A 72089-nucleotide genomic window follows, 5' to 3' on the forward strand; every position below is an offset into this window, starting at 1 on the left:
CCCAGGAACATTGTGGCCAAATTCCAGAGTTCCCAGGTCAAGGACAAAATATTGCAAGCAGCTAGAAAGAAACAATTCAAGTATTGTGGAAATACAATCAGGATAACACAAGATCTAGCAGGTTCTACATTAAGGGATCGAAGGGCGTGGAATAGGATATTCCAGAAGTCAAAGGAACTAGGACTAAAACCAAGACTCACCTACTCAGCAAAACTGAGTATGATACTTCAGGGGAAAAATTAGTCTTTCAACGAATTTGAGGAGTTTCAAGCATTCCTGATGAAAAGACCAGAGCTGAAAGGAAAATTTGACTTTCAAACACAAGAATGAAGAGAAGCATGAAAAGGTAAACAACAAAAAGAAGTCATAGGGGACTTATAAAAGTTGAACTGTTTACATTTCTACATGGAAAGACAATATTTGTAACTCTTGAAACTATTCAGTATCTGGGTGCTGGGTGGGATTACACACACACACACACACACACACACACACGCACACACATAGAGACAGAGTGCACAGAGTGAATTGAAGAGAATGGGATCATATCTTAAAAAAATGAAATCAAGCAGTGAAAGAGAAATATATGGGAAGAGAAAGGGAGAAATGGAATGGGGCAAATTATCTCTCATAAAAGAGGCAAGCAAAAGACTTATCAGAGGAGGGATAAAGAGGGGAGGTGAGAGAAAAACATGAAGTTTACTCCCATCGCATTCCACTAACGGAAGGAATAAAATGCACACTCATTTTGGTATGAAAACCTATCTTACAAGACAGGAAAGTGGGGGATAAGGGGATAAGCAGGATGGGGGGGATGATGGAAGGGAGGATATGGGGAAGAGGGAGCAATTTGAGGTCGACACGCATGGGAAGGGACACGATCAAAAAAGAGAATAGAAGTAATTGGGGGCTGGATAGGATGGAGGGAAATATAGTTAGTCTTATACAACACTACTATTATGGAAGTCATTTGCAAAACTACACAGATTTGGCCTATATTGAATTGCTTGCCTTCCAAAAGGAGGGGGTGGGGAGGGAGGGAGGAAAAGAAGTTGGAACTCAAAGTTTTAGGAACAACTGTAGAGTACTGTTCTTGCTACTAGGAAATAAGAAATACAGGTAAAGGGGTATGGAAAGTTATCTGGCACTACAGGACAGAGGAGAGGATGGAGACAAGGGCAGGGAGGGATGATAGAGGAGAGAGCAGATTGGTGATGGGGGCAATTGGAATGCTTGGTGTTTTGGCATGGGAGGAAGGGACAAGGGGGGAGAAAATTTGGAACCCCAAATTTTGTGAAAATGAATGTTAAAAGTTAAATAAATAAATTTAGAAAAAAAAATTATCTTCTACCTGTTTCTGAGAAGGGTATATGATCTCTTTCACTATTTTTTATTGTGTGATTTTTAGTATTCAGGTCTTATATCCATTTTAATTATTTTTATGTTTTACACTGTAAAATGTTGGTATAAACCTAATTTCTGCCATACTTTCAGTTTTCCCAGCAGTTCTAATCAAAGTGGAAGTTGTTTCCTAGGTAATTTATATTTGCAGAGTTTTCAAGTACTAGATTATTGAGTTCCATTATTTCCAATTCTCTCTTGCCTAGCCTTTTGTATTGAACTACTTGTTTGTTTGTTTGTTTTTTTTTAACCAGCACCAAATGGTTTTGACGAATGCTGTTTTATAATATAGGTTGGCTTCTGCAAATACTGTCCACTTTCATTTCTACCTTTTTTTCTTTCATTATTTCCCTTAGTGTTCTATATCTTTTTTTTCTTCCAAATGAATCTCTTGCTATTATTTTTTCTAGTTCTGCAAAGTATTCCTCTGGTAATTTAATTGGTATTAGATGAAATCTGTATTGTCATCCCATTAACACTGAACACTGAATATTCCTCCAACTATTTAAGCTATTCTTTATTTCTTTAAGATATATTATATAATTGAATCTATGTATGTATCGAATATTTTTGACAGACTGACTTTTCATACCTTTTGTAATTATTCTACTTTGACTGGTATATTTATTATTATATAAAGTTTCTCTTGGGTTTTTTTTTGGGGGGGGGTTTATTTTCTAGCCTGAAACTTTGTTAATCCTAGTATTTCAGTTCTTTTTTGGTTCCATAGGATTTTCTAGGTAAATCATCGTGTTATCAAAAACTTGCCACAATTTTGTATACTTTTTGATTAATTTTGTATCTTTATCTTATCTTACTTTAGAACTATGTTAAACAATAGAGGGAAAACAAAGGACATTGTTGCTTTATTACTATATCTACTAAGAGAGATTCTAGTATAATGCTATTGCATAAGATGTTTGCTTTAAGGTTTAGACAATTTTATCATAATAAAAAGATCCTTTTGTGTCTGTACTTTTTGTTGCTATTGTCATTTTGTATAAACAATTTATATGTTTTGTGAAAATGTTTTCATTATCTGCTGAAACAGTCATTTGATTTTGAATGTTTTTGTTTTAATATGATCATGTTGATTGTTTTTAATAACACTGAACCATCTTTACTGTCTAGTTGAAACTATACTAGAATGATTTCTTGAATAAATTGCAGTAATGTATTTGACAGAATTTTGTTTAAAACATAAAAAAGTTCATTAGTGATGTTTTCTATAGTTATTCACTTTGTCTTTATTGGTTTAAGTATTAGAATTATAATTTTCTTACATAAGTTGTGTTTTCCCAATTTTGGAGAAAATTTTGTTATTAAATTTTCAATTTTTTGTTGTTTAGTCTTTTTTTTTCAGTCATGTCTGATGTTTCTTCATCCCTTTTGGGGTTTTCTTGGTAGAGATATTGGAGTCGTTTGCCATTTCCTTCTCCAGCTCCTTTTACAGAAGAGGAAACTGAGGCAAACATTGTTAAGTGACTTATCCATGTGGTTAGTAAGCATCTGAAGGCAGATTTGAACTCAGGAAGAGAAGTCTTCCTGACTCCAGGACCAGCAGTTTATCCACTGCAACATCCCAGTTTATTTAATGCCCTCTTAGGATTCCATCTTTTATGTTTATTCTGGGTATGTTTTTCTGTTAAGCTTATATTCAAGATAATCTTATCGAGATGTGTTCTACACTTCCATATTTGAGCACTCTTTTATTTTGGAGAGAAGATTGTATTTGTTCTTCACTGCCAAAGAAGACCATGCTATCAGAGGAATGATGATATGATTGCACTTGACTTTGTTTTGAGTGAGGGAGTGCTGTACAGGTCACCAGCCTCACTTCTCCTCCAGAGCCATCTGAATCCAGTGACCAGATATTTATCAGGATGACTGGAGATGACCCAGGATGCACTGGGAGACCTTGGGTCCTTATAGGCCAAGGTCTTCACAGGGATAGAAGCACAGTTCTTGTAATATCTCTTTATTTCTATACTTTGTCACCTAAGCTTCCAATTAAGGTCTGTCATTTCAAAAATAAAGAAAGTCTTTGGAGGGGAAACGGGATAGAATGAAACCATTATCTAAAATAAATGGTTTTGATTTAGATTTGAAATGAAGTGTATGGACTAAATCATATACTTAAAACCACTTTCCTCAATAGTGGCTATTCTGATCCAGAGGCCACAGCCATGAAGTCCAAACAATTTCCATTTTCCTGTCAAAACACACACAAACATACATGTATACACTCCAAAATGTAGGGTCATTGAGGGATCTGGCTTCAAAATAGGAAAGGTCAGATTCTGCTACCAGATTAGGAACAAATGGCAAATAAGTTCCACTCTACTGGGAGAAAAGGGGTTCCATTTATCTTACCATGAAAGGTAATTTATTGAATGATATTCAAGTATCCAGAAATAGTTAATATAGACCCCAAAATGAAGCAGTTATTTCTCCAAGAAATAATATGACAGGCTAATATAAGACTCATTGTGTTCAGAATACAATAGATGCTAACAGAGCAACAATAGTGTAATTTGAGAAAGGTATCACTATATGGAAACTCACTATTTAAGTATTAATTGGTAGGTTGACCAACAAAGCAGTTCAGTTCAGAGATCTGACAGAAGTTCAGACTTATGACCTCAGGTGATATAAGCTTCAGAATAAATCAGATTTTGCGGGCAATATTTGGAGAGTACCAACTTAAACATTTGGCACTAGGTCTGCACAGACACAAAGATATTATTAGTGAATTCCCATCTGCCCCCCCCTCCCCCCCACCAAAAAAATGAATTCACTCGGATAAAGGAAAATGCTCAATTTTAATGTAACTTCTGGTAAATATGGTAACTATTTTGTAAAGTATTGCTGTCACTTTCTTTAACTAAAGTTACAGAAATTCTTTGAATTTTATATCAGGGACTAAATTTGTAATGGAAAATGATGTATGATGGTGTTTAAATGCTGAGTGTGTCACTTTATAAAGCATAGGGCTCTTTTAAGTTATTTTTTTTAAACTTCTTGACATCTGTCACAATTTGGAATTCTGCTCTCATGGGATAAATGCCAGATTACATGGTGTAGTATTTTTATCCTCTGTACTTTCACTGTAGAAGCATAGAACATCAAAGGAGAGGCAGATCACTCACATCAGCAGAAAATGGAATAGGACTATAATATACTTGCTTTGATCTCTCCTTCTAATAATTATCTTGGCTACATGCATGCATTGAAAGCAAGATTTGAATTAATAAGGCCAAGAAACCCTAGAAAATGTAAGAGGGATCTTTGAATACCAACATTGACTATCTTTAGCAAGATAAATTGCAATTGAGCCTACAAAAGTTGTGGATTGTTAATTTAAAGCATTAATCCTGAAATGTTATTCTCTCTTAAACTTGTCACTGCTATGTCCCTAGTAATGAAATCTTGGCAATTAAGACATTATCACTTTAAAGCCCATCTCACCTCCAGTAGAGAAGTGTTTAGCTAACACTCATCTGATTTCATATAGGTTTTCAAATAACAGGGCCTAAGGTAAAAATCATTAAATTTATATAAAAAAGTCATCACTGCACAGTCCGCTATCATTAAAAACTATTCTAATATTGCCTTAGGAAAGATATTGCTTTTGATATGGAAAGCAAATCAAATCATCTCCATCCACATAGGATATATACAGAGAGGAAGAGCATATTACATGCCAGGCTGGTCATTTTTTTTTCTTTTCTTATCAGTGTTTGTTGTTCCATTGTGTTCAGAGAATCCCATTTTCTCCTCTGTGAGTAGAAATTAGAATGTGTATTGGAAGTAAACAAGGTGGATGTGTTTCAGGAAAGAGCAAGGGTTAATTTTTACTGGAGATTGGAGAGTGTTCTAAGACACATTTGTCCTGCAACATTTGAAGATCTAAATCTTTTTGTAATTGGTTAGCTGCCACACTGAAGAGCTGTAGCACTCAGTTAATGCCAAATATTAGGTGTTCAGATTACTATTTGAAAACTATGACATAGCATTGACTCTCATACTAATGTGATATTACTTCACCTACAGGAAAGACTAGGGATAAAGCTTTGATTGCCATGTGACTAATCTGAGGGTGAAATCAATTAGCCCTAACTTATCACATTTTGACATATCCAATGTGAGTTATATATGCATATGAACAGGTCTTTCCTAATAGAATAATGAAGCAAGAAGCTGGTGCCTGCAACCCTTCACAAAAATAAATGATATTATGAGTTCTTTACAAAGATGGGTTAGTGGCCATTTGTATAACATGGCAACATAAAGAAATGGACTGCTATAAAGAAATAAATACTCTCTCTCTCTCTCTCTCTCTCTCTCTTTCTCTCTCGCTCTCACTCTCACTCTCTCTCGCTCTCTCTTTCCCTGTCTCTCTCAAAATCAGTCTTTGAATCTCCCTATTTTTCTGAAAAATCTCTCCCCTTTCTTTCTCTGGATTGAAAATAATCTGGATGCATTCTAATTTTCTCAATTCATTTTGTAATGAATGAGAGTTTAGAAAGTTATTTCTTTCAAAGATAAGAGTAAGTACAAATTTCATTTGTAAAGTGTTGTGATTCTACACGTAACTAAGGCACAAAAACTAATTTGAGAGAGTATCCCCATCCTGAGTATAGTACCAAATATAGTTCTTGGATTTTGGAGGGAGATTGACACCATTATAACTGTACTTAGTGCACATTAGAACACTTGGCTGGTACTTATTTGGGCACTCACTATTTGTTTAACCTTGAATAATTAAAAGACTGAGTATTTACAACTCTGAGAGACCTTAGAAGAAATTTAATCCAATTCCATCATTTTACAAATGAGGAAACTGTGGTTTGGGAACATTAAGGATCTTGGCCAAATTCACATAAATATGAGTCAGAGGTGGAAAGTCATCTTCACGATGACATTGGTCCTCTTCAAGAATGAATGACCAGCAACAATAACAGAAGCAGAAACCAAATTGAGGCATTCTTAATCTCAAATGAGTGCCCTTCCAAATTTTCCTATCAAGGTCTTTTGTTTCCTTCTATGTAGAAGATTACACTGAAGAGATTGGACTAGATAGTGTATCAGCATTCTAAGAATTTTTGATCCTAGAAAACTCCATGACTGAAATAGATTTAGAGTTGTGAGGGAACTTAAATACCTTAAATACCATCTGTTCAATCAATTCACCTATTACCCCTATTTCACAGATAATGAAGAAATTAAGCCCCAGAGACATTATTAAGGAATTTAGGTCACTCAGGTAATGTCAGAGTCTGAACTAGACCCATCCAGTATCATAAGATCATAGAAATAGATCTTGAAGGGATTTCCAAGCTTATAAGATGCAACCATCTCATTTTATTGATGTGGAAACTGAGGATGATAAGTAAGTTTCCTAAGGTCCCATTAGAAGTAAGTAACAGAGCAGATATTCACATTCAGATTTTGTATCCAATTCTAAGGCATTCTTCACTGCATCTTACTGCTTGTAATTTCAGTCGCTTGCTTTATTACAGGAACTGTTAATTTGGGGTTCATGAACTTTTAAAAAATATGTTTTATTAGTGCATTTTAATATAATGGAATAGAATAGTATTCTGAGAAGGGTTCCATAGAATTCACCAGATTACCAAATGGGTCCATGACGAAAAAATGCTTAAAAATCCCTGCTCTTGTTTCTTTTCATTGTGTCTCAGTTTCTTTATCTGTAAAATGGGATAACCAGCCAGTTAGGAGTTAAAGTCAAGGAAGAAATAAAGCTTCACTTGGCTTCTACCTCACCATAGTGCTGACAGGCAGGAAATCAGAATCATTCCTATCCATATGTGCTAGCTTCCTTTGGAGGTTTTACATTTCACTGTGGGCAGAATGAGAACTGTTGGAAGTCGGCAGGCCAACAATTAAGCTAACCAGAAGCCAGCATCCAACCTTCAACAGTAAGAAAGAAGCCTGACTATGGGGCAGAGGCCCTTTTGAAATGTAACTCTTGATGCATTTCCAGTATTTTTGAGAGAAATAAAAGCAGCTACTCATGAGCAGGTGTACTTATCACCAGAGAGAATATCCTGACAAAGGACATGTGTAGGATAAAGCATGCTATTTACAGAGAAGAAGGAATGTGCCTCAGTAATCACAATTGGCCTCTTTCCCTGGGATTCAAATGCTCTCAGTAGCTCACAGCCTTGCCAACCAAAATTCTGAAAACTGCTTTTTCCCCCTTTTCCCTTTTTCTCCTGACTCGCCAAGTTCCTCACTAAACTTAAGTGTGGGAGAATAAGGTCACTGAAGTTAAAGCAGTGGCTGGGAGTGCTTCCCATATAAGCAAAACCCATTCCCAGTGGTTGTTCCCTGGTAGCTTTTCCAGCTGAACAGAGTCCAGCAGTGGCATATTTGCAAGGATTTAGGCTCTCGTCAACCCAGTCACTTCAGCAGAACTGGGAGATTAAAGCTGGGGTGATTTAGGGAGCAGGCTGTGTCACCGTGTATCAGGCTAGAAAACAGGCTTGGCTAGGAGAAGTAATTCAGCTTGGCTGTCCGCTCTTAACACGGCAGAGCAGCGTTTAAGCACAAAATTTCTTTCCAATTCAACTGAATGATTGCGGTACAAGATTCTAACAGGGGGTAATAGAAGACATTCAGAGTGGGTTTGGAACACAAGAAGCTTCCTCCTTGGGGTCTTTCTTTAGCATTGGATACATTTAAAATGTCTTGAGCTATTTTATAGAAATAGTGAAAAGAGTCCAAGGCAGCAACTTTATATGCAGCAGCCTTGAAGGTACTGCAAGGAGATTCTCAGAGCCACAGAACAGTGTGGTAAGAAAACAGAATCAAAACTCCTTGTCTCACAGCCTAAGACTGCCCATTATGCTTTTATTTTTATATTGTTATTTTATTTCCTCTGAAATGAGACTTTAAAAAAGACTGCTTTACTTGGCTGTTTATAGCCCTTGAATATTTCTCCTGAATTTTCAGGACATGGAGGTTTTCCTATAAATGGCTTTTGTCTACAAATATATTTCCTCTCCTAAACAAACAACAAAAATTTCTTTCTGAGGGCTGTGTGATTTGATGACTCAGCTGGTAATGTAAGCGTAGATTGCCTCCCTGACCCAGGGACAAGGAATAAGTGTTATTCTGGACTTGTAGAACCAGGGCCAGGGAGAGGAAAAAGGGTCATTTTAGCAAAGCAAATGGTGAGAGCTCTCAACCCCTCTTATATCCTTAGTACATCCTTAGGTCTGAAGCTATATTCACTTCTGTTGTGATAATGACTTGGAAACATTGAACAGACAGAGAGAGCCAAGGATGTCTTGCTTTCAGTCTCCTGAACTTTCTTTTTCACTGAACCCTTAGAGAAGTTTAAAGTCATATCCAAGGGACTTCCTATTTCTTATCTATTCAATGATAAGGGCAGCTGGTGTGAAAGTACTTTCCTGGTGACTGACACTGAAAGATACAAACATTTTCTTTTAAATAACTACTCTAACACTTTCACAAAGTTTTCATTAGTTAGCCTAATGTGTTAGATCCCATTTTTCACACTAGCTAAAGCCCATTTAAGAATACTTCATTTCTATACTTTTACAAATAATGTAGTTTTTAAAAATATTAATGCTATTATTATAACATGAAAAGCAAATGATGAAAGACAACTTCATGTTTACCTATGATAGTTCCTAACTTTAGGGACAACATAACATGGTATGATGGAGAGATTACTTGGTACAGGGCCGGGAGATATGGGTATGAATTCTAATTCGAATGCTCAGTATCTATTTTGCAATGGGAAATTATTTTACCCTCATCAAACCTCATTTTCCTTATCGTTGAAGTGAGGTAGTAAGCACTCACACCACTTTCTTGCAATGAAAGTACTTTTTAAACCTATATCAAATAAATGTGTTGTTACTTTTAAGTTAATGTTAATAAATATACAATAAGCTGTTACAGTTTTATAAGGTATTTTAAATAATATGCCAGCATCACAAAACAAAGCACACATACATTTAAGGTAATATATTTTGGTAAAAATAAGCATGTGAATAGTTATGTATCTAGGCATTCCTATTTATTCATAGCTGATTTATCTTTATTTGAATTGATTTAATCTCTTTACATGATGAGCCATTCTTTCTACACTGAATACTTGTGAATGATATGTTTTCTTTTTTTCTTAGCTTCAACCCCAACTAGTATAATGTTGGTGGTATAAAATTGTGTCTCTTTCCTTCCTGAATTCCTAATACTTTTTTTCAAAAAGAGTCAAAATTCCCCCAGCAATATCACTGATTAGTTGTTTTTATTCAACATTGATTTAACTAGTATGTGTGAGAAACTTTGGATGTTACTGGAAAATTCCCCTCCTTCTGGAGCCTAGTCAGTGACGAGCTGGAACCAGCTAAAACTGAGCTGATTGTTAATTTTTTAGTGAGAGTAAGTACTTGCCTCAAAATTCATCATGAGCTCCAAACTGAGATTTGATTTGCTATTTTGATGATTGTATAGATGAGAATGGTAATAATTCAAATTTAAATTTTAAAAATATATCATTGTGCACTTTTTTTTGTCCTGGAGAGCCAAATGTTAAACATTTGCCAGCAGTTCACCTGAGTTTAGCTCACTGGAGGATTATGAATGAATGAGCTACTGAATGAATGACCATCTTTCTTCAACTGTTCCTTCTGCCTCTCTTGCTTTAATTCCATAGACTAAGTATGAAGAATTCTTAAAGTGCTCAACTATCATGGGACCTCCAAATAGTTTCTGCCCAATGAATTGATTGCTGTAGATAAAGCCAGTGGCATTGAGGTCATATTTCCAAGCTTTCACTGTAGGAAATTTTGTCTTCCCATTTTATATTAGATTTGTTTCATAGATGATCTTCATTAAACTCTTGAGGTATCTAGATATGATAACTGTGGTAGGTGAAACGTTTGTATTTGTCTAGAACAGCAAAGTATATCACAGTTCTGTAGATCTTCTGAAAATTTATGTAGATTGATGTTATGACATCTATATGTTTCCCAAAGCACATGCACTTTTTCTTAATGACATTTTGGTTACTTTCTGTTTGATTGTAGAATTTATAGCCACATTAGATCTGTTTTGATACTAAACATCTTTGGAGGGTTGAGGAAATTTGGTAAACGATTTTCATATTCTTTGACTGTCCCATAATACTTTATTGTTCCTTTAAAGTTCCTCTCAATATGCTTTCAGAAGACAGTCATGAATATAAAACAGACCCAATGTGATTGTCTCTTCAGAATGAGTTCAGATAAATAGACTACACTGGTCAAATTTAGTAATTAATTGATATTTAGTAATGTAGTAGTTTAGTAGTATATTAGTAACTGTTGCCAAACTATATAGCTAGATTTGAGTTTTACCTACTCACATTAAATCATTGGGAACATTTCCATCATGTACACTCAAAAACTCTTGAAAACTCTTGCCTAGAAGAAAAGAAAGCAGTTGGGTATGAAATCCAGGTTCCTTGTGACCTTAGATATGACAGCCTAAATTCAGCTGAATTCAACTGGAACTATTAAACAGCCCTGCTATACTTTGTTGTCAATAAGGAAAGGGCTCTCTCTCAATAGAGCAAAGACTCACTATAACTTTCTTCTGTTTTCCACCATATGCCTTGATTGAGGGAAATCAAGGGACATAGAAACGAGTCCTGGTCAGGAAATGAATGAAGAGTCTGTGTTAAAGGTCTGAACTCCAAGGCTTCTGTATTTTTTGACGACTTTATTTTCTGCCTGCAAGTTGGTGTACCAAAAAAAAAATAAAATAAAATTCAGTCCTAGGAACTGTGGTAGTGAGGCTTTATTCAATTTCCCTGCTTCTAAGCATACTTTACTGAAAATGACTAAAATCTTCACAGTCTTTTTAAAAGAAATCTAAAATATACTAAAGATCTTGGTTGAGAGAAATGACATATTTGATACCCATATATGTGTATATCTGATACACATCTGTGTATGTGTATACATGTACATATATATACACACACCTACATATAGATTTGTATATGCATGCATATATATGTGTGTATATATATAATATCTGTATCTGTCATTATTGTCATTTTCCTCAACCAAGACTATATCTATCTGCATACATGTGTATTAGTATGTGTATGCACACATACATATGTGTACACTATATATATATATATATATATATATATATATATATATATATATATATATATATATATACACACATATATTCACAATGTGATAGATATATCACACTGGAAATTCTTAAAGGAAAGATGCTGTAAAAGATGAATGAATTATTAGTGCTTACACTGCATTTAACATTTATTCAGAACCCCGGTCCCACTCTATGCAACCAAGAATTCTGCCCATAGACAACAGCCAATATAAACTTGTTTAAATATTGCACTAACCAAGGCTTAGTCTTTGGTGCACAGCACCACTAGCTGGAATAAGGGTGTAGGGCAATTATAAATTCACCTCATCTTGATTAGCAATGAAAAAAGCTACTAGGAGAAATGTGATTTGGGGCTAAGTTTTTATTTCTTTTGAGGCTAGAAGAAATGTACTTGCAGCAGGGAATGGATGTTTTCTTTTTAATAGGAGAGTTCCTGACTTTCATAAACATGTCACAAATCATATGTTTATGGCATGCACAAAGCAACACACCATAACTCACTTCTCCATGACTCTACTTTCTTTTGAAAAAAGATGAAATAACCAAGCTAGGACCACAAGAAGAGAAAAATGCTTATTGTTGCTTTTTTTTTTTAAATTAAACATGTTCCTATGGCCTAAATATTCATTTATTCTATGACAATATTTTAAAATATAAGCAATCCTAACATTTTAAAATAATCTATTTTACTGATGGATCTAAAACAATTAATCCAAACTAAAAACTGAAACAATATCAGAAAAATAGGATGGTTTAAAATCTGTAAACTGACAATGAATTCTGTTTGGGTTGCCATATTAAATTTGCTGTGTCCTCCATCCCTTGCTTGGAATATCCCATCAAATTTCATAACCATTATATACATATATATGGTAATCATTCAGTTTCACATCTTGAATAAAGTTGAGATAGTTGCCTACATAACATATTCTTGGTTTGGATTTGCAGATATTCCATTTTGTGTGTGTTCATTTTTCATTGCCGAAGAAGACCATGCCATCACAGAAATGATGGCATGACTTGCTCTGAGTGAGGGAGAGCTGTGCATGTCACCAGCCTCACTTCTCCTCCAGAGTCATCTGAATCCAGTGACCAGATATTCATCAGGATGACTGGAGATGACTCAGGATGAGGCAATTGGGGTTAAGTGACTTACCCAAAGTCACACAGCTAGTGAGTGTCAAGTGTCTGAGGTGAGATTTGAACTCAGGTCCTCCTGACTCCTGCACTGGTGCTCTATCCACCTAGCTGCCCAAGATATCCCATTTTAGTTTTAATTAGAAGTATTAGAAAAGTGAAATACAAACATGATGAGCTCTAATTTAAGGAAATACTTTCAAATGTTTATGAAAGTGGTTTGTTTCAAAGTACATTAGGAATCAAGGTAGTTTGGAAGGATGTATTATTTTATGAGTTATATTGTTGAATTGTGCAATACTGGGGTGGCAAGGAAAGGGGAAAGAGACAAAAATGAGCCACAAACATAAGAAAGCACACACTTGTAACATCAATAAATTTTAATTAGATGTTTGTATCTGCTCAATGATGAAATAAAGAGATACTAAGGAAGATTAAGGGAAAGACATTTTGTGAAATGGTCAAGAGAAAGAAAAGTCTTCTTCACATTAAACATGCATAAATCCTCTTAATTTATTTTAGTTTCAAATCAAAGCATTAACTTCACATTTAGATGAGCAACTTTCAACAAGTTCTCCAAAGTTCATCAATTACTTGTGAATATTTATATAACCACATACTAGTTAATTATTCATCTTTTTTCTAAAAGCAAAGAGATGATCTCATGATTTCTATTGATAGCTCATTCCAGTTTCTGATCTTTATATTCTTAAGGCTAATGTCTAAGTTCAGCCTTTTTTTATTGTAGCACACAATTATTTTCTATTATTTTAATATATACCTGTCTTTAACTTAAACTTCCTAGATTAGCCTCTCTCTCTCCTTGTCTTTGTCTCTGTCTCTCTCTCCGTCTCTCTCTGTCTCTCTGTCTCTGTCTCTGTCTCTGTCTCTGTCTCTCTCTCTCTCTCTCTTTCTCTCTCTCTGTATCTCTCTCTAACACTTCTATCTGTATTTGCTTCACAGAGTAGTATCATGTAAAAATGAGGCAGGAGAAACTTTACTCAGTTTTGACAGCTCTGACTTTCAAAGTGTCTGTGTAATATATTTAGCTCTGGTGCCTCTTTGGGTATGTAGCTGACCCTAGGTTTTTGAAGGTTGGGCCACTGGAATATCAACTCCAGCAGTTCTACCATGCTAGGAAGGCTCTAAATATGGTCTTGACAATCACTGTACTATCTGAAGATCACTCTTTCAAAGCATGTAGAGTAGAATTATAGTATGGCCACAGGCTTGACAATGAATTCTTTGGCTCTGGAAAACTTTGAAAAAAAGAAAATGTTGCTCAATCATTTGTAACCTCCTACTGTTTCTGCAACGATGGTGTTGGAGTAGAACAAAAGAAATCTGGGGTACTGAAAATCGTGCAGCTTTTACACTATTTCTAAATGCTAACTTCTCTATTGGTACTTTAAATGCAAGATTCTCATCCAAATACTGGTAAATGAAAATACCTCTAAGATAACTGAACAGTATAAAGACCTTGGCATTTTTTCTACAAATGGACCTAGAAAATAACAGCAAAGACAACAAAGAAATTCAAGCTAAATGAAAGCCTTGTTCACGGGTTCTCCTCTAAGATGAAAATAAAATAGTTGCCAGGTGTTCAAAGACAACAAAAATGTCATTACCTCAAATTTTAGGCATTTCATATCGTGGTATGTAACAGTTAATAAAAATTTATTAAGCACCTACTGTGTGCCAGGATCTATGCTAAGCATTTGACATACAAAAAAAGAAGAAAACAGTTTATGTCCTCAATGAGCTAACAACCTAATAGGAAAAACAATATACAAACAAATATATACAAAGCAAGATATATACAAAATAAATAGGAAATAATTAATAGAAAAAAGACAGTAAAATTTAGAGGAATTGGGGCAGGCTTTCAATAAAAGATGAGATATTAACTGGGACTTAAAGAAAGGCAAGAAGGTCAGTAGATGGGACAAAGGAAAGCAGGGAAAAGAATTATTATCATGGAGATGGTAATTAAATCCATAAAAGCTGATGAGATAAAGAAGTAGTTTAGTATACAGGAAGAAGAGGATAGGGACCAAGCAAGAACCCTGAGGGATGCCTATAATTAGAAGATGTGATATGAAAGAGGATCCAGCAAAAGAGACAGAAGGAATGGGTCAGATAGGTAGGAGGAGAACCAAGAGAGAGTGGTGTTCTGAAAACCTACAAAGAAGGGAGCATGAAGGTGGAAAGGCTGATGGACAAAGTCAAAGACTGCAGAGTCAAGGTGAATGAGAATTCAGAAAAGGCTATTACAAAAAACCTGATATATATATATATATATATATATATATATATATATATATATATATATATATATATATATATATATATACACATATATATGTATATATATGTATATATATACACATACATACATATATATGTGTGTGTACATATATATACATATGTATGTATATATATAAAATGTAATATAAAGGAGACAGAATGTTAATAACTGGGGGATATCAGGATAGGCTTCATGAAGAAGAGAGCTGCTGAATTGTTTCATTCCAGCTTCAGAGAAAAGTTACATTAATAAGGTCCCTTCTACAGAAGTCCCCTTCTATGGGACTCTATGATTCTCTTATTCTAGTAAAGTGTTTAGCATATAGTCTGAACACAAAATGAGTATTAAAAAGAGGCCTGTGTGGGGGAATAGAACTTGGATAATAAATCTAAATTTTAGATTTTTTTTAAAAGACCTTTGGTTCCCCAGTTGATAAATGGTCAAAGGATATGAACAGGCAATTTTCAGAGGAAGAAATTAAAGCTATCTATAATCATATGAAAAAAATGCTCTAAATCACTATTGGTTAGAGAAGATGCAAATCAAAACAACTCTGAGGTACCACATCACACCTTTAAGATTGGCAAACATGACAGAACAAGAAAATGATAAATGCTGGAGAGGATGTGGGAAAGTTGGAACACTAATTCATTGTTGGTGGAGCTGCGAGCGCATCCAATCATTCTGGAGAGCAATTTGGAACTATGCCCAAAGGGCTACAAAAATGTGCATACCCTTTGACCCAGCAATATCGCTACAAGGACTATATCCCCAAGAGATCATAAAAATGGGAAAGGGTCCCACATGTACAAAAATATTTATAGCAGCACTCTATGTAGTTGCCAAAAACTGGAAGTCAAGGGGATGTCCATGAATTGGGGAATGGCTGAATAAATTATGGTATATGAATGTAATGGAGTACTATTGTGCCATAAGAAATGATGAACAAGAGGACTTCAGAGAGGCCTGGAAGGACTTATATGACCTGATGCTGAGTGAAAGGAGCAGAACCAGGAGAACTTTGTGCACAGCAGCAACCACAGTGTGTGAGAGTTTTTTCTGGTAGACTTAGATTTTTGTAATAACACAAGAACTTCTTACCAAAAAAAAAAAAAAAATCCCAATGGTGGATCTCAAGGCAAAATGCCTGCCACACTCAGAGAGAGAAATATGGAAGTCACTCACATATTGTAGCAGATCATGTTTGTGTATGTGTATGTGTTTGTGTATCATGTTCTGATTTGTTGTAAGATTTCTTTCATTTATCTTAGTCTGACTACATAGCATGACTATAGTGAAAATGTACTCAATAGGAAGGTATGTGTAGAATCTATACAGAATTGTGTGCAGTCGTGGGGAGGGAGGGGGGTAGTGGGGAGTAGGTGGGGAGGGATAAAATCGCAATTGTATGGCAGTGATTGTTAAACATTACAAAATTTAAAAAAAAAAAAGGCCTTTGGATTTGGCAACCAAAAGATCATTGACAACTTTAGAGAGAACACTTTTAGTGTATGGATAAGATTTGAAGCTAGGCTGTAAAAAGTCAAGAAAAGAGTACTTTTTCTCAAGTACAGGCACGTATGACAGCTTTTTTGGAAGAGTTCAACTACAAAAGACAGAAGAGATATACTATGATAGTGAGGATAGAAAGATCCATCATTTAGGGGGATGAGAGAGACATGAGCATATTTGTAGATAGTAGGGAATGAGGTAGTTGACAAGAGAGGTTGAAAATAAGTGAAAAATTTGGGAGGATAAGAAGGGGCAATCTGTTGGTAGAGACAGGAGGGAATCACTTGAACAATTAGAGGTATTTTCCTTGGTCAAGAGTAAGGCCATTTCATCATCTTAGGCAGAGATGAGGGAGGAGATAGTGGCAAAAGGTATCTGCATTACAGGAGATGAAGAACGGGGAAGAAGAAGAAGAAGCTTATGGTGAATGGTATCAATTTTTTTCTATGAAATATGAGGCAAGGATCTCAACTGAGAGACGGATGGAGGGAGCCATTAGAGACCTGTGGTGGAACAAAAAGTTTTGGAAAAGTCTATCTGAAGAGTAGGATAGATAGAGTAGCTAAGGGAAGTATGGGAGGATTGCCTAGCAGCAACAAAGACTGCATAAAGGTTATGTAACATAAATTTGTTACGGAACCAGTCAGAATGTGTCAATAATTTCCTCTAATTTTGTTTAGCAGTTTGTATATTGGACAGAAGGTGGTAAATGGTGGGAGTGATTCAAATCTGAGGCTTGGTGGGAGTGATCAGCAATATGATAGGGTAGCCAGGAATTCAAGAGAGGAGGAAAATGCAAAGCTGAATTGATTCACCAAGTGATCAAGATGGGGAAAAGAGGAGAGTGGTTAGTGCAGAGAATCTGATGGAAGAGAAAGGAGAAGTCAAGGCATTAGAGGTCATGGGGTAGATGAAAAGGGAAGGCAAAGGAATATGTGAAAAAAAGAAGGCTATGGTTAGATTAAAAAGAATTTGGAATTATTGAACATAGCTATGATACATTTATGGGTGATGGCAGGATTAAGTATATGCACATGACTGAGGTGGGGTGGAGAAATAGTTCCTGGGAATGAAAGGACTGAAGCACTGAGTGGTTAGGGTATCTAAGAGTCAATCAATAAGTATGGTGAAGTACATTAGTATAAAAACAGAAGTTGGGAAAAAAGAAAAAATTTGAGCCATGTACTAAATCTGTTAAGTTTTTCTGTGTGTATCACAATGTCTTTATTTCCTAGTAGAGAGTCTTTAGGCATTTGATGTCTGAAAAATCCATCAGCATGAAATTAATCTTCAATTGTAATCACACAACTTCAATACTCAAAAGGAATTGTGGATTTATTGATACCACTACATGTTTCATCACTGCAACTCCCAATCCCCTGAAACATTGTTAGATGGTTGTTATGAATTGATGTAAGCCAGGAAAAAAAATTCAAATATCATGGACTCACAGTTAGGATCACATAGAATTTAGCAGCTAACACATTAAAGTATCTGAGCACTTGGTATGTGATACTCCAGAAGGCAAAGGAGGTAGGATTACAACTAAGAATCATTCACCCAGCAAAAATGAGCAAGTTCCTTCTAGGAAGTGGGAGTGGGAATGGGAGATGACATTTAATGAACTAGAGGACTTTCAAGAATTCCCAATGAAAAGATCAGAGCTGAATAGAAAATCTGACTTACAAATACATGCCTCAAGAGAAGCATAAAAATATAAACGGTGAAATAATAAATCATAAGCTATTTAATATTGTTAAATTGTTTATATTCCTGGAAAGATGACAATTCTAACTCCTAAAACCTTTATCATTATTAAGGCATTTAGAAGGTATGTATATAGACATAGGTATGAATTGATTATTATGGGATGATTTCCAAAAAATTAAGGTTTGAGAATAATGAACTGAGAGAAGGGAAAAGGGCAAGGAAGAATGGGGGAAGTTTCTCAAAATAAAAACAGGAATGAAAGGAAGAACTTTTATAGTAGAAGGGAGATGAGAGAGGTGGCAGACAATGCTTGAACCTTACTTCCACTGGGATTGACTCAAAGAGTGAATAACATACACATTCAGTTGGATATGAGAATGTATCTTACCCTATAGGGAAGTAGTAGTAGAAGAGGATAAGAGAAGGGGAGTAGGACTGATAGAAAGCAGGGCTGATTAAGGGAAGTAACGGTCACAAGAAAACAAATTTTAGAGGAGTGACAGGAGAGAGAGAGAGAGAGAGAGAGAGAGAGAGAGAGAGAGAGAGAGAGAGAGAGAGAGAGAGAGAATAGGCTGGAGGAAAATTAATAGCTAATAATCATAATTGTGAATGTGTATGAGATAAACTCATCCATAAAATGGAAGCAGATAATAGAGTGCATTGAAAAAAAAACAAAATGTTGTTGAAAATACATAAAATTGAAACAGAGATAAACAAAATAAAAATAAGGGGCCAGAACACAATCTTCAGCAGAGGTGAAGAAAAACAAAGCTGAGGTAGCAATTGTGATCTCAAAGTGAAAGCAAAAATAGATCTAATTAAAAGAGATAAATAGAGAAGCTATATTTTGCTAAATGATACCATAAACAATGAAATAATTCCAATATTAAGCACCTTTGCACTAAATGCCATAGCATGCAAATTCTTAAAGGAAAAGTTAAATGAGTTACAGGGAAATGGGCAATAGAACTATAATAGTAGGGGACCTCAAGCTTCCCCCTCAGAACTAGATAAATCTAACCATAAAATAAACAAGGAAGTGAATAGAATTTTAGATAAGTTAGACATGATAGACCTCTGAAAGGGAACTGAATTGTCATAAAACTATAGACTGATTTCCCTGATGAATCAATATTCATCATTGATGTAAAAAATTAAATAAAATACTAGCAAGGAGATTACAGCAACACATAACAATGATCATACACTATGATCAAGTGAAATTTATACCAGAAATGTAGGGTTGATTCAATATTAGGAAAACTAGCTGCATTGACTATATGAATATCAAAAACAACAAAAATTATATCATTATTTCAATAGATGCAGAAAAAGCCTTTGACAAAACACAACACTCATTCCTATTAAAAGCACTAGAAAGTATAGGAAGAAATAGAGCTTGCCTTAAAATGATAAGTAGTATCTGAAACCGTCAACAAACACTGCCTGTAATAGAGTTAAGTAGAAACCTTTACAATAACATCAGAGGTGAAGCAAGCATACCCATTATCACCACTATTATTCATTATTGTTCTAGAAATGCTAGCTATAGGAATAGGAGAAGAAAAAGAAACTGATGGAGTTAGAATAGAATCATCTTTGCAGATGGTACAACAGAATACGTACAGAACCCTAGAGAATCAGCTAGGAAACTAGTGGAAATAATAACTTTAGCAAAGTTGTAGGGTATAAAATAAATTCCCATGAATCATCAGCATGTCTATATATTAACAACAAAATCCAACAACAAGAGATAAAAATAGAAATTCCATTTAAAATAATTGCTGACAATGCAAAATACTTTAAAGTCTACCTGCCAAAACAAACCAAGGAACTTTATGAATACAATTACAAAACACTTCCTACAAATAAATTCAGATTTAAATAATTGGAGGCATATTAATTGCTCATGTGTATGCTGAGCTAAAAAATAAAAATTATAATTCTTCTTCATTTACTTATTCAATCGCATACCAATCAAATTACCAAATAAATTATTTCATGTAGCTAGAAAAAATCATAGTAAAATTCATTTGGAAGAACATGGTCAAGACTATCAAAGGAATCAACTCTCTTAAAGGTAACTGTAGTGAAGATAGAAGGGGCTTGAAAGTCCCCAGCAACTGCCTCAACAGTCACCTGGCATCCCCAAAGCATGACGACTGGGCTTCCAAGAGGGTTCACAGGACGACAGGAACATGAAGCTGGACAGCATATTGCCTGGGCCATTCTCTGACTCCTTCCCAGCCCTGGTTTCAGGCTGCCCCTTGAGACCCACTGCAGCCTCGCCTGGTTCAGGGAGGAGTGAGGAAAGGCATAGTTACAGACTTATCCAAATCTGATGGAGGGATATTGAAGTCTCCTGTCACTATTGTGTTACTGTCTATGTCTTCTTGAACCTCAGATAATGTTTCCTTTATGAATCTGGATGCTAAGGTATTTGAAATTAGTCACTTACAGATTGCTTCAAACAAGTCCCGAAGCAAAATAGACTTGTATCAACTATCAACAAAGGATAAATCATAAATAAGAAAGAGGTAAATTATTAGATATGGGTATAGGACAATTTGAAAGAAAACATCTGCAACCAAATATGTGTAAAATTATGCCAACTGCACAACTGAACAAGAGTCTTATTACCGAGACTTTGATGAGAGGATTTAGAGTAATAAGGTGAAAGAGATGCCTTTGAGAGAAACCAACTTCCTGTGGTGCAGAAAACCCAGTCTTTAGTGGTTGAAAAATTCCTTATTTCTAGTTCACATCATTGTTTGTTGAGAAATGAAATGAAGGATCTAAGGAAGCAATAAATATCTCCAATCAAAATGTCATCATATAATCATGGAAATATTAGGGAGAAGGCTAAGTGCACAAATCAAAGAAAGACAATTATAGATACCAAGAACTTGGTTCCATCACCAAAGCCTGAGATTCCAGCAAAATTAGTGGTAGAAATGACATATCCAGGTACCAATACTGAGGATGTCCTGTGAAAATTCAATAGTAGTCAGTTGAGTCTAAGTTTCAATTGTTTTTAAAATCCAGTTGCAGGGAGAGAGGATGAAAGAAAAAGAGACGGAAACTAGCTAAGCATACAGTCATTCCTCCAGAAAAGACTTTCTCCAGAGAAAGCAGCCTTTCCTCAAAATTCTGTAATGTAGACACAAAAATCAAATCAAGACCAGAACAGGATATGCAGAATATTATCCCAGAAAAAAAAAAAGCACACTTTCAAAGCAGGAAAATGGATACCAATCAGTAAAAAAATTACATTCTGATTTATTGGAGGCTACTTCAGGTGCTTCATCTTCTGGGGTATCAAATGTCAAAATCTTGCTTTGTTTCATCATCTGAAAAAGAGAGAGAAGTCGTCTTACCTAAGGAACCTGTTACATATTCTTCTGTGTCACCCAGGAAGAAGAAACGAAGACAGAAGAATTTCAAAGATTTTGCTAATGCATCTTCTATGAAAACATCTAGTAAATCTTTGCCTTTTTAAAATAGCGGTATTACTAAGGTCCTCCAGCTGTATTTAGAGATGTTGTTTTGTGCAGGCCAAGAATTTCAAGGTCTTCACGTAAAAACTTAGGAAATTTCAGTTCCACCAGTGTTACACCAGGAAAAAATACTAAACTAAAAGTTTATTTTGAGAGTGATGAGGAAAAATTAGATTGCACCCTGGAAAATGATGAAGATGTATTAAAACCATTGCAACAAATCAGGTCTTTGAATTCCAGTCAACCTGTAACTCCAGAAAAATCTTTTGTTCTTACAGAAAAGCCTGGAGCATTTTCATCAAATGTTTCAGTAAGTGTTCATTACCAGTGTTATGAGAACAGTTTAGAGCACCTAGCAAAGGAGAATGAAAATCCTCCAATGTCATATGAATGGGGGAAAAAGGTAAAGGAAGATTCAGTGAAAGGTCAGGGGATAAAATCCCAAACTGAAACAGAACAATCAGAAAATACAGATGATAGTAGAGAACTCCAAGAAGAGCATACAGAATTTATAAGGAAATTCTTCATTGCTCTTGATGTTATTCCTGATTGCCATCTTGGTGAAGAAATATTTCACTTTTCAATTATGGAAAATTTTTCAATCAGTATATACTAAATTAAGGAACTGCAATTTCATTCCAAAGAATGCTATTGAAGATCTTATTCTTAAATCAGGAAAAGTACAGAAATTTTTTAAACAACATGAGGATATCTCAGCACCACCTATCACTACAAGTAGTGTCCTATACCTGTGTTAAAGTGACTATTTCAAATGATGTCTCACATTCATAGATATAACAATTAGAAATTATGCCACTAGTGGCTCATTATTTTGGTCTTGGATCCCATCACTGTCTCATATAGCAATTGTTTTTGTCAACATGGGAGTTAGCATTAAATGTTTATTTCCTGTGCAGAATCTTGAGCCCGTCTTTAATGAAGATATTTTTAATTTGGAGGTACAAAGCATATCTGAAGAAATAAAGAGTAAAGATTCTAATAGCAGAAACTATTGCTTCATGTCTTCCAGAAACTACCATTTTTAATGTACTTAAGCTTACAGAAGGTTACACAGATCAAGAAATAATCTTGTTGCTATTACTGTTCTTGAAAATGAGTTTAGAAAATCATCTGAAACAGATTGTTCAAGTGGACTTTCAAAGTCTCTTGACAAACCTGTTGAAAAACATTAGAGATTGGAACACAAAGATGCCTGAATTCTGTATGGCTTTAAGTGAGCTGTTCATTAATCATCACAGCCTTCTGTGGTTGGTGTAGTTTGTTCCCAGCTGGACAGAGTATGGAAGACAGGTGAGACAGCATCTCAGTCTAATGATTATTGGTAAATTTCTGGATAAGAAACTTGAAGATATTCCAAGAGCCAGTGATCTGCACATGTTGCTTCTTTGTCAGTACCTTATACAAATGAAGGCTTTGATTTGTTAAGGAAAACCATAGTAAAGAAAACAGGTGAAGAGTAACATAACCTTACCAAAGACTGGTTAGGTCTGGACCTTGAGCAAAAGATATATTATCTGACCTATGTGCTTCTTCACTTAGTCAGTGAAGTGAGTTCCTATTCTTTCCCTTTTTGATGAAGAAAATATTTGCTGCAGCTCTTTGGTTTTCTGGAGAAGCACAGAAAGTGCATCAGAGAAGACACAAGATATTTTCCATAGGACAAAAGTAATAGATTTAGTTGCCTTAATACATGGACAGTGGCAAAAAATGAGCCATAATTCTCAGTCTATTAAGGGAAAGATCCATAACTTCTGAGTGTCAGATTCTTTTTTGGAACAGTTAAAATGCTGACGCAAGAGAAATTGAACAGGACAAGAATTTTTTTCTGAAAATATGGAAAATATAGATACAAACTTACATAGAAACATTTGCATGGAGACAAAACAAGTAATGTGCCATTTGAATCCAGACTTTACAAAAGAATATAAAGTATAAATTTTGGATGGGATTGTCTGATCCCTCCAAAGGAGAAGATAAAACTGAAACCTTGTTCTTGTTTTAGGAACATAACATGTTAGATAATACAGTGATATGTATTAGTGTACTTTTTAAAAAAATTTCTCATCAAATTACTAATTTATCTTATGTTATAAAGTGACCCAAAGCCTGAATTGAAGTGTTAAGAAATTTGGGTAGATTTGTCAAGATCATACATGTTGCTGTCCCTTTGTAAAACCCTGGATGGTAATTGGTTATAAGGTATATAAGATGAATGGACGTGGGAACAATTCATTCCACTTGAAAAATCAGAGACTGCGCTTAATGTTTAAAATACTGGAATGTTAGCCTTTGGTTAAAGGATATGTTTCTATTAATGTCCTGATGAGCAAGAGGATCTTTGATAGTAAAAAACTATTGACACTCTTGGTTTAATTAAAAGGATTTTTAAATACCTTAATGTTTATTTATGAGCATCTCCTAAAACTGAATGTCAACTAAATGGATTTTTTTTTAATTATTAACTTGGGTGATGCAGCTCTATCCTGAGTGACTGTAATAAACAGAATAATCCAAACAAAAAATTGAGGGGGACAAGAATTCTTTCTTTACATTTAAAAAACATGCTTGGTCCCCACAGATGAAAGAATAGGGGGAAAAAAAAATGTTCTGTGAGAATTACCAATGACAAATTAGGTGGTTTAAGTGACTCAAGCCTATTTTAAACATTGAGGCAATTAGCATTCTCTGCCACTAAGTTCAGCCTTCTTTGTAGAATGGGGTTCTGCGTATTCACCTAGGAATGAGACCAATATGTGTTCTTCAGTTTCCCTCCCTCATTTTACACACACACACACACACACACACACACACACACACACACACACACACACCCCTTATTAAGTCATCTGGCAAGAATTTTTTTTTTATTTCTATTGTTACCTTTTGTAGGTTTTGTTAGAAATGTAATGGAAAAAAATGAAAGGCTTTATTTAGATTTGGGCAAAAGGAAGAGGCTCACTAATGCTGGATATATATCAAAAGATAGGTATAATTCTCTTTTGATATGCTATGTGAAATTTTGTAAGTTTCATATTTTTCTCATTGACCATTATGTAAAGTGTAAAATTCCTGCATATATATTGCTTTGATTTTGCATAATTAGAGCATGTAAATATTTTCTTATCTTGTGCATTAAAGGGACTGGATTGAATTGCTTAGCGAGGGAGGGATAGATTATTAAGTGGCTCCTTTTTAATAGTCCTTTTTTACTTCAGTTTAAAGCATATAAACTGCCAGACCCATGACTTTTTAAACACTTTGTTATACTTTTATTTAATAATGACCATAAAAAATAAATATTTTTAAACTTCAACATCTATAGTAGAAAGAATTATTGAATATATAATTTTTAAAAAGGAAAATGGAAAGGTGCCTGAAGGTCTTATTTCTAACTCAGGTAGCTTGACTTCAGTACCTAAGTTATGATATGTTAAATTATCGCGCATGCAGGACTCCATTACTGAAAGTTTTGGGTCCTATTTTAATACAGTAGTCATTCAATTTACTTGTCAAATCAGACAACAAGCATTTACTAATAACTTAACATTATTCCAGGGACTTTAACAAAGGCACAAAGTAACATCTGCCCTTAAGAAACATGAGGGAATCAACATGTAAATATCTTGAGATCATAAATATACAAAAGTAGGGGACTTCAGAGGCAATCTGGTCCATCCCTCTCATTTGTCAGAGGGAACCAAATCTCATAGAGATTTTGGTGGATTGCCTGAGGTCACACATGTAGTGAATATCAGTGGCAGGAGTTGATGGACTCTGAATCTGTATTCTTTGTACTGCCTTGCCTCTGTCTTCTCGAGACCATGGTTCTTGTCTGAGTGTGCCCCTGAGATGTCTTGCAAAGAATCAGAATTTGCTAAAAGTGCAGAGCAAATACAATAGTGATACTGGAACCTCGGACCCAGAGGATTGTTTCTAAGGCAAATCTTCCCACAGAAGTACTCATTGTAAAATGAACAGCCTTTTTAATCTTTGTAAACAAAGTTTGCCCCCTTTAGTGCTGTTTGGTAAGATTAACCAAACCAGAACTACACTATCTAATTTTGTAAGTAGGTTGAACTTACTGTTCATATTGCAAACAAAAATTGAAGGTATTTATTTTTAAAAAAAAAAGAGTATCAAGGAAATCAATGGAAAAAAATGGGAAGGAAGGTAGCCTAGCAATACCAGATATTAAATTATATTGGGAAATGGAATCGTTAAAACAATTTGGTACAGGCTAAGAAATAGAGTGCTGGATCAGTGGAATAAATTAGTTACCTAATATACACTACTAATTGATCCTAGTAATCTCATGTTTGATATACACAAAGATCCAGTCTTTTGAGACAAGAATTCACTGTGTGTTGACAAAAATTGCTGGGAAAACTGGAAAGTATTTTTGGCAAAAACTAAGCACAACCCAACATCTCACTCTATATAAAGCTAAAATGGCACATGATTTAGATATAAAGGATGATATCAAAAGTAAATTAGAGGAGCAAAGAATATTTTACCTGTCAGTTCTATAAATGAGGGAAAAATTTATGACTGAACAAAAGATAGACAGCATTAAGGAATTTAAATACTTTTTATTATATGAAATATAAAAAAGGTTCTGCACAAACAAAACCAATGCAGCCAAGATTAGAAGGAAAGGGTAAAACACAGCAAATTTCTCTGGTAAAGGCCTTATTTCTCAAATACATAGAAATTAAGTCAAATTAATGAGATTATGCATCATTCCCAATTGATAAATGATCAATGAATGTAGAAAAGCAGTTTTCAGAAGAAGAAATCAAAGCTATCTCCAGTCATATGAAAAAATGTCTTATAACACTATTGATTAGACAAAGGAAAATTAAGACAACTCTAAGATACCACCATATATACCTGTCAGATTGATTAATATGATAGAAAAGGAAAAGGATAAATGTTGGAGGGGATGTAGAAAAAGTTGGGATGTTAATGCTGGTTGGTTGGTGGTAAGCACTCCTGGAAAGCAATTTGTAACTATGCCTAAAGGGTAATCAAACTGTTTCTATTGTTTGATCAAGCACTAATACTAGTAGGTCTATAATCCAAAAAAGATATGAAAAAGTCCCTATAGATATACAAATATTTATACAGGCTCTTTTTAAAGTGGTAAAGAATTGGACCATCAGTTGGAGAATAGCTGAGTAAGTTGTGCAATATGATTGTGATGGAATACTATTATGTTATAAGAAATGATCACCAGAAAACCCTGGGGAGATTTACATGATTTGATGCAAAGTGAAATGAACGGAATAAGGAGATCATTGTATGTAGTCACAGCAATATTGTACAATGATCAACTGTAAATGGGTTAGCTATTCTCAGCAATACAATGACACAAGAAAAATTCCAAAACACTTTTGCTGAAAATTACTATTCACCTCCAGTGAAAGAACTGACAGAACTTGAATGAACAATGAAGCATAAGTGCCAGGCCTAGAGGCCTGAGGGCTACCCGAGTCTTACCTTACCTGTATCGCAGGTCTTCGGCTGGCCAAACTGGATAAACGTATGAGAGAAGAGACTTTATGGAGTCGAACAAGGGTTAGGCTTTTATTCAGGGTCCTGGTTACAAGTGCAGGGGGAATTCTTCCTTAGGAGGGAGCGAGGAATCTCCCAAGCAGGCAAAGATCTTACAATAAGAGATTGGAAGCAGAAGTGTAAGTGGGGAGAGAGGGGGAGGGGAGAGCAAAGAGAGGAAAAACAGAGCCTTCTGTTCTGTCCGCGCCCCTCCCGCGCTAAGCGCGCTTTCAGGCTTTCCTGATCCCAATTAAGCTCTCCGGCCGCGTACTTTGCATCTGAATACCGTGCCTGTTAGATAACAATAGGTGTGCCCAGACCCGGGACAGTCTCGAGGGGGATGCTCCTCCCATCACGTTTCTCACGGGAAGAGGCAGAAATACACGAGATTGCTCGGTCTCACTCCTCGATTCCCTGCTGTATTATGGGGGGCCTCATGAGAACTCTAAGATTTAGAAGTTCCCACCTTTACCCGTCAGAGACTGTCCACATGGAATTGAGCTTCCATCCCCAGCACATAAGTTTTTTACTTTCTTAATTTTTTTTAAAATTTTTGTTCTGTGTTTTATTTTATAACATTTCTAATAAAGTAATATGATTTACATGACTGCACATTTATAATCTAGATCCAGTAGCTTGACTTCTCAAAGAGGGGTTTGAGGAGGGAGGGAAATAATTTAAATTCAAAATTTAAAATAATGTTAAAAATTTACAGGCAATTAAAAAATAAAATAAGAAATTAAATGATAAAAAGAAATTCTGGTAGCTGAAAAATTTTATCATTCTGTTACTAAATTCATGATGACTCTCCCTACTAGAAGGAATGGTCCCTCAGAAAAAAGAAACAGTCTATCATTGAATTTCTACTTGAAGACTTTTCAGATTTGCAAGGCCTACCATAATTTTTGTTTCCTAGAAAAAGTGACATTTTCCTTATATGTTTAGGAATAACTAGGAATTCAACAGGTGGAGGTGGGGAGATTGTTTGTGTTCTGGAAATAGTATGGACAAACTGATGAAGGCAGAATATGAGTTTGGGATGGAAAGTCATCCTATATGACTGGAGTATAAAATGCCATGATAGATAGTGAGATATAACACTAAAAATTAAGTGTCAGGCTATGAGAAATTTTCAAACCAGGTAAAAGAATATGAATATCATTAAGTAGGAAACAGGAACAAAAGTGTTTTTAATAGGTAAGTCATATGACCAGATTAATGAATACTGAAGATTAATCTGGAAAGAATGTAAAAGTCAGAGGTTTGGCTTTGTTTTTTCATTACACACAGTTTAATTCATTGAGAAGAGCAACAGTGAACAGGATAATTGTAGTCTAGAATATGTATAAAGTAGGTCTGAGGTTGTTTCATTGAGGTAGGCACTAACAGTTGATGTTGGGGTATAAAGCAGCAAAGACCTTACATAGGAGGTCAATCTTGAGTTGAACTTTAAAGGAAGCTAGGGTTTCTAGGAGGCAGACATGAGGAAGAAGGGCATTTCAGGCATAGAATCTCATGTCACCACATGAGGGATAGTCTGGGACATGACATGGAAATAGTAGATGGACTATCATGAAAAGTAGTGAATAAACTACTTTGGCTAACATGTTAATTGTGAAGAATATGTAATAATCTTAGGATATACTGGAGCCAAAAAGTTAAAGTATTTGCAATGGTTCAGGTATGAAATGATTATGGACTGATGGGTATGATGACCATGTAAGTGGAGAGTGGATGTAAAAGATGTGAAATTTGAATTGGGAAGATATCACAACTAGTTCAATATGGAGAGTAAAGAGAGAGTGAGGAATAATGACCTTGAAACTGAGAAGAGTAGATGAAGTGTAGGTTTTAGGAGAAAGATAACAAATACTAATTTGGACATCTGGGGTCTGAAATGATAACGGCAAATCCAGTTTAAAATATCTAATGTAAGACTGGAAGTCAAGAAAGGCATATGTTGTGTACATGTATTTATTTTGTTATTTTTATAACTTGTTCTGTTTCATTTTTTCTCCTTTGTATTGAAATATTACAAAGCCAACGCTTCTATAGGACTTGTACTTTAGATGGGAGATAATAACTGGACATCCAAAGTAGTATGCTGGTGCTCCCAAGATTTTAAAAGAATTAGAGTAAGGATAAGTAAGGCATATAATCACTTGGAGGATTGTTGGAATAAGATGGATACAGCTGTCAAAACATATGATGGCAAGAGGGCTAAGGTTATGCATCAATGTAGGGAGTATTTAGACCAATGAAATCACAGATCCATAAAACTTTCAAAATAGGAACCCTATCTGGAATATCAGTGCTTGGGTGTTTGCACTATCTCTTTGACAGCCATTTATAATCTTAATACAATTTTGTCTTGATTTCTACGAAGCCAACTCAGTAAGATATTTTTCTCCACTACTTTGTTGATTGCTGTAAAACATTTTAAACTTTATATTCTGAATGCTGTATGAAAATAAATCGAGATGAATCTAAAATTTACTCATTGGTTTCATGTACTAGCCTTTTACATAAAGAGATAGGAGTTCCAATGAGAATTAGGCTTAAGATAAAAAATGTACTCTTCCCACCCTATCTTTCTACTAGCCTACAACAAATACATGCACATATGTGGAGGTACACATGCACATACACAGACACACACATGTATTATACATGTATATTTTCTTTTGACAGGAAATATCCATCTCTAAGACTAGTCAAGTAACATTCATGAAAAATTGGTGGAGATGATATTAGAAGCTTGGCAACCACATACCTGTGTGCTGCCAATCTTGTCCACCAATTTCAATGACTTCTACCACCAAAGATGATTAAACAATGTATTCTTGATATGCTATTCACAGATGATTTGGTGACAGTGATTTTCTAAGACTTATGAATGTAGTTGAAGAGGAAATCATCTTAATTCCCATTCCTGGATATTCAGTAATCTGTAACCCTGATTAGTGTTTTCTCTCTCTCTCTCTCTCTCTCTCTCTCTCTCTCTCTCATCCTCCCCATATAAAAAAACTAAAATATGTGACAAGATGATGCATTTGGCCTGCTCTTATTAAACTTAAATACTGCCTTTTTAATTTTCATTTCCAACAAAAGATATGTGACAAATGACATAGTAATTTTCCTATTCCTTCATGTTCATAAAACATTGATAATATGATTTTTACCTTTCCTTTGTTCTCAATTAAATGAAATGTTCCAATACAATTAATGTGTTCTTGCAATTTAGTTTTTCTTTAGAGGTTTCTCTTGTCTCTGATTAACAGCATTTTCCATCCATTCTGAGAACCCCCGACTGCTATTCAGAATGGTTCATTATGCCTGCCAGCTATAAATACAATTGTGAACCAATATCATTTTAATTGTTTCACTAATAACTTGTTTTAAATGATTCAACAGTCATCAGGAAAGATAAGTGCTCTTGTACCCTGCAGGCATAGGGGGATGATGGTATGAGGCAATGTAACAGAGTGCTGTATCAGAATAATGAAACCGTATGTGGATGATAATGACAAAGCACTTACATTGCTGTAAAGATAAATGAAAACAGTAGATCTTCTTTTCTCCATAATATAACATCCATTTCTATCTCCCATTTCAATCATTAGCTCTTCCAAACAGATTAATGCACAAATACGCATATGCAACATGTCCCATCCTAATAGCCATATGCTCCCATCTTTCCAGGCAGAATGTGAATGATGGAGTTAACGAGCTTTACAAATGCTCTTGTTAATTAACAAAAATTGTTACTTTCTCATTTATGAGGGGGGGCTTATAAATTAGACTTAATTACACCAGATAATTGCAACTGCCAGAAACTGTGCTGCTCCTTCTCCCCCTCAGTTCTTTCCATGGCAAGTCAACAATGGCCACCCTTGCCTATTTGTGTCGATGAATTTAATAAGCAAACAGCCCTTTTATGTTAATGGTTTACTGGCATTCATGGGCCTGGCAGGAGAAATGTACTGGGGGAGGGCTCACTAATGGCAGCGCATAATCACATTAATTAAAATATAACTGCCATTTAAAGATTTGTAGTGTGGAATTAGAGCATGTTGGGAACTGAGAACATCAAGCTCGAGTGCATATTAGCAGCATTACTCTGTGCTCCCTGCACAGCAGTCAGCAACCTCATGTGTCATAAATGTAATTTATGAGTGCTGTTTTCTTTGAAATATATGTTTTTAGTTCACTCATTAGAATGTAAAAAAATTGCAGGCCTGCTTCAGAGAGTTCAAAATAAATTCACTAAAAGCAAAACTCAAGATATTCTTTTAACAAATCCCTCAACAACGAGGTTTTTATTATTATTTGTATAATTTCTTATAGTAAAACCAAGATTCTTCTCTTCTGAAGAGATTGTCAAGGCATCCCTGCAAATGTATATCCCTGTATTATTATAAATTGATTCCTCTTAGAGTTGCTTATATACACACTATAATTATTATTTAACAAACACAACTCTAGATTTTGTCACTTTAATCATATGAGGTTTGGTGGGAACTAGGAAATTCTTTAGAGTTAAGTTCATGCAGAGAAGATAGTTGTGAAAGTCTCTTAGATTCCTTTATGAGCCAGTTTCCTGTATCTACTTATTAGTTTTAAAGACTTTTAAAAATCTAAATCAATCGCACTTATGCTAATCCTATAAAAATTGAGGCTTAGGTTTGTTCGTTGACAATTGCTATGCATAAACCAAGGGAAAAAATGACTTTCTAAGAAAAAAAATGTCTTTTATAAGGTCAAAAGAATTCTATCACCAAGTGAGCTGAATACAGCTAAATCCCACTGTCTCAAAAGTCCGTAACTTTAATATGTTCAAAATTCAAGCTCAATTTAAGTTATCATATTTTTTTACTGCCCTATATCCTACCATTAGAAGATGCCTCACTACATCCTCTCTCTTCTCCTTTTTCAGAACTACATTGTCCAGTCTTTGAATCAGTAGTAATCAACAAAAATTAAGTATGTGTGTCTCTCATAGAATGAACACAGTTATTTTTGTAACATGCTTGGAAAGAATTCCAAAACCCAATGATTTGATTATATTGGAGTATGAGAGATATGGGCTTTGTCAAATACTGGAAATGCAGGCAATTTACTTATACCAATAAGTAAAGGACCTTCTTGTTTTGGGTCTAGTCTTACAATACACATTATTTCTTTAAATCAGATCTTTGCTTTGGAAGGGATGCTGGGTTCATTGAAGTCATAGACCAAGTCTACTCATTTTTTTAATCTGAAAGAAAAATACAAGAGGTTGGTAAAGTATGGAGGGGATATGATAGAAGGTTCCAACAACTTTTCACTAAAATGAAATAAAAGTCATAAGAAGAGAATGATGAGCAAAGTATTCAACTGATAATAAGGAATTACACAGACATCAAAAAATCTTCAGTCTCTTTTTATAATTGATAAAATGTAAGATGTATAGTAAAGATTGGAGTTGCTATTTTTTTCCTCTATTAAAAAGATCATAGAATCCTCAAACTACAGCTGAAAGAGACCCTAGGTACCCTTTAGCCACCTCCTTGAAGAAATTGAGATTCAGAGAGATGTGTTGATCTGTACAAGATCATAATGGCGGTATGAATGAGAAGTGATAATTGGACCCAGATCCTCTGACTCCATAAACAACTTTTCCACCACTCCACGTTATTGTCCTAGGGCACATTCCTAACCTTGAGTTCCTTAGAACCATTACACTCCTTGCAACAATATGCATGATACAAATTAAACTATTCAAATAAACTTTGAAAAACAATCAAAGCCTTTTCAAGAAAGAAAATTCATGAGAATCTACCTTAATCAGTTCCCTCAGTTTATAGATAAGAATACAGAGACACAAAGAGTTTCTGTGACTTGACCAAGATAATACAGTTGGTTGATGAAAGAACTAGGCCTATTAGCATTTTACTCTCTTTTCCCATATTCCATGCCAATTGCAAATAATTTTTATATAACTATTTGAGGTTTGTATAACATTTTCCATGTATTGTCTCAGCTAATCTCTGTAACAAAATCAAGTCAGTAAGCATTTATTCAGTGTTTACTAGGTAGTAGGTACTAGAGATAGAAAGTAAGGTAAAAACATGGTCCCTGCCTTGAGGAATTTACAATCTAAGGGAGGAGACAACATAAAAGCAACCATGTGCAAAGAAGACATAGAAATGATGAACTAAAAGTTATCTTAGAGGAAAACAAAAGCATTAAGAGGGACTGGGAAAGGTTTCTTGCAGAAGTGGGAATTTTAACTGAGATTTGAAAAAAGCCAGGGAAGTCAACAGACAAGATTCCAGACATGGGGGACAACCATGAAAAATTCAGAGTTGTGAAATAGAATATCTTATTTGAGAACACTTCTAAGGTGCCTATAAGTGTTGTTATCGTTCAAATTTAAGAAAAGGAAACTAAAACTCAGAGAAATTTATTGACTTGCCCTAGTCACACAGCTAGTAAGTTTAAGAGGCAGAATATAAATTCAGGGTGGTTCTGGATTCATGCCCAAGTTCTTTCAATGTCATCATGCTGTCTCTCTAACATTCATGGATGTTAAAATACTCAGGTATTTCAGTGCTTTTTGATTTATTTTCTTCACGTTTGATACAAGATTAACAAGTAACATAGGGTATTTTGGTTTTTTGAACTCTTGGGATGTATCACTTGAAGCAAGTTGGTATGGATGTTACCAAGGTAGACAGACAGACAAATAGATAAAAATATAGGAAAAAGCAGTCATATCAAATATGCATATGAAATTCACACAGTTGGACTGGAAAAAAAGCAATCTGATTCAGCAAACATTTATGAAGTACCCACTACATGCCAAGTAATGTGCTAGGTGCTGGGAATAATAAGGTGAAGCATGACCTTAAGATATAAGAGGGGAAATGCGACATGTATATAAGAAAAGCACGAAACAAGATAGAACATGATTAGGACAAGGGCATACTTAGATGAGAGCTACAGAGAAATTTGAGAAGAAAGGTCACTTTCAGCTGAGATAAGGAAAGGCGTCAGAGAAGAATTCCTTCCCAAACTAGGTCTTAAGGAAAGAATTATAATACAATTGTTAGCCATAAGATTACAGTCCATTACAGGTCTGTAGTGAGGGATTGAAATGTAGCTAGCTTACTCCTGACTGTAGAGTTCTTTTGACTTTATGAAATCATTTTTAAAAATTTCCCTGTGGAATAACCATCTTCCTTCTGTATTGTTTTGCATATATCTTATTTTACATTTCAGTTACTTTAGTCATGCCTGATTTTCTGATCTCTCCTTCAGGGTTTTCATGACAAAGATATTAGAGTGGTTTGCCATTTTCTTCTGCAGCTCATTTTACAGGTGAAGAAACTGAGGCAAACAGGGTTTAGTGATTTGCCCAGAATCACAAGCTGGGATGTGTCTGAGGCCAGATTTGAACGTAGGTCTTCCTGCCTCCATGCCCAGGACTCTATCCACTATACCACCTAGTTGTCCATTCTCTTACATATTCTTTCTCTGATTTCTGTTTTGCTTTAATTTGAATAAATGTGTTTCTTTGGTATCCTCCACATGTAGAATGTAGAACTTGTATTAGGCAGGGAAGGATCAAGCCTTGGCTATAGGGTTTGGGGTCTCCCTTTACTCCACAGTTAGAAAGCAGTCAAAAGTTAACTCAAATTTGATAATATTCTCTAGATTAATAATATTTAAGGTATCAGAGAGATATACATCTATACTGAAACTCCTGTTCCTGGAGATAGCACAGTAGTGGTCCCCAGCCACAACTTTCTGCTTCCCCTCTGGGAAGGAGTAAAAGTTTCCCTTGGAGAAAGGGAAGAAGAGAAGAGGTCAGATATGTCCATATTTCCCTGGCTTTCTTCACATAGAGGTTAGAATTTTGTGGTTTACAAGAAATCTTTACTTAATGTTACTGCCACCCCTATATTGATTATCTCCAGTTTATCCATCTTGTATCTTGTTAGTAGATTTGTATGGTGTTTGCCACCATTTGACTATTAGTTCCTTGAGATTTTTTGCTTTTCTTTGTATTTCCAATGTTTAGCACAGTGTTTGATATACAGTAGGTGTTTAATTAATGTTTACTTACTAACTATAGCCATGGAAATTGAATATCCAGAAAAGTAAGTTCATGCCACCTAAATCCCTGGAACTGTCCAATACTTCAACATAAACTGATAATATTTAGTATTATCAACTCCTTTGGTTCCCTGAAGATCATGGTAGCTTCCAACTAACTCACAGCTTCAATCTTCCATATATGCTGTCTTCCTCATTAGAATATGAGCTCCTTGAAAAAACAAAAAGACAAGGGGGGCGGAGCCAAGATGGCAGAGTGAAAGCAACAACTCACCTAAGCTCCTGGAAAAACTCCTTTGGATATCTCTGGGGGGAGAGTCTGACCAGACTTTGGAGGTGTAGAATCCAGTAGGTGACGGACTTTGACGGATTCGGAGCACAGGTTGGACTGGAGGGTCCACGGGAGGGATCTGTTCCCCGGGGGTAAGACCCTGGCGCACAGCGCAGCGCGGTTGGAGCGGCAGGGCGGAGGGGACCTGAGGGACCCGAGAGTGGCGGGCGAGACCAGCGGAGCAGGAGATAAGCCAGGCCGAGCTGATGAGAGCCGCTGAGCGCCAGATATCAGCGCAGCAGTCCTTGAAACCTTCAGGATGAAGACTGGACTTTGGTGGGTCAACTACTTGAACTTTCAGGAGCTGGGATGGCGGAGTGATCAGTAAGTGCTCTCTCCTCCCCCCTGATGACCGTGAAGGAACCATAAAATTCTTCCCCAGATTAATCCTGGATCAGCGGGAACAGCAAAAGGGGGTGGGTGGTCTCATAACACCAGAGGCTGGAAAAGTGGCAAGGGGGGATTCTTCCTACTGTGGCGGAGGCCATCTGGAGGGACAGACGACCCAGGGCAGAGAAAATTCGCACTGAGACCCAGGCAAGCCTCAGCGCCAGGAGACGAGCCCCAGGAGGGGCGGGAACACGCATTAGCTTCTAGGCGTGCCCCAGCCCTCCAGGGGAAAAGGGAAGACAATAGGGAAGCTGGGATCACCATCCCCTGACCTTGCCTTTGCCTCAAGTCAGCTGAGGAGATCTCCTGAGACCAGACCACCCCTCCCACACACCTAACAAGCTAACCCCAGGGTTGATCTGGGAAACAACAACAACAACAAAAAAAAAGCCTGCTTTTAGCCTAGACACACATCAACTCAACTTAAAAGATCTGTATCTTCTGACTGAAAGAACCAAAAGCTACAACACTCAGCCAACATCATGAATCGGAAAAAGCAGACGAAAAGTGAAAAAACCATAGAATCTTTCTATGGGGATAAGGACCAAAACACAAACACCAAAGAGGTCAGAGCTGAGACTGTACTTCCATCTGAAACCTCAGATGGGATTATGGATTTCTCCCGAGCACAACTAGATTACCTGGAACATCTGAAGAAGGATATAAAAGAAAAACTGGCCAATGATTTTAAAATTATAAAAAAAGAATTCACTGATGAGAACATCACTCTGAAAAAGAAAATTGAAGAAATGGAAAAGGAAGTTCAAAAATTAACTGGAGAGAATAATTCCCTAAAAGGAAGAGTTAATCAAACGGAAAAGGAAACCCAAAACCTAATTGGGAAAATTGATCAGATGGAAAAGGAAACCCAAAACTTAACTGGGAAAACTGGTCGAATGGAAAAAGAGGTACAAAAATTAAATGGAGAAAATAGCTCCTTAAAGGGAAAAATTGGTCAGATAGAAAAGGAGATGCAAAAGCTAACTGAAGAAAACAATACGATGAAGATTAGAATTGGGCAAATAGAAACTAATGACTCAATGGGGCAACAAGAATCAGTCAAACAAAATCTAAAGAATGAAAAGATAGAAGAAAATGTAAAATATTTAATTGGAAAAACAACTGACCTGGAAAATAGACCCAGGAGAGAAAATTTAAGAATTATTGGCCTGCCAGAAACCTATGATGAAGAAAAGAGTCTGGACAATATATTCGAGGAAATCATCAAGGAAAACTGCCCAGAAGTACTAGACTCAGAGGGCAAAATAGTCATCGAAAGAATCCACCGTTCCCCTCCCGAAAGGGATCCCAAACTCAAAACCCCAAGAAATATCGTTGCCAAATTCCAGAGCTATCAAGTGAAGGAGAAAATACTACAAGCAGCCAGAAAGAAACAATTCAAATATCAAGGACACACAGCCAGGATCACACAGGACCTTGCAGCTTCTACATTAAAAGATCGAAAGAATTGGAACCCAATATTCCGTAAGGCAAAGGAGTTGGGACTTCAACCAAGGATCAACTACCCAGCAAAGTTCAGCATAACATTTCAGGCAAGGAGAAAGTCATTCAACGAAATAAGGGATTTCCAGAGCTTCCTGACCAAAACACGAGAACTCAATAGACAATTTGATCTTCAAATGCAGTTCTCCAGAGAATCATAAAAAGGTAAACAGAGGGGAAAAAACAAAAACAAAAACCTGCTACTCAAGTAGGGCAAACTGTTTACCTCCCTATAAGGGAAGATGATACCTGTTAATCTTGAGAACTGTGCAACTATTATGATAAAAGGGATATAAGTAGAGGGAACGGACATAAAGTAAATGATGTCATGTCAAAAATATGATTTAAGTATGAGAAGGGAATGTAATAGGAGGTGTGGAAAGGGGGAAGCAGAAAATGGCAAATTATATCACAGGAAGAAGTACAAAACTATAGTAGCGGGAAGCAGGGGAGGGAGATGAGCATTGTTTGAGAGGTACTCTCATCTGATTTGTTCAAAGGAGGGAACAATAATCTTAAGTAGATAATCCTAACTAGCGCTATAGGTAGTAGGAGGGGAAGGGGGAAGAAAGGGGAGGGTGGCTAAAAAGGAGGAAAGAAGCAATAAGAGTAAAGGGGAGTAAAAGGGAGGGGGGCTAAAAGAAGGAGGGGAAGGCTGCAGGAAGAGGGGGAGAAAAGTGAATACTATTGAGGAGGGGAAGGGAGACAGGAGAGCTAAAAGCACAAATGTTGGGAAAAAGGTTGGAGGGAAATACACAGATTGTAATCATAAATGTGAATGTGAATGGAATGAACTCTCCCACAAAATGGAGATGGATAGAAGAATGGATTAAAAGCCACAATCCAACAATATGCTGCTTACAAGAAACACATTTGAAACGGGGGGATACACATAGGATAAAGGTCAAAGGATGGAGCAGAATATATTGTGCTTCAGCTCATGTAAGAAAGGCAGGAGTAGCAATTCTAATCTCAGACAAAGCGAAAGCAGAAATAGATCTAATCAAAATGGATAAGGATGGAAACTATATCCTGCTAAAAGGCACCATAGACAATGAAGCAATATCATTACTAAACATGTATGCTCCAAGTGGTATAGCATCCAAATTCTTAGACGAGAGGTTGGGGGAGTTGAAGGAAAAAATTGATAGCAAAACTATACTAGTGGGGGACCTCAACCTCCCCCTCTCTGAACTCGATAAATCCAACCTCAAAATAAACAAGAAAGAGGTTAAGGAGGTAAATAAAACTCTGGATAAGGTAGATATGATAGATCTTTGGAGAAAATTAAATGGGAATAGAAAGGAATATACCTTTTTCTCAGTGGTACATGGAACATTTACAAAAATTGACCATGTACTAGGACATAAAAATCTCACAATCCTGTGCAGAAAGGTAGAGATAATCAATGCATCCTTTTCAAATCATAATGCATTAAAAATTACATGTAATAAAAGGCCATGGAAAGAGAACCCAAAAATCAATTGGAAACTAAATAATCTAATTCTAAAGAAGAGTTGGGTTAAAGAAGAAATCATAGAAACAATCCACAATTTCATTCAAGAGAATGACAATAGTGAGACAACATACCAAAACTTATGGGATACTGCAAAAGCAGTTATTAGGGGAAGTTTTATATCTTTGAATGCTTACATAAATAAAATAGAGAAAGAGGAGATCAATGACTTAGGCTTGCAGTTGAAAAAGCTAGAAAAAGAACAAATTGAAAATCCCCAAGTAAATACCAAATTAGAAATACTGAAAACCAAAGGAGAGATTAATGAAACTGAAATTAAGAAAACTATTGAGTTAATAAATAAAACCAATAGTTGGTTTTATGAAAAAACTAATAAAATTGATAAACCTTTGGTCAATCTGATTAAAAAAAAGAAAGAAGAAAACCAAATTACTAATATTAAAAATGAAAGGGGTGAACTCACCTCCAATGAGGAGGAAATTAAAACAATAATTAGAAACTACTTGCCCAACTTTATGCCCACAAATTCGATAATCTAAATGAGATGGATGAATATTTTAAAAAATACAAATTGCCCAGATTAACAGAAGACGAAGTTGAATACTTAAACAACCCCATCTCAGAAAAAGAAATTGAACAAGACATCAATGAACTCACTAGAAAAAAATCTCCAGGGCCAGATGGATTCACAAGTGAATTCTATCACACATTTAAAGAACAGTTAATTCCAATACTACATACACTATTTTTGAAAATTGGGGAAGAAGGAGTCCTCCCAAATTCTTTCTATGATACAAATATGGTTTTGATACCCAAACCAGGAAGAGACAAAACAGAGAAAGAAAATTATAGACCAATTTCCCTAATGAATATAGATGCAAAAATTTTAAATAAGATTTTAGCAAAACGAATACAGCATCTTATCACGAGATTAATACATTATGATCAGGTAGGATTCATACCAGGACTACAGGGCTGGTTCAATATTAGGAAAACTATTAGCATTATCGATCACATCAACAACAAAGCTAACAAAAACCACATGATTATCTCAATAGATGCAGAAAAAGCTTTTGACAAAATACAACATCCATTCCTACTAAAAACATTGGAGAACGCAGGAATAAAGGGAACTTTCCATAAAATAATAAGCAGTATCTATCTAAAACCTTCAGCAAGCATTATATGCAATGGGGATAAGCTAGATGCATTCCCAATAAGATCAGGGGTGAAACAAGGTTGTCCATTATCACCACTATTATTCAATATGGTACTAGAAATGTTAGCTGTAGCAATTAGACAAGACAAAGATATTCAAGGAATAAGAATACCCAAAGAAGAAACTAAGTTATCACTCTTTGCAAATGATATGATGATTTACCTAGAGAATCCCAGAGATTCAAGTAAAAAATTACTTGAATTAATAAACCACTTTGGCAAAGTTGCAGGGTACAAAATAAACCCACACCAATCTTCTGCATTCCTATATATTAGCAACAAAGTCCAACAGCAAGAGATAGAAAGAGAAATCCCATTTAAAGCTAGGGTAGACAGTATAAAATACTTAGGAGTCTACCTGCCAAAACAAACCCAGGGATTATATGAACACAATTACAAGACACTTTTTGCACAAATAAAGTCATATTTAAGTAAGTGGAAAAACATTAGTTGCTCATGGGTAGGCCGTGCTAATATAATAAAAATGACAATTCTACCCAAATTAATATACTTATTTAGTGCCATACCAATTAAACTATCAGACAATTACTTTCTAGAGCTGGACAAAATAATATCAAAATTCATTTGGAAAAACAAAAGGTCCAGAATATCAAAGGGACTAATGAAAAGAAATGCTTGGGAAGGTGGCCTAGCGCTACCAGACCTCAAACTCTACTATAAAGCAGCAATTATCAAAACCACTTGGTATTGGCTAAGAAACAGAGAGGTAGACAAGTGGAATAGACTTGGCACTCAAGATGCAGTAGGCAAGGAATATAGCAACCTTCTGTTTGATAAACCCAAGGACCCCAGCTTCTGGGATAAGAACTCATTGTTTGACAAAAATTGCTGGGAAAACTGGATAACAGTGTGGTGGAAATTAGGCATAGACCCATACCTGACACCGTTCACAAGAATAAAGTCCAAATGGGTACATGATTTAGGTATAAAGATTGATACCATGAATAAACTGGAGAAGCAAGGAATAGTGTATTTATCAGATCTATGGAGAAGGGAAGAATTCTTTACTAAAGGAGAGATAGAAAGCATTATGAAATGCAAAATGGATAACTTTGATTACATTAAACTGAGAAGTTTTTGCACAACCAAACCCAATGCAACCAAAATCAGGAGGGATGTAGTAAATTGGGAAAGAATTGGGAAAGAATTTTTACAGCTAAGCTCGGGGATAAAGGCCTCATTTCTAGAATATATAGAGAACTGAACCAAATGTATAATCATACAAGTCATTCCCCAATTGATAAATGGTCAAAGGATATGAACAGGCAATTTTCAGAGGAAGAAATTAAAGCTATCTATAATCATATGAAAAAATGCTCTAAATCACTATTGGTTAGAGAGATGCAAATCAAAACAACTCTGAGGTACCACAGCATACCTGTAAGATTGGCAAACATGACAGAACAAGAAAATGATAAATGCTGGAGAGGATGTGGGAGAGTTGGAACACTAATTCATTGTTGGTGGAGCTGCGAGCGCATCCAACCATTCTGGAGAGCAATTTGGAACTATGCCCAAAGGGCTATAAAAATGTGCATACCCTTTGACCCAGCAATATCGCTACTAGGACTATATCCCCAAGAGATCATAAAAATGGGAAAGGGTCCCACATGTACAAAAATATTTATAGCAGCACTCTATGTAGTTGCCAAAAACTGGAAGTCAAGGGGATGTCCATCAATTGGGGAATGGCTGAATAAATTATGGTATATGAATGTAATGGAGTACTATTGTGCCATAAGAAATGATGAACAAGAAGACTTCAGAGAGGCCTGGAAGGACTTATATGACCTGATGTTGAGTGAAAGGAGCAGAACCAGGAGAACTTTATGCACAGCAACGACCACAGTGTGTGAGAGTTTTTTCTGGTAGACTTAGATTTTTGTGATAACACAAGAACTTCTTATAAAAAAAAAAACATCCCAGTGGTGGATCTCAAGGCAAAATGCCTTCCACACTCAGAGAGAGAAATATGGAAGTCACTCACATAATGTAGCAGATCATGTTTGTGTATGTGTATGTGTTTGTGTATCATGTTCTGATTTGTTATACGATTTCTTTCATTTATCTTAGTCTGACTACATAGCATGACTATAGTGAAAATATACTCAATAGGAAAGTGTATGTAGAATCTCTACAGAATTGTATGCAGTCGTGGCGATGGAGGGGGGTAGTGGGGGGTATGTGGGGGGGGATAAAATCGCAATTGTATGGCAGTGATTGTTAAACATTAAAAAATAAAAAAAAAAATAAAAAAAAAGACACTGTCTAACTTTTCTGTGTCCTCAACACTTAGCTTATGCTTTGTACATAGTAAGCACTGAATAAATGCTCTCGGGGCGATGCCATCTTTTGAGGCATGCAGATTCCCAATCTGTGTCATCCTTGTCTCTTCCCTTTTTCTCATTAGTCCTACCATCAGTTCTTGATTCTTGCTGATTTTACCACCACAGTCATACTTTTGCTAACCTTTTCTCTTTGCTTACACAGCAACAACCATAGTTCATACCCTAATTAGTGTCTCCATTTCCAACTTCTCCTTCCTGTATTCTGTCCTCCTCCCAGATGACAAATATACATTCCCAACATATAGATATCAGCATATAACACTGCTGCACAAAATTCTGTAAAGGTTCCCTATTGCCTCTAAGATCAAATAGAAACCCTTTAGCCTGCATTTTAAAGTCTTTCACAATATGGCTCCCATCTACTTTTTCAAAGCTATTTTATATTATTCTTCTTTGCAGACATCGTTTTAAAGTTAAAGTGACCTATTTTATAGGTATACCTTCAACTTGGCATATGATCACCCTCCTCAATGACTTGACATAGATTAATCCATGTGAATGGAAAGAAATCCCTCCTCACTTTTACTTCTTAAAATTCTTAGCTTTCTTCAAGTCTCAACTAAGGTGTCTCTAAGCCATTCACTGCCTCTATCTCCCTTGACAGCTATTTGGACTCCCTTTCTCCTGAAATTATTTTAAATTTGCTTAATTATTTGTCTTTGCACATATGATACTGTTCTGCCACTCCCAAGTAGAAGTTCATTAAGAACAGGGACTTCTTATCTTCATATCTACAGAGTTGAAATTTGTCTTGAACATAGTAGGTACTTAACATTTTTGCAAATTTTGCAGATTTGTAATTTGTAGAATTGAAATTGTTGAATTTATATGTTTGAATTATGTGTATGCTGCCCTTCATATATGTTACTCCTGATGTACTGCCAATAGAAAAATAATTGTGTTGCTTGTTTTTCCTGAAAAAGAGATAGGAGGTTCCAAGGAATGATTATAGCTTATTTGCCATCGTTCTCTTGTATATGACACCCCAAGTTTCAGAATTGATTGGCCAAATTAAAACCTACTCTCTTTGACCATAGACCAGAGCTCATCTTTTATGCAAAACTATTTGATCTCCTCAGGAATTGACTCATGACCTTGTTTATATTAGGGTCACGCTCCCTACTGCATCTACTGGCAAAATATGTACTTTATTTTCATAATACATTTCTATTTTATCACACTTTCAATGTGAAATATTCATCAATTGCATATTCTTCTTACATATGTATGAAAGCAAGGCATAGCAAGTACTAATAAAATAATGTTTACATATTATGGTTTTATTATTTAGATAAGGTACTTGTGGTTATTAACTTTTTACTAGAGACTATCTACAAGTTATGCATATTTCATTGGCCAACTTGAACTTCCCAATGATTAGAATAATTTTCTAACCTGAATCTCCTCTAACATTTTGTTTAAACAGTTTTGAAAAGAGAATGAATGATTTAAGGGGGGAAATGGACATATGAATAATTTGTATGCATTAATGATGACCTGCAGTTGAAGATACTCAAAGAAACTACTGAATTTTAAAGGTTTTGAGTTTCCCTTTTCTAAGGATGATAATAACCTAAAAATGATATTACCAATCCCAGCAAGTATTTAATTTTCCACATTGGCAGGATTTTTAAGCTTTCTTTTTAATGGGAGAGCTAAGGTATCAGGTCCTAAATTGCCCAAGCACTAAGCTAGTTAATAAGAAATTAAATATATTAAAAACCTAACTGAGATATCAAAAATCTTTAAATGTGTGTTAGTTTTGTTGATTTTTATCTAAACTATTCTTTCATCACTATTTTTATGATAGGTGTACCTGAAAGCTTATTTCTGTAATAAATACAATATTTTTCAATATTACTAGAAATTCAAGTTCTCTTCAAACTCTTAAAAATGAAGAATATCTTCCAATCCATAACCAAAACTTTATAGCCCCAATCCACTCTTTCAATTAATAATACAAGGGTATAACCATATATTTCAGGCACATCACTGAAGGATATTATTGACTCTAATATAGATATGTCCTTTATCAAAAGGACACAAAGGAATAGAAGAAAGTGAAATTCTGACTAGAAGCAAAATTAAATTCTATCTGTAGCACCAGAGTTGTTCACGTTGTTTCAGTTATGGTAAGTATTGACCCAAATTCTGAGTATTTTTTTGTAATGGACAATCTGTCATTATGAAAGCATCAAAAGGATTACCACAGGGAGAAAATTTAGGTTCATATGACATAATATTGGGCATTTTTTTATTTTAAAAGGCTATCTACAGAGCCCAGATTTTGGTACTAAATCACTTTAATAATCTATTATTCAATTAATCAGAAAATAATTATTAAGTACGTATATGCCCCCAAGAACCTTATATTCCATAAGTAGAAATGATATTTACACATAAAATAGGAAAACCTTCGAACAAAGTTAATACAAGGTAATTTCATTATGGGAAGTACCAATAGCTGTGGATATCAGTAAAGGCTTAATAATGTAGGAAGTGGCATTTGAGCTGAGATTAAAAGGAAGTTAGAGATTCAAAGAAGCAGAAGAGATGAAGCAATGTACTCTAGGCATAGAGTTGGGGGGGTGGAATATCATGTGGGAGAAACAGCCAGTAAACCAATTTCATAAGACTATCAAATTCATGAAGGGAAATAATAATATCATGAAATATCCTTAAAAGATAGATTTGAGCTAGATACTGAAGGGCATTAAATGACAGAGGATACTCTATTTGATGCTAGGGATACTAGGGAACCAATGGAAACTCTTGTGCAGGAAATGACATGATCAGAATTGTACTTTAGAGAGTTCATTTGACAGTTACTGTATTCATATTGATTAAATGTAGGAGAGAATGACTATAGAAAATAGAGAAGCTACCTGTATGTAAAACTGCCTCATCTTCCCCTTCACTTTGTGAAATATAGATATATTCTTATCCTGACTCCTCCTAATGATGATGGTGATAAAAGTAACGATGACTGTTATTATTATTAACAATAACAATGATGACAAATAAGTTCTTCATCAAAATGAATGAAAAGGCTTAGTCAAGTAGATCATTAATAATACAGGACACAAAGCAACTTGTCATTTGGCAGAATATTTTCCTCTAATATCTGTTTACTGTAGCATCATTTAGTCATAAAACTAAAATCCCCATCATCTTCACTGAGTATACACTGAATAACTTGAGTTTTCTAACACAGAAACTATACATTCCTTAAAAAAATGAAGTGATCTGAGTAAATATGTATTCAATTTCTCATTTTTTTCATTTTATGTGATTTTTATGGTCATATGTCCTTCATTCGTCCTGGAGTCTTTGTAGGGACAAAATGAGCAACATAATATCTGAGGAAAACCTTTAAGATCATATGTTGATTTATGGGGTCAAATGCATTGTTGATATTGATAAAATGAAAAGATATCATGATCTTGATTTTTTCTATAGCTCTCAATCAGTTGTGGCATCATAAAGAAGTAGCTTTCTTTGGCATACTGCAATAAAAGCTTGAAGGCGTACTTGTGAAGGTGCACTTGTGTGTTCTTCGATGATTTCTTCATTGTATACCAGGACCATTCTCATAAATATTTTGCAAAGATGAGATGTGGCATTGTTTGAGAATCTACTGAGCACTGACAGCAAGTGAGGTATTAAAATGGAATAGATATTTACCAAAGATATTTACCAAATTCACCAGTGTAATATAAAATATTGTCCATGAGCTACAAATAAAAGATGCCTAATTTTTGGTAAGGTTCTTTAAGTGCTTCTATGGATAGATATTTTTTCACTGATTTCACCAAGTACTAAAACATTTCAGTAATGGGATACTATTGTAAAGATGAAATGGAGAATTTCGTAGAAACCTAGGAAGATCTGAATGAACCAATATAAACTGAAGTAAGCAGTGCTAGTGGAACAATTTATACAATAGCGGAATTGTAAAAACAAACAACCTGGAAAAAATTAAAACAATGATTAGTATAATGATAAAACATGATTATAGAGGCCTGATCAAACAAACTATTTACCTCCTGACAGAGAAATTATGGACTGAATATGCAAAATGAGGCAAAATTAGATGTGGCTTATGTGTCTATTTTGTTTGACTATCTAATTTTGTTGAAAGGATTTTGATTTTCTTCCCCCACCCCTAGCCCCACCAATGAAAGTGAGAGAAAGGGAAAATAAATATTCTTTAGTTGTGAAAAGAGAATTTACTCAACCTGGGGTCCACATTGGAAATCAAAATGAATGAAAATTTCACATTACCTAGATAATTAAAAGTAGCTGCACTGTCTGTTAAATTAATCCATTAATGTGTACTTTGAGATAATACTACAGGGAGATAATGAGCTTGGCAGGGAAAAGAATAAGCGGAAAAGATATGTCTATATTTCATTTGGATAGTTTCACAATTACTTCAAACTGTATAGAACTACAAATGTCCTTCACTTTCACTATTCTCTCTCTTCACTATTCATGAAGCTCCATGGGTCTAGATTATGCAACTGGATGATTACATATTTCTCAAAAACTGCATGGGTCATGGTTGGTTGTTGTCCTTCATTCTTGAAGAAGACAAAAATGACATCATCATGATAAAGTGAAGTTCAGGTGTGTTCAAATGTGGCTGATCAGACCAATACGAGCTCAGAATGCTCTACCACAGGCTGGGCACAGATAATCTGTGTGAAAATTTGGGGTAGTTACTCCAAATTTGTGCATCCTATGGTTCTTTCATGCTGTCTCAATTGATTTTCTATATCTTACTTTGACTGGACGAACAGTCCCAATGATGATCTCAATGATGATCACCATAGAAACTTCGACTTTCTCCATTTATCCATTTTGAGTTAGACTTAGTGTAGGCACCAGATCCACCTTAGTCCTACTGAAGTTTAGAATTTCTGAGGTCAATCAATCTAATGGTCTCATCAGTAGGGATCACAAATGGGAGCCACCATATGTAAAAATAATGGGGAATCAATGATTGAGTGAAGGGAGAGGACTAGAAAGACATCAGTGACTACATAAATAGTCAGAAGAAAAGACTGGTTAGTATTGTAGCTAGAATAAGTGACAACAAATTTACAATTTGAGTGGTTAGAGTCATAGAATTTAAAATAAGAAAAATTTTAGCATTATTTATACAGGCTTCATTATTTAAGAATTTTAGAAAGGACTTTGTTTATAACTACTATAAAATTATATTAGAAAAAGCAACAAAAATGTTCATTGAACTTGTCATATGGTCCTCAAAACTACTAGTTACACACAAATAATTTATGTGCTAGTAATAAATTCAATTTTCGAGAACTTTTGTTGAATCTTTTTTATCATAAAGAATTTAATTGCAGGGTAGAGTCAAGACAGCAGAGTTGAAAGGAGGGATGAACCTGAGTTCATCCACAAACTCCTTCAGAGAACTCTAAAAAGTGAATCTAAACAAATTTTAGAGTGGCAAAATCTACTAGGAAGCAGTGTGACAGATTTCCAGCCCAGGACAGCCTGAAAGATCAATGGGAAGGATCTGTTAGACAAGCCTGGGGGTACAAGATGGGAGTCCAGCAGGAACTGATGGGAGAGAAATGCAGGACCCATGGTAACTGCAGCAGCCAGTCCTGAGTCTATCAGCCCACAGACTAAATATTTAAAAGTCACATATTTAAAATTCTTGGAGGCAAAATAGTAGAGGAAACATAAGGGCTCTGCCCCTCCCCTTGTTGACCTTGAAAAATCTAGAGAATATTTCCACAGGAAAAATTTTGGAATAATGACACCAGAAGAAGTAGAGCAGCAATCTTTCAGCTTGGGAGGCTAGGAAGATTGCTGTGACTGAAGGGAACCAGTGCAGAACTGAAAGTATTTCAGGAAGCCTCAACTCAGTGGACCGGAAGAGATACTGAGCCCCAGGGTGGGTGGAGCTGGTAAGCATCAGCACCAGGACTCCATTTGTGCCTTAGCACAGCCAGAGGAATTGGGCAGACATCAGCATAGACAGGGGTTCACCAGCCACTGAGCCTGCCTGTGCTGTAGCTCAACCCAAGGGGAGGAGGAGACCTCCAAGAGTGAGACCACAATTCCCCCACACTTCATACCCTAAGTTTTAATGGAATCCCAGGGAAACACAGAAAGACTTTACCTGGTCTCTACCTTGGGACACATCAGCCAGCTCAGTACCAGGCAAGCTGCAGCATTATGTATCTTCTAGTTGAAAGAATCAGAGTCGCCAACACACAAAGCCACTAAACATGCCTCAAGCTCCCAGCACATGAAATGTGGGACAGAGTCCCTTGTGTCCTAGAAGTAAAGATCCACATTAAAAGACAGGAAAAGTGAATCACCATGACCAAGAAGCAATTCAGAGAAACAAAGACTATGGAATTTTACTATAGGGAAAGGGAAGATCAAAATATGAATTCAGAAGGGGACAGCATAGACAATATACCCACATCTGAAACCCTCAAAAGGGAATATGAACTTGTATTAAGCTCAAAAAGCATTCTTGAGAGAAAAGAAGGATTTTAAAAACCAAATTAGAGAGCTAGAAGAAAAAAATGATCAACAATTTCAAAAATATAATTGACAAAATGAAAAAAAATAAATGAAGAATTCACTGAAGAGAACAACTCCCTAAAAAGTAAAATTGACCAAATGGATGAGGTATAAAACCTAACTGGGAAAATTGGACAAATGGAAAAAGAGGCACAAAATCTAACTGAAGAAAACAATCTGTTAAAAATTGGAATTGAGTAAGCAGAAGCCAATGATCTATGAGACATCAAGAATCAGTCAAGCAAAATCTAAAGAACAAAAAAAGAAAATGTAAAATATCCCATTGGAAAAACAAATGACTTGAAAATAGATCCAGGAGAGGAAATCTAAGAATTATTAGTCTACTGGAAAGTCATGATGAGAAAAAGAGCCTGGACAATGTCTTCCAAGAAATCATCAAGGAAAGTTCCCTTGAGGTCCTAGATCCAGAGGGCAAAATCGTCATGGAAAGAAACACCCCCTGAAAGAGATCAAAAATTGAAAATGCCAAGAAGTATTGTTGCCAAATTCAAGAACTATCAGGTCAAGGAGAAAACACTGCAAACAACCAGAAAGAAACATTTCAAATATCAAGGAACTACAGTCAGGATCACACAGGACCTAACAGCTTCTACATTAAAAGATCAGAATGACTGGAATATGATATTCTGTAAGGTAAATGAACTTGGACTACAACCAAAGATCAATTACCCAGCACAACTGAGCAAAATCTTTCAGGCAAGGAGATGGATATTCAATGATATAAAGAATTTCCAGACCTTCCTGATGAAAAGATCAGAGCACAAAAGAAAATTTAATCTTCAAATACAAGACTCAAGAGAGGCATAAAATGGTAAAGAGAGGGGAAAAGAAAAAAAAAATGTTTTTACTCAAGATGGGTAAAGTGTTTACATCCCTATATGGGAAGATGATACTTGTTAATCTTGAATACTGTATATTTATTATGACATTTAAAAGGGACATACATAGATACAGGAAGTGGGTAAAAATTAACTGATTTGGTGATAAAAAAAACCTTTATTAAAGGGTGCAAAGGGATTGTAACAGGAGAAGAGAAAAGGAGGAGGCAAAAGAAGGTAAATTACACCAGAGGAAGAGGCATATTATAGCATAGGGAAAAAAAAAAAAGAGGAGATAAGCATTATTTGAGCTTTACTTTCATCAGATTTGGTTCAAGGAGGGAAAATCATACTCATTTAAGTATAGAAATCTTACTTGTCCTTCAGGCAATAGGAGGGGAAATAGGAAAGAAAAAGGAGGGGGACTGATAGAAAGGAGGGAAGAATGAGGGAGGCAGTGATCAAAATTAGAACTCTTTTGAGGAGGGGAAGAGAGAAATGAGAAATAAAAGCATAAACAGGGCCTGGGAAATAGGATGAAAAGAAAGATACAGATAGTAATCATAACTGTGAATGTGAATGGAATGAACTCTCCCATAAAATGGAGGCAGATAGCAGAATGGATTAAAAACCATAAGCCTACAATATGTTGTTACCAAAAAAGACATTTGAAGCAGATGGATACATACAGGGTAAAGGTAAAAGGTTGGAGTAGAATATATTATACTTCAGGTGATGTTAGAAAAAGGCAGGGGTAGCAATCCTACTCTCAGAAAAAACAAAAGCAAAAAGAGATGTAATCAAAAGAGATGAAGAATGAAACCATATCACACTAAAAGACACCATAGACAATGAAATAATATCATTACTAAAAATATAAGCACAAAGTAGTATAGCATCCAGATTCTTAGAGGAGAAGTTAAGGGAGTTAAGAAAGAAATAGATAACAAAACTATACTAATGAGGGACCTCACCTTTCTTCTTTCTGAACTTGATAAATCTAACCCCAAAATAAACAAGAAAGAATTTAAGGAAGGGAATAGAATTCTGGATAAGGCAGATATGATAGACCTGTGGAGAAAACTGAATGGTGATAGAAAGGAATATATATTTTTCTGAGTGATACATAGCACATACTCAAAATTGACCATGTACTGGGGCATAAAAACCTCACAATCTAGTGCAAAAAGGCAGATAGTCAATATATCCTTTTCAGATCATGATGCAGTAAAAATTATACGTAATAAAGGGCCATAGAAAGATAGACCAGAAGTTAACTGGAAACTAAATAATCTAAGCCTAAAGAATGAATGGGTCAAACAACAAATCATAGAAACAATTGATAACGTCATTCAAGAGAATGACAATATTGAGACAACCTACCAAAACATATGGGATGCAGTGAAAGCAATTCTTACAGGAAGTATTATATCTTTGAATGCTTACATGAATAAAATAGAGAAAGAAAAGATCAATAAATTGTGCATGCAACTGAAAAAAGCAGAAAAAGAACAAATTGAAAATGTCCATTTAAATACTAAATTAGAAATACTTAAAAACAAAGGGATGATTAATAAAACTGAAATTAGAAAAACTATCAAATTAATAAATAAAACTAAGAGCTCATTTTATGACAAAAGCAATAACATTGATAAACCTTTGGTCAATTTGACTAAAAAAAAAAGGAAACCAAAAATGAAAAAGGTAAATTCACCTCCAGTGAAGAGGAAATTAAAACAATAATTAACAATTACTTTGCCCAATTATATGCCAATAAATTTGACAATCTAAGTGAGATGGGTGAACATTTACAAAAAATATAAATTGCCCATATTAACAGAAGAGCAGGTTAAATACTTAAATAATCACATCTCATAAAAAAGAAATTGAACAAGCCATCGATGCACTTCCTAGGAAACCATCTCCAGGGTCAGATGGTTTTACAAGTAAATTCTATCAGTCCTGTGAAGAACAGTTAATTCCAATACTACATAGGCTGTTTGGGAAAATTGCTGAAGGTTTGCTACCATATATGATACGAATATGATTCTGATACCTAAACCAGGAAGAGCCTAAGCAAAGAAAGAAAATTATAAGCCAATATAGATACAAAAAGATTGTAGAAACTTATCATGAGAATAATATACTATAATCAGGTAGAATTTATACCAGGAATGCAGGGCTGGTTCAATATTAGGAAAACTATCAGCATTATTTATCATATCAAAAACAAAACTAACAAAGGACATATGATTATCTCAATAGATGCAGAAACAGCTTTTGACAAAGTAGAATACACATTCCTATTAAAAACACTGAAGAGCATAAGAATAAATAGATCCTTCCTTAAAATAAGAAGTAATATCTAGCTAAAACCATCAGCAAACATTGCACATAATGGGGATAAGCTACATGCATTTCCAAAAAGGTTAGACATGAAACAAGGATGCTCATTATCACCACTGTTATTCAATATGGTACTAGAAACGTTAGTTTTAGCAATTAGAGAAGAAAAAGAAATTGAAGTAATTAAAGTACGCAAAGAAGAAATTAAGTTATCCCTCTTTTTAGATGATATGATGATATACTTAGAAAATCCTAGAGAATCAGGTAAAAAACTACTTGAAATAAACAACTTTGGCAAAATTACAGGTTACAAAATAAACAAATAAATTATCTGCATTTCTCTATAATACTAACAAAGCCCAACAGCAAGAGATAGAAAGAGAAATTCCATTTAAAGTTACAGTAGACTCTATACAATATTTGGAAGTCTACTTGCCAAAACAAACCCAGGTACTATGTGAACACAACTACAAAACAACATTTGCACAAATAAAGTCACATCTGAAAAACTGGAAAAACATCAGTTGCTAATGGGTGGCCAAGCTAATATAATAAAAATGACAATTCTACCTAAATTAATTTACTTACTCAGCACCATTCCAATCAAACTATCAAAAATTATTTTATGGAGCTAGAAAAAATAATTTCAAAATTCATCTGGAAGAGCAAAAGATCTAGAATGTCAAGAACATTAATGAAAAGAAATGCTAGAGAAGGTGACCTAGCCATACCAGATCTCAAATTGTATTATAAAGCAACAATGATCAATACCATTTGGTACTGGCTAAAAAACAGAGTAATAGATGAATGGAACAGATTAGGTGCTCAAGAAACAGTAGTCAATGAATATAGCAGTCTACTGTTTGATAAACCTCTAAGTCTCCTAACTTCTGGCATAAGAGCTCACTGTTTGACAGAAATTGCTGGGAAAAATGGAATATAGTGTAGTGGAAACTGGACATAGGCCAATGCCTGACACTGTTTACCAGAATAAAGTCCAAATTGGTATACTATCTAGCTATAAAGGCTGATACTATAAACAAATTAGGGGGGCAAGGAATAATTTATTTGTCTGAATTATGGAGAATGGAGAAATTTATGAATAAACAAGAGATAGAAAACATAATGAAATGCAAAATGGATAATTTTGATTTCATTAAATTGAAAAGTTTTTTCACAGAGTCAATGCAAACAAAATTAGGAGGGAAACAGAAAACTGGGAAAGAATTTTTACAGCTAGTGTCTTTGTGAAAAAGGCTTCATTTCTAAACTATAGAGAAAACTGATTTAAATTCATAAGAATACAAGTCATTCCCCTATTGATAAATGGTCAAAGGATATGAACAGGCAGTTTTCAGGGGAAGAAATTAAAGCTATCTATAGTCATCTGAAAAAATGTTCTAAATCACTGCTGCTTAGAGAGATGCAGATCAAAACAATTCTGAGGTACCACATCACCCCTTTTAGATTTGTTAACATAACAAAACAGAAAGATGATAAATGTTGGAGAAGATGTGGGAGAGTTGGAACATTAATTTTTGAATACAGTTTTGGACTTTGAGCTCAGATCCTGCCCCAATATATTACTGTTGAATAACCAGTCATCACTTCTTAGGTCTGGATGAAGTATTCCTTTCCCAGTGTCTGTTCAGAAACTAGGTGTAAGATGAGTCCTGTCTTTCTAGATATGGCCTATGTGTTTTGTTGCTTTTGAGAGTTTTTTATTTGGAGAAAAAGTTAGTGAGAAGTGACAGTGACAGTTTTTTCTTTAACATTTTTATTCATTGTTGGTGGAGCAGTGAGGTGATCCAGTCATTCTGGAGAGCAGTTTGAAACTGTGCCAAAATGGCAATGCTGCTTCTAGGGCTGTACCCCAAAGAGATCATAAAAATGGGAAGAGGACCCACATGTACAAAAATATTTATAGCAGCTCTTTTTGTGGTGGCCAAGAACTGAAAACTGATGTGATTCCCATCAATTGGAGAATAGCTGAACAAGTTGTGGTATATGAAGGTAATGGAATACTATTGTGTTAGCATGTGGAATAATGGAATACTTTGGCATAAGAAATGACAAACAGGCCAACTTCAAAATAATCTGGAAAGAATTAAATTAACTGATGCTGACTGAAATGAGCAGAACCAAGAGAACATCATACACAGTGACAGCCATAGTGTTTGAGGACTGTTTCTAATAGACTTAAGCTTTCAACACAATACAAGGACCTACAACATTCCCAAATGCCAGAAACTCTTCTAGGTAGTACAAAAACAGACTAAATGAAATCTTTGCCCATAAGGAGTTTGCATTGTGCTATTATCTAAATGTTTTTCTTCTGCTTTCCACCCACCTAGCCAAGGGAAGTGAGAATTTACTATCAATATAAGGTTGGATTGAGTAGCTTTAAAAAGTAAGCTAAATACAAAGAAAAAACTTCAGATTGTGAAAAAAAAATTCTGTCATATTTTCTCTTGATATATATGCCTATAAAATTGTAACCAAATTAAAGAATTCATTAATATTTTCATAGCTTGCAATAAATATTTTTAAAAAGCTAAAGATAAAATTAAAGTTATGTAGGTATATATGTATGTGTATGTATGTCTGTGTGTGAGTGCAGTATGTGTGTATATGTATGTATGTATAAAAGTAGGTGGAGTGGATGGAAGTTTTACCAGTGAGTTATAAAATACCAAAAATAAGAGTGTTTTAAACTATTTCTCTTCCTTGGCCAACTGCCAGATGATCTAGTACTACCTGCCTGTTTATTTTGATTTGGGTCCCTCCCTCTTACAACCACCTCTTATTTTAATATACCTCCTCATCCTCATTCATACCATTGTGAGTTTCCTACATATGATTTGACAGTCCAATTTTGCTTCCCAGAGTTTTGAAGTCTGACGTATTTTTATATAGATGACCTAAGGAATCAGATGTTCAAAAATGCAAATACTGTGGCTAATATGATAGGAAAGGAAAATGATAAATATTGGAGAAGATTTGTGAAAACTGCAACACTAATGCATTGTTTGTGGAGTTGTGAACTTATCTAATCATTCAGGAGAGTAATTCAAAACTATGCCAAAGGGCAATGAAACTGTGCATACTCTGATCCAGTAAACCACTACTCACTTTGTATTTCAGAGATCATATAAAAGGGAAAAGGATCTATATGTTAAACATATTTGTAGCAGCTCTTTTTGTGATACTAAAGAATTGGAAACTGAGGGGATGCCCATCCATCACGGCATGGCTGAACAGATTGTGGTATATGAATGCAATGGAATATGATTATTCCATAAGAAATTATGAGCAGATAGATTTCAAGAAAACCTGGAAAGTTTTACATGAACTGATATTGAGTGAAGTGAGCAGAAACCAGAAAACATAGTACATGGTAACAATAACATGCAATGATCAACTATGATTTACTTAGCAATACAATAATCCGAGACAATTACAAAAGACTTATGATGGAAAATGTTATTCAGAGAAAGAACTTTGGAGTATAAATGGAGATTGAAGCATACTATTTTCACTTCTTTTGTTTTTCCTTTTCCCTTTTTTTCTAATGTGGAAATTTGTTTAACTTAATTTTACGTGTATAACCTATATCAGATTGCTTGCTATCTTGATTAGAGAGGGATAAAAGGGAATGAGGGAGGGGGGAAGGACAAAAATTTAGAACTCAAAATTTTATAAAAATTGAATGTTAAAAACTATCTTTACATGTAATTGGAAAAAATAAAACTATTAAAAAAAATCAAATACTAGCTGATTATACATAGAGATATACTTCTTATATGTAGTAAATATAGAGTTAAACCCACTCTGAATAGATCATCACTACCTCTTTTCAAATTTCTTCATTACATAGTATAAAAATTGGGAATGAAAATGTGGACTCAGTCCTACAATGGAAATAGGGAGAATATCTAAAATGTTTAGTCTTAACTGAGGCACTGAGAGATTATATGATTTGACCTTATCATATAGCCATGGTACGTGTCAGAAGCAGAATTTGAACCTATATATTCCTTTAGAGGAGACCAGCAGAGCCAAGTCAGTGTGAGCCACTGAGCGCCAGATATCAGTGCAGCAGCTCCTGAGACTTTTAGCCTTCAGATTAAACATAGGTAAATCACCTACTTGAACTTCTGGGAGCCAGGATAGTGGAGTGATCAGTAAATGCTCTCTCCTCCCCCCTTGATAACAGTGAAAGAACCATAAAGTATTTCCCCAGAAAAATCCTGGATCCTCAGGAACAACAGAGGGGGCAAATAGTCTCACAACACCTGAGGCTAGGAAAATAGCTAAGGGGGATTCCTCTTACTGTGATGAAGGCAAGTTGGAAGGACAGAGGACCCAGGGCAGAGAAAACTCATACTAGGACCCAGCCAAGCCTCAGTACCAGGAAAGCAGCCACAGGAGGAGTGGAAACTCAGACTAGCATCTAGGCCTGCCTCAGCGCTCTGGGGGAAACAGGAAGACAATAGGGCAGCTGGGATCACCATCCCCTGAGCTTGCCTTTGCCTCAGTGCAGCTGAGGAGATCTCCTGTGACCAAACCACCCCTCCCACACTTAAAAAGCTAACCCCAGGGCTGATCAGGGAAACACAAAACAAAAACCTGCTCTTAGCTTTTTCACACAAGTCGGCTCTACACCAAGTCCTACAGCTTCTAACTGAATGAACTAGAAGCCACAACACACAAGCAACCTCATGAACAAGAAAGAGCAAAAGAAGGGTAAAAAAACCAGAGAATCTTTCTGTGGGGATAAGGATCAAAACATAAATACCAAAGAGGTCAGTACTGAGACTGTACTTCCATCTGAAACTTCAGAAGGGACTATGAATTGCGCACATGCACAAACAGCTCTCCTGGAACAACTGAAGAGGGAAACTGAAAAACTGGCCAATGATTTTTAAATTATAAAAAAAGAATTCGCTGAAGAGAACATCTCTTTGAAAAGGAAAATTGAAAGAAATGGAAAAGAAAGTACAAAAATTAACTGGAGAAAATAACTGCTTAAAAGGAAAAATTGGACAGATGGAAAAGGAGATGCAAAAATTAACTGAAGAAAACAATTTGATAAAGATTAGAATTGGGCAAGTAGAAACTAATGACTCAATGGGGCAACAAGAATCAGTCAAACAAAATCTAAAGAATGAAAAGATAGAAGAAAATGTAAAATATTTAATTGGAAAAACAACTGACCTGGAAAATAGATCCAGGAGAGAAAAATTTAAGAATTATTGGCCTGCCAGAAGCCCATGATGAAAAAAAGAGTCTAGACAATATCATCCAGGAAATCATCAAGGAAAACTGCCTAGAAGTGTTAGATCCAGAGGGCAAAATAGTCATCGAAATAATCCACCATTCACCTCCCGAAAGGGATCCCAAACTCAAAACCCCAAGAAATATCATTGCCAAATTCCAGAACTATCAAGTGAAGGAGAAAATACTACAAGCAGCCAGAAAGAAACCATTCAAATATCAAGGAGCTACAGTCAGGATCACACAGGACCTTGCAGCTTCTACGTTAAAAGATTGAAGGAATTAGAATCCAATATTCCATAAGGCAAAGGAGCTGGAACTACAACCAAGGATCAACTACCCAGCAAAGTTCAGCATAACATTTCAGACAAGGAGACAATCATTCAACTAAGTAAAAGATTTCCAGACCTTCTTGACAAAAACACCAGAACTTAATAGACAATTAGATCTTCAAAGGCAGGTCTCAAGAGAAGCATAAAAAGGTAAATGGGGGGGGGCGGGAATTGTTACTCAATTTGGGCAAACTGTTTACCTTCCTATAAGGGAAGATGATACCTGTTAACCTTCAGAATTGTGCATCTATTATGAAATATAAAAGGGATATACATAGAGGGAACGGGTATAAAGTAAATGAAGTCATGTTAAAAATATGACTTAAGTATGACAAAGGGATTGTAACAGGAAGTGTGAAAAGGAGGAAGCAGAAAATGGCAAATTATATCACAGGAAGAGGTATAAAATTATAGTAGAGGGAAAGAGGGAAGGATGATGAACATTGTTTGAGAGGTACTCTCATCTGATTTGTTTCAAGGAGGGAACAATAAACTTAAGTAGATAACTCTTTTATTTTTTTATTTTTATTTTTAAATGTTTAACAATCACTGCCATACAACTGCGATTTTATCCCCCCCCCCACATACCCCCTACTACCCCCCTCCCTCCCCACGACTGCATACAATTCTGTATAGATTCTACATATACTTTCCTATTGAGTATATTTTCACTATAGTCATGCTATGTAGTCAGACTAAGATAAATGAAAGAAATCGTATAACAAATCAGAACATGATACACAAACACATACACATACACAAACATGATCTTCTACACTATGTGAGTGACTTCCATATTTCTCTCTCTGAGTGTGGAAGGCATTTTGCCTTGAGATCCACCATTGGGATGTTTTTTTTTTATAAGAAGTTCTTGTGTTATTACAAAAATCTAAGTCTACCAGAAAAAACTCTCACACACTGTGGTCGTTGCTGTGCATAAAGTTCTCCTGGTTCTGCTCCTTTCACTCAGCATCAGGTCATATAAGTCCTTCCAGGCCTCTCTGAAGTCTTCTTGTTCATCATTTCTTATGGCACAATAGTACTCCATTACATTCATATACCATAATTTATTCAGCCATTCCCCAATTGATGGACATCCCCTTGACTTCCAGTTTTTGGCAACTACATAGAGTGCTGCTATAAATATTTTTGTACATGTGGGACCCTTTCCCATTTTTATGACCTCTTGGGGATATAGTCCTAGTAGCGATATTGCTGGGTCAAAGGGTATGCACATTTTTGTAGCCCTTTGGGCATAGTTCCAAATTGCTCTCCAGAATGGTTGGATGCGCTCGCAGCTCCACCAACAATGAATTAGTGTTCCAACTCTCCCACATCCTCTCCAGCATTTATCATTTTCTTGTTCTGTCATGTTTGCCAATCTTATAGGTGTGCTGTGGTACCTCAGAGTTGTTTTGATTTGCATCTCTCTAACCAATAGTGATTTAGAGCATTTTTTCATATGATTATAGATAGCTTTAATTTCTTCCTCTGAAAATTGCCTGTTCATATCCTTTGACCATTTATCAATTGGGGAATGACTTGTATGATTATACATTTGGTTCAGTTCTCTATATATTCTAGAAATGAGGCCTTTATCCCCGAGCTTAGCTGTAAAAATTCTTTCCCAATTCTTTCCTAATTTACTACATCCCTCCTGATTTTGGTTGCATTGGGTTTGGTTGTGCAAAAACTTCTCAGTTTAATGTAATCAAAGTTATCCATTTTGCATTTCATAATGCTTTCTATCTCTCCTTTAGTAAAGAATTCTTCCCTTCTCCATAGATCTGATAAATACACTATTCCTTGCTTCTCCAGTTTATTCATGGTATCAATCTTTATACCTAAATCATGTACCCATTTGGACTTTATTCTTGTGAACGGTGTCAGGTATGGATCTATGCCTAATTTCCACCACACTGTTATCCAGTTTTCCCAGCAATTTTTGTTAAACAATGAATTCTTATCCCAGAAGCTGGGGTCCTTGGGTTTATCAAACAGAAGGTTGCTATATTCCTTGCCTACTGCATCTTGAGTGCCAAGTCTATTCCACTTGTCTACCTCTCTGTTTCTTAGCCAATACCAAGTGGTTTTGATAATTGCTGCTTTATAGTAGAGTTTGAGGTCTGGTAGCGCTAGGCCACCTTCCCAAGCATTTCTTTTCATTAGTCCCTTTGATATTCTGGACCTTTTGTTTTTCCAAATGAATTTTGATATTATTTTGTCCAGCTCTAGAAAGTAATTGTCTGATAGTTTAATTGGTATGGCACTAAATAAGTATATTAATTTGGGTAGAATTGTCATTTTTATTATATTAGCACGGCCTACCCATGAGCAACTAATGTTTTTCCACTTACTTAAATATGACTTTATTTGTGCAAAAAGTGTCTTGTAATTGTGTTCATATAATCCCTGGGTTTGTTTTGGCAGGTAGACTCCTAAGTATTTTATACTGTCTACCCTAGCTTTAAATGGGATTTCTCTTTCTATCTCTTGCTGTTGGACTTTGTTGCTAATATATAGGAATGCAGAAGATTGGTGTGGGTTTATTTTGTACCCTGCAACTTTGCCAAAGTGGTTTATTAATTCAAGTAATTTTTCACTTGAATCTCTGGGATTCTCTAGGTAAATCATCATATCATCTGCAAAGAGTGATAACTTAGTTTCTTCTTTGGGTATTCTTATTCCTTGAATATCTTTGTCTTGTCTAATTGCTACAGCTAACATTTCTAGTACCATATTAAATAATAGTGGTGATAATGGACAACCTTGTTTCACCCCTGATCTTATTGGGAATGCATCTAGCTTATCCCCATTGCATATAATGCTTGCTGAAGGTTTTAGATAGATACTGCTTATTATTTTATGGAAAGTTCCCTTTATTCCTGCGTTCTCCAATGTTTTTAGTAGGAATGGATGTTGTATTTTGTCAAAAGCTTTTTCTGCATCTATTGAGATAATCATGTGGTTTTTGTTAGCTTTGTTGTTGATGTGATCGATAATGCTAATAGTTTTCCTAATATTGAACCAGCCCTGTAGTCCTGGTATGAATCCTACCTGATCATAATGTATTAATCTCGTGATAAGATGCTGTATTCATTTTGCTAAAATCTTATTTAAAATTTTTGCATCTATATTCATTAGGGAAATTGGTCTATAATTTTCTTTCTCTGTTTTGTCTCTTCCTGGTTTGGGTATCAAAAACACATTTGTATCATAGAAAGAATTTGGGAGGACTCCTTCTTCCCCAGTTTTCAAAAATAGTGTATGTAGTATTGGAATTAACTGATCTTTAAATGTGTCATAGAATTCACTTGTGAATCCATCTGGCTCTGGAGATTTTTTTCTAGGGAGTTCATTGATGTCTTGTTCAATTTCTTTTTCTGAGATGGGGTTGTTTAAGTATTCAACTTCGTCTTCTGTTAATCTGGGCAATTTGTATTTTTTAAAATATTCATCCATCTCATTTAGATTATCGAATTTGTGGGCATAAAGTTGGGCAAGTAGTTTCTAATTATTGTTTTAATTTCCTCCTCATTGGAGGTGAGTTCACCCCTTTCATTTTTAATATTAGTAATTTGGTTTTCTTCTTTCTTTTTTTTAATCAGATTGACCAAAGGTTTATCAATTTTATTAGTTTTTTCATAAAACCAACTATTGGTTTTATTTATTAACTCAATAGTTTTCTTAATTTCAGTTTCATTAATCTCTCCTTTGGTTTTCAGTATTTCTAATTTGGTATTTACTTGGGGATTTTCAATTTGTTCTTTTTCTAGCTTTTTCAACTGCAAGCCTAAGTCATTGATCTCCTCTTTCTCTATTTTAGTTATGTAAGCATTCAAAGATATAAAACTTCCCCTAATAACTGCTTTTGCAGTATCCCATAAGTTTTGGTATGTTGTCTCACTATTGTCATTCTCTTGAATGAAATTGTGGATTGTTTCTATGATTTCTTCTTTAACCCAACCCTTCTTTAGAATTAGATTATATAGTTTCCAATTTATTTTTGGGTTCTCTTTCCATGGCCTTTTATTACATGTAATTTTTAATGCATTTATGATCTGAAAAGGATGCATTGATTATCTCTACCTTTCTGCACAGGATTGTGAGATTTTTATGTCCTAGTACATGGTCAATTTTTGTAAATGTTCCATGTACCACTGAGAAAAAGGTATATTCCTTTCTATTCCCATTTAATTTTCTCCAAAGATCTATCATATCTACCTAATCCAGAGTTTTATTTACCTCCTTAACCTCTTTCTTGTTTATTTTGAGGTTGGATTTATCGAGTTCAGAGTGGGGGAGGTTGAGGTCCCCCACTAGTATAGTTTTGCTATCAATTTTTTCCTTCAACTCCCCCAACCTCTCCTCTAAGAATTTGGATGCTATACCACTTGGAGCATACATGTTTAGTAATGATATTGCTTCATTGTCTATGGTGCCTTTTAGCAGGATATAGTTTCCATCCTTATCCATTTTGATTAGATCTATTTCTGCTTTCGCTTTGTCTGAGATTAGAATTGCTACTCCTGCCTTTCTTACATGAGCTGAAGCACAATATATTCTGCTCCATCCTTTGACCTTTATCCTATGTGTATCCCCCCGTTTCAAATGTGTTTCTTGTAAGCAGCATATTGTTGGATTGTGGCTTTTAATCCATTCTGCTATCCTTCTCCATTTTGTGGGAGAGTTCATTCCATTCACATTCACATTTATGATTACAATCTGTGTATTTCCCTCCAACCTTTTTCCCAACATTTGTGCTTTTAGCTCTCCTGTCTCCCTTCCCCTCCTCAATAGTATTCACTTTTCTCCCCCTCTTCCTGCAGCCTTCCCCTCCTTCTTTTAGCCCCCCTCCCTTTTGCTCCCCTTTACTCTTATTGCTTCTTTTCTCCCTTTTAGCCACCCTCCCCTTTCTTCCCCCTTCCCCTCCTACTACCTATAGCGCTAGTTAGGATTATCTACTTAAGATTATTGTTCCCTCCTTTGAACAAATCAGATGAGAGTACCTCTCAAACAATGCTCATCTCCCTCCCCTGCTTCCCGCTACTATAGTTTTGTACTTCTTCCTGTGATATAATTTGCCATTTTCTGCTTCCCCCTTTCCACACCTCCTATTACATTCCCTTCTCATACTTAAATCATATTTTTGACATGACATCATTTACTTTATGCCCGTTCCCTCTACTTATATCCCTTTTATCATAATAGTTGCACAGTTCTCAAGATTAACAGGTATCATCTTCCCTTATAGGGAGGTAAACAGTTTGCCCTACTTGAGTAGCAAGTTTTTGTTTTTGTTTTTTCCCCTGTGTTTACCTTTTTATGATTCTCTGGAGAACTGCATTTGAAGATCAAATTGTCTATTGAGTTCTCGTGTTTTGGTCAGGAAGCTCTGGAAATCCCTTATTTCGTTGAATGACTTTCTCCTTGCCTGAAATGTTATGCTGAACTTTGCTGGGTAGTTGATCCTTGGTTGAAGTCCCAACTCCTTTGCCTTATGGAATATTGGGTTCCAATTCTTTCGATCTTTTAATGTAGAAGCTGCAAGGTCCTGTGTGATCCTGGCTGTGTGTCCTTGATATTTTAATTGTTTCTTTCTGGCTGCTTGTAGTATTTTCTCCTTCACTTGATAGCTCTGGAATTTGGCAACGATATTTCTTGGGGTTTTGAGTTTGGGATCCCTTTCGGGAGGGGAACGGTGGATTCTTTCGATGACTATTTTGCCCTCTGAGTCTAGTACTTCTGGGCAGTTTTCCTTGATGATTTCCTCGAATATATTGTCCAGACTCTTTTCTTCATCATAGGTTTCTGGCAGGCCAATAATTCTTAAATTTTCTCTCCTGGGTCTATTTTCCAGGTCAGTTGTTTTTCCAATTAAATATTTTACATTTTCTTCTATCTTTTCATTCTTTAGATTTTGTTTGACTGATTCTTGTTGCCCCATTGAGTCATTAGTTTCTACTTGCCCAATTCTAATCTTCATCGTATTGTTTTCTTCAGTTAGCTTTTGCATCTCCTTTTCTATCTGACCAATTTTTCCCTTTAAGGAGCTATTTTCTCCATTTAATTTTTGTACCTCTTTTTCCATTCGACCAGTTTTCCCAGTTAAGTTTTGGGTTTCCTTTTCCATCTGATCAATTTTCCCAATTAGGTTTTGGGTTTCCTTTTCCGTTTGATTAACTCTTCCTTTTAGGGAATTATTCTCTCCAGTTAATTTTTGAACTTCCTTTTCCATTTGTTCAATTTTCTTTTTCAGAGTGATGTTCTCATCAGTGAATTCTTTTTTTATAATTTTAAAATCATTGGCCAGTTTTTCTTTTATATCCTTCTTCAGATGTTCCAGGTAATCTAGTTGTGCTCGGGAGAAATCCATAGTCCCATCTGAGGTTTCAGATGGAAGTACAGTCTCAGCTCTGACCTCTTTGGTGTTTGTGTTTTGGTCCTTATCCCCATAGAAAGATTCTATGGTTTTTTCACTTTTCGTCTGCTTTTTCCGATTCATGATGTTGGCTGAGTGTTGTAGCTTTTGGTTCTTTCAGTCAGAAGATACAGATCTTTTAAGTTGAGTTGATGTGTGTCTAGGCTAAAAGCAGGCTTTTTTTTTGTTGTTGTTGTTGTTTCCCAGATCAACCCTGGGGTTAGCTTGTTAGGTGTGTGGGAGGGGTGGTCTGGTCTCAGGAGATCTCCTCAGCTGACTTGAGGCAAAGGCAAGGTCAGGGGATGGTGATCCCAGCTTCCCTATTGTCTTCCCTTTTCCCCTGGAGGGCTGGGGCACGCCTAGAAGCTAATGCGTGTTCCCGCCCCTCCTGGGGCTCGTCTCCTGGCGCTGAGGCTTGCCTGGGTCTCAGTGCGAATTTTCTCTGCCCTGGGTCGTCTGTCCCTCCAGATGGCCTCCGCCACAGTAGGAAGAATCCCCCCTTGCCACTTTTCCAGCCTCTGGTGTTATGAGACCACCCACCCCCTTTTGCTGTTCCCGCTGATCCAGGATTAATCTGGGGAAGAATTTTATGGTTCCTTCACGGTCATCAGGGGGGAGGAGAGAGCACTTACTGATCACTCCGCCATCCCAGCTCCTTGAAGTTCAAGTAGTTGACCCACCAAAGTCCAGTCTTCAGGCTGAAGGTTTCAAGGGCTGCTGCACTGATATCTGGTGCTCAGCGGCTCTCATCAGCTCGGCCTGGCTTATCTCCTGCTCCGCTGGTCTCGCCCGCCACTCTCGGGTCCCTCAGGTCCCCTCCGCCCTGCCGCGCCAACCACGCTGCGCTGTGCGCCAGGGTCTTACCCCCAGGGAACAGATCCCTCCCGTGGACCCTCCAGTCCAACCTGGGCTCCGAATCTGTCAAAGTCCGTCACCCACTGAATTCTACACCTCCAAAGTCTGGTCAGACTCTCCCCCCAGAGATATCCAGAGGAGTTTTTCCAGGAGCTTAGGTGAGTCGTTGTTTTCACTCCGTCATCTTGGCTCCGCCTTCCTTAAGTAGATAATTCTAACTAGCTCTATAGGCAGTACGTGGGGAATGGGGAAGAAAGGGGAGGGAAGCTAAAAGGGAGGGAAGAAACAGTAAAGGTTAAGGGGAGTAAAAGGGAGGCTGAAAGAAGCAAGGGAAGGCTGGCTGAGGAGGTGGTGAAAAGTGAAAACTATTGAGGAGGGGAAGGAAGATGGGAGAGCTAAAAGGACAAACAGTGGGAAAGAAGATGGAGGGAAATTCACAGATTGTAGTCATAACTGCAAATGTGAATGGATTGAACTCTCCCATAAAACGGAGACAGATAGCAGAATGGATTAAAAGCCATAATCCAACAATATGTTTTTTACAAGAAACACATTAGAAACAGGGGGATACACGCAGGATAAAGGTCAAAGGTTGGAGTAAAATATATTGTGCTTCAGCTGATGTAAGCAAAGCAGGAGTAACAATCCTAATCTCAGACAAAGAAAAAGCAGAAATAGATCTAATCAAAAGAGATAAGGATGGAAACTATATCCTGCTAAAAGGCATCGTAGATAATGAAGCATTATCATTACTAAACATGTATATTCCAAGTGGTATAGCATCCAGATTCTTAGAGAGAGGTTGGGGGAGTTGAAGGATGAAATTGACAGCGAAACTATGCTAGTGGGGTACTTCAATCTCCCCTTCTCTGAACTAAATAAATCTAACCTCAAAATAACAAGAAAGAGATTGAGGAGGTAATAAAACTCTGGATAAGTTAGATATGATAGATCTCTGGAGAAAACTGAATGGCAGTAGAAAGGAATATACTATTTTCTCAGCAATACATGGCACATTTACAAAAATTGACCATGTACTAGGATGTAAAACCCTCAAAATCCAGTGCAGAAAGTGAGAGATAATCAATGCATCTTTCTCAGATTATAATGCAATAAAAATTATATGTAATGAAAGGCCATGGAAAGGGAAACCAAAAATCAATTGGAAACTAAATAATCTAATCCTAAAAAAGGAGTGGGTTAAAGAAGAAATCATAGAAACATTCAACAACTTCATTCAAGAGAATGACAATAATGAGACAACCTACTAAATCTTTTGGGATACTTCAAAAGCAGTTCTTAGGGTAAGTTTTACATCTTTGAATGCCCACATAAATAAAATAGAGAAAGAGGAGATCAATGACTTAGGCATTAAGCTGAAAAAGCTAGAAGAAGAACAAATTGAAAAGCCCCAAGTAAATACCAAATTAGAAACATGGAAAACCAAAGGAGAGATTAATAAAATTGACATTAAGAAAACTATTGAATTAATAAATAAAACCAATAGTTGGTTTTATGAAAAAAACTAATAAAATTGATAAACCTTTGGTCAATCTGATTTAAAAAAAGAAAGAAGAAAATCAAATTACTAATATTCAAAATGAAAGGAGTGAACTCACCTCCAATGAGGAGGAAATTAAAACAGTAATTAGAAATTACTTTGCCCAACTTTATGCCCAGAAATAAGATAATCTAAATAAGACAGATGAGTATTTTAAAAAATACAAATTGCTCAGATTAACAGAAGAGGAAGTTGAATACTTAAACAACCCCATCTCAGAAAAAGAAATTGAACAAGCCATCAATGAACTCCCTAGGAAAACATCTCCAGGGCCAGATGGATTCACAAGTGAATTCTATCAAACATTTAAAGAACAGTTAATTCCAATATTATACAGACTATTTTTGAAAACTGGGGAAGAAGAAGTCCTCCCAAATTCTTTCTATGATACATATATGGTTTTGATACCTAAACCAAGAAGAGACAAAACAGAGAAAGAAAATTATAGACCAATTTCTCTAATGAATATAGATGCAAAAATTTTAAATAAAATTTTGCCAAAAAGAATACAGCATCTTATCATGAGAATAATACATTATGATTAGGTAGGATTCATACCAGGAATGCAGGTTCAATGTTAGGACTACTATTAGTATTATTGATCATATCAACAATAAAACTAACAAAAACCACATGATTATCTTAGTAGATGCAGTAAAAGCTTTCCACAAAATACAACACCCATTCCTATTAAAAACACTGGAGAACATAGGAATAAGGGGAACTTTCCACAAAATAATAAGCAGTATCTACCTAAAAGCTTCAGAGAGCATTATATGCAATGGGGATAAGCTAGATGCATTCCCAATAAGATCAGGGGTGAAACAAGGATGTTCATTATCGCCACTATTATTCAATATGGTACTAGAAATGTTAGCTGTAGCAATTAGACAAGATGAAGAAATTGAAGGAATAATAATAGGCAAAGAAGAAACTAAATTATCACTCTTTGCAGATATGATGATATACTTAGAGAATTGAAGGGATTCAAGTAAAAAACTACTTGAAATAATAAACAGCTTTGGCAAAGTTGCAGGTTACAAAATAAACCCGCACAAATCTTCTGCATTCCTGTATATTAACAAGAAAATCCAACAGCAAGAGATAGAAAGAGAAATCCCATTTAAAGGTAGGGTAGACACTATAAAATACTTGGGAACTTACCTGCCAAAACAAACCCAGGGACTATATGAACACAATTACAAGACACTTTTTGCACAAATAAGGTCAGATTTAAGTAAGTGGAAAAACATCAGTTGCTCATGGGTAGGCTGAGCTAATATAATAAAAATGATAATTCTACCTTAATTAATTTACTTATTTAGTGCCATACCAATTAAACTATCAGATAATTATTTTCTAGAGCTGGATAAAATGATATCAAAATTCATCAGGAAGAACAAAAGGTCCAGAATATCAAAGGAACTAATGAAAATAAATGCTTGGGAAGGCGGCTTAGTACTACCAGATCTCAAATTGTACTATAAAGCAGCAATTATCAAAATCACTTGGTGCTGGCTAAGAAACAGAAGGGTAGACAAGTGGAATAGACTTGGCACTCAAGACACAGTAGGCAAGGAATATAGCAACCTTCTGTTTGATAAACCCAAGGACCCCAGCTTCTAGGATAAGTACTCACTGTTCAACAAAAATTGCTGGGAATACTGGATAACAATGTGGCAGAAATTAAGCATAGACCCATGCCTGACACCATACACAAGAATAAAGTCCAAATGGGTACATGATCTAGGTATAAAGATTGATACCATGGACAAACTGGAGGAACAAGGAATAGTGTATTTGTCAGATTTATGGAGGAGGGAAGAATTTTTGATTACAGAAGAGATAGAAAGCATTATGAAATGCAAAATGGATGACTTTCATTACATTAAACAGAAAAGTTTTTGCACAACCAAACCCAATGCAGCCACAATTCAGAGGGATGTAGTAAATTGGGAAGAATTTTTACAGCTAATCTCAGGGATAAAGGCCTCATTTCTGGAATATATAAAGAACTCAGTCAAATGTACAACAATACAAGTCATTCCCAATTGATAAATGGTCAAAGGAAATGAATAGGCAATTTTCAGAGGAAGAAATTAAAGATATCTATAATCATATGAAAAAATGCTTTAAATCACTTTTGATTAGAGTGATGCAAATCAAAACAATTCTGAGGTACCACATCACACCTATCAGATTGGCTAACCTGACAGAACAGGAAGATGATAAATGTTGAAGAAGACGTGGGAGAGTTGGAACATTAATTCGTTGTTGGTGGATCTGTGAGCTGATCCAGCCATTCTGGAGAGCAATTTGGAACTATGTCCAAAGGGCTACAAAAATGTGCATACCCTTTGACCCAGCAATAACGTTACTAGGACTGTATCCCCAAGAGATAGTAAAAATGGGAAAGGGTTTCACATGTACAAAAATATTTATAGCAGCACTTTTTGTAGTGGCCAAAACCTGGAAATCAAGAAGATGCCCATCAATTGGGGAATGGCTGAATAAGTTGTAGTATATGAATGTAATGGAGTACTATTGAACCATAAAAAAAAATGATTAACAAGAAGACTTTAGAGAGGCCTGGAAGGACGATATGATCTTATGCTGAGTGAAAGGAGCAGAACCAGGAGAACTTTGTGCACAGTAACCGCCACAGTGTGCTACAGTTTTTTCTGGTAGCCTTGGAACTTCATAATAGCGCAAGAACTTAAAAAAAAAAATTCCCAATGGTTTTCTAAGGCAAAATGCCTTTCACATTCAGAGAAAGAACTATGGAATTCATCTACAGAATGTAGCAGATCATGTCTGTATGTGTGTGTGTGTGTGTGTGTGTGTGTGTGTGTGTATTATGTTTTGATTTGTTATATGATTTCTTCCATTTATTTTAGTTCATCTACACAGCATGACTATAGTGAAAACATATTCAATAGGAAAGTATATGTAGATCCTATATAGAATTGTATGGCATCTTGGGGAGGGAGGGGCCTAATGAGGGTTAGGTGGGGGGGGTAAAAATCTAAGTTTTTTGATAGTGATTGTAAAACATTAAAAAAAATAAAGAAATTGAAAAAAAAATCTATGGAGGGAATTAGTGGAAATAGATTGAAACAAGACCATAGAGGGATTTGAATACTACATTAAAGAATTCTTTCTTGACCCCCCCCCCCAAAGTCCTGGTCACTAACAATTGAAATATATCTTCATCTGAAATATCTTCTTCTTTGTGGATATTCATTAGATATGTTTCCTCCTTTCATGGAAGCATTGTTAGTAATGCCCTTATTTATATTTATAATATCAATATTTTTTATAGTATCTGAAAAAAAATCAAAACTATTGCCATTGCCAATAGAGAAATATTAAATGCTAGTAAAGTGTTTCATGCCTGAAAGGGATGTAAAATCCTAAAATGTAACGAATGACAATCCTACAAATTTCTAATTAGTATTTAATTAATAAGCTATTAGATCAGAGCCTTTAAAAAAGGAACTTTAGAACTATCTAGCTCCAGTCTTCTATTTTTACAGATTAGGAATGTGAACTGCAGAAGAGTTACATGATTTGAGACAGGACATTTCCCAAGGTCAAAGAGGCTGTAGGAAGTTGATAGAGGTACTTAAATGGTTCTTAAAGCACTAAGTTAAGAGGTACTTAAATCAAGTACTTAAATGTTATTGTTTAGGAGATAAGAGCCTCCCCCCAAAAAGTTAAAGTACTTAAAACACTACTTAAAATAGGAAAACCATGTTTGTTTCTGAATTGATAACTTCTATGTTCATAGACTATTATTTTTATGTAAAACCAGAATTCATGATAAAGACTCCATATATGTTATGCAGCTCATTGGTACTTCCTATTCCTTCTCACATGAAGCATGAATATGCAACACGCATATGCACTAAGTGAAGGAATAGAGCTGTATTCTTGAGAAATTTACTTAGTGTTTTGATTGAAATGTTTTAGAGTCAGTTTCCCTTGAAGAATTCTATTCCTACAAGTCTTTGTTTTCCTGGCATTTTGCCCATTTTACCAAGGGGTTCATCAGAGAATTCAAATCAGAGTTAAGAGTTGGCACAGTGACTACAAAATTTTACATTCAAATGAAAGATGCTGTTATGCTGTTTATAACCTATGTGTTAGTTTATTTTTTTTGAAAGTGCCACAGAGAATAAATGTTATTCATTTCCTGATGTCAAGGGGGTTAACTTCCTCAGGCAGACAGACAGACAGACAGACAGACAGATAGATACATAGATAGATACATAGATACGTATATACGTAGGTAGGTAGGTAGGTAGGTAGATAGAAAGAGCTAGATATAGATATATCAGAACAAGTGGTGATACAAGAATACTTCGACGGTCCCTTAGCATTTCTGTCAATGGATTGATGAAGTTGAATAGCATTTTATAGGTTAAAAAAGTCTTAAGTTCTTAAATGTTTTAATTTTAAATTCCCTGTACTTTATTGCAATCATTATTGCTAGTAATAACAAATCAAGGCCAAATAATTATATTTTTTGACTTAAAGATGTCAACAGAGCCCCTCTAGTGAACTGAGTTCTGGTAGTCTGTGTAGGGTAATCCATTACCCTTTATATAGACAAATACAGAGTAATTGAGAAAGAATAAAGTCAATTAGAGGACTCAACTATTAACACAGACTAAAATATTAGAACCTCCTTGTTGAGATGAATACATTTTCAGTTACTGAGTTATAAATAATTTTCAAACCAAAAAGGACTTGTTTCCTGATCAAATCAATTGCATGTACTTTACAATCATATTATTATTAGTTACTATTATTATTAATACCTTGATTTATTTCTAGTTGAAATCTAGATTTCTAGAGTTTGTTGTTTCTCTTGTGTTAAAGCATCTGGACCCTAATATCTCAAATCTGTGCTCATATTGTCCAATATTCTGGAATTGGGAGGGAGATGAGTGGGTTTTCTTGTCGAGATTCAGTTTAAAAGATATCTTTTTGGCAAAGACGTTCTTAAAAGTTTTAAAATCACACTAGGCACAAATGGAAAATGTCTGCTTTCCATTAGTACCATGATTTCTCTTGGGCATCTGGCATCCACAGCTCACCTCAGCAGTTTAACTTAGCAGTCTCTTAAAACTTACAGGAAAGAACAACAGTAGAGATGGAAAGATCC

General features: G+C 35.6%; 1 pseudogene; it reads left to right on the plus strand.

Moving 5' to 3' along the window:
- Nucleotides 1-14926: 14926 nt before the first annotated feature.
- LOC140502522 (SMC5-SMC6 complex localization factor protein 2-like) lies at nucleotides 14927-23568 on the plus strand (annotated as a pseudogene).
- The last annotated feature ends 48521 nt before the right edge of the window (nucleotides 23569-72089 follow it).

Source organism: Notamacropus eugenii, chromosome 4 (assembly GCF_028372415.1).
Source record: "Notamacropus eugenii isolate mMacEug1 chromosome 4, mMacEug1.pri_v2, whole genome shotgun sequence".
NCBI lineage: Eukaryota > Metazoa > Chordata > Mammalia > Diprotodontia > Macropodidae > Notamacropus > Notamacropus eugenii.